The sequence below is a fragment of the Lolium perenne genome, chromosome 2, assembly GCF_019359855.2.
Source record: "Lolium perenne isolate Kyuss_39 chromosome 2, Kyuss_2.0, whole genome shotgun sequence".
NCBI classification, from domain to species: domain Eukaryota; kingdom Viridiplantae; phylum Streptophyta; class Magnoliopsida; order Poales; family Poaceae; genus Lolium; species Lolium perenne.
In genome coordinates, this window is record NC_067245.2 from 164,292,531 (window position 1) to 164,353,478 (window position 60,948).

The following is a 60,948-nucleotide window of genomic DNA, read 5'->3' on the forward strand; positions in this document are numbered from 1 at the left end:
AGCTGAATAACTACATCAATATCTTCAAGTTCACAAGAATCAATTTCGTGCATAATCTTCGTGTAAAGCTCATAAGGAATAGCACTAATACTTGCACCAATATCACATAAACCATAATAGCAATGATCACCAATTCTAACAGAAAGCATAGGAACACTAGCTTGCTTGGGTTTATTAGGATGTGAAACAATATTAGAAGCATCTTCACAGAAAATAATATGACCTTCCTCCAAATTTTCAGTCACAAGATCTTTAACTATTGCAACAAAGAAAGTTCAACTTTTATTTGTTCTTCAGGTTCTATAGGTTTCTTTTCACTTTTATGAACCGCACTATTTATAACAGAGTACTCCTTCATTTTAGCAGGGAAAGGAGTTTTTTCAATATAAGCTTCAGGAATAACATGATCAACAGTTTCAACTACAACGCATTTATTAATAGATGAATCAATTTTATCTTTATACGGTTCATGATACTTATCAAAATTCTTCTTAGGCAATTCATAATGAGAGGCAAAAGCTTTATAAAGATTTGCAGCAACTTGAGAATCAAGACCATAAGTAGCACTCATATTACGAAATTTATCAGTATCCATAAAAGCTTCAATGCATTTGTAATCATAATTTATACCTGATTCTCTATCTTTGTCGATCTCCCATCCTTCAAGATTTTCCCCGGATCCGATTAAGAAGGTCCCTTTTAAACTCTTCCTTATTGCGCGTGAATGATCCGTAACAAGAAGTATCCAAGAAGGTCTTGTCTTCAAAAGAAAGTCTTGCATAGAAATTATCAATAATAACATTACCAGGAAGCTCATGAATGGGGCATTTGAGCATTAAAGACTTCAATCTCCCCCAAGCTTGGGCAATACTCTCTCCATCATGAGGCCAAAAATTATATATGCGGTTCCGATCCTTGTGAATTTCACTTGGAGGATAGAACTTAGAATAAAACCGGGGCACAATATCATTCCATTCAAGAGAATCCCCATTATCCAGTAATTTATACCAATGCGCCGCTTTACCAGACAGCGATATAGAGAATAATTTCTTCCTCACTTCATCCATAGCAATACCTGCACACTTGAATAAACCGCATAATTCATGCAAGAACAGTAAATGATCTCCAGGGTGGACAGTTCCATCCCCTGTATAACGGTTATTCACTACGCGTTCAATAATTTTCATAGGTATTTTGTATGGTATTTCCTCCTCACCTGGCGCCTCATCCACTACCTTTGCAGTAGTAGCAAATTTTCCAAATAAACATTCGAGAGGAGATCTCTCCATAATGAATTATGGCAGCAGGCAGAAATAAAATCAGCACAAACAGTAGATATTTCCCTTACCAATTCCACTTACCAATAGCGCTTCACTCCCCGGCAACGGCGCCATAAAATAGTCTTGATGACCCACAAGTATAGGGGGTGTATCGTAGTATCTTCGATAAGTAAGAATGTCGATCCCAACGAGGAGCAGAAGGTGTTGACAAGCAGTTTCGATGAAGGATTCACTGTAAATGCTCACAGACAAGTATTCAGGGGGTTTTGATATAACAGATGAATAAAGTACGAGTAAGTAAAGTGCGAGAGTAACAATTGCAGCGAGTGGCCCAATCCTTTTTAGCACAAAGGACAAGCCGGTTTGATTACTTATAATGACCAAGCGTTCTCGAGGACACACGGGATTTTAGTCTAGTGCTTTCGCTACATATGGCTAATTAATCTTCATTGTTTTGATAAGTGTTGTGTGGGTGAACCTATGCTAATGTACCGCCCTTCCTAGGACTAATACATACTTGTGATTATACCCCTTGCAAGCATCCGCAACTACAAGAAAGTAATTAAGAATAAATCTAACCACAGCCTTAAACTCTGAGATCCTGCTATCTCTCCTGCATCGATATACCAATGGGGGTTTAGGTTTCTGTCACTCCGGCAACCCCGCAATTGGCAAACGAGTACAAGATGCATTCCCCTAGGCCCATAAAGGTGAAGTGTCATGTAGTCGACGTTCACATGACACCACTAGAAGAATAACACCACAACTTAAATATCATAACATTGAATATTACTCAACCATAATTCACTACTAACATTTAGACTTCACCCATGTCCTCAAGAACTAAACGAACTACTCACGAGACATCATATGGAACATGATCAGAGGTGATATGATGATGAATAACAATCTGAACATAAACCTTGATTCAATGGTTTCACTCAATAGCATCAACAACAAGTAGAAATCGATACCGGGAGAGTTTCCCCTATCAAACAATCAAGATCAAACCCAAATTGCTACGGCGGTGACGATGTCCAGCGGTGGAGACGGCGGTGATGATGGTGGAGATGATGATGATGGTGATGGAGATGATGTCCAGCTCGATGACAGTGACGATGGCGTCGATTTCCCCCTCCCGGAGGGAATTTCCCCGGCGGATCTCAGCCGCCGGAGAGCTCTTTTCTCTCTGGTGTTCTCCGCCCCGCAGAAGCGGCTGTAACTCTTCGCGAGGTACCCTCTGTGGCTTAGGTCTTCGGGACGAAGGATTTCGCGAAGAAAAGGAGGCGAAAGGGGCTGTGGGGCCCCCTCACCACCAGGTGGCGCGGCCAGGCCATGGGCCGCGCCGCCCTATGGTCTGGGCCCACCTTGGGTCCAAATTGGCTCCCCCTTCCGGCTTCCTTCGTCATCCTGGGAAAATAGGATTTACGGTATAATTTCCTTCCACAGCTTGATCTTCCGAAATATTGCGTTACGACGGTGCTTTTTCCAGCGAGAATCCTGGCTCCGGTGCTTGATCCTCCAATAATGATGAAATATGCAAAATAGATGAAATAACATAAGTATTGTGTCCAAATATGAAATATATCAATGAATAACAGCAAATTATGATATAAAATAGTGATGCAAATTGGACGTATCACTTCTTCATACGTCGCAGGGTCCTCATCATTGTTATCCACAGTCATGACATTTAGACAAGGATCATACCAATCAGGAGTGACACGTTCCCTTGTCGATCTGCGAGGTTCAGTAGTTTCCTCGTTCGAAGTTTCATGACCATTATCATTAGCTTCCTCTGTTGCCGGTGTAGGCGGTACAGGTACAACTTCCCAGATCGCGCTACTCGATCAACGAGTATAGATTCATCAATCTCATCGAGTTCTACTTTTCTTCCAGTCACTTCTTTAGTGAGAAATTCTTTCTCAAGAAAGGTTCCGTTCTTAGCAACAAAGATTTTTCCTTCGGATTTGTGATAGAAAGTGTACCCTATAGTTTCCTTAGGGTATCCTATGAAGACGCATTTCTCCGCTTTGGGTTCTAGCTTGTCCGGTTGTAACTTCTTTACATAGGCTTCGCAACCCCAAACTTTCAGGAACGACAGCTTAGGTTTCTTATTAAACCATAATTCATACGGTGTCGTTTCTACGGATTTTGATGGTGCTCTATTTAAAGTGAATGCGGCTGTCTCTAATGCATAACTCCAAAATGATAACGGCAAATCAGTAAGAGACATCATAGAACGAACCATATCTAAGAGAGTTCGATTACGACGTTCGGACACACCGTTTCGTTGTGGTGTTCCCGGCGGTGTCAATTGTGAAAGTATTCCGCATTTTTTTAAATGCATGCCAAACTCATAACTCAGATATTCACTTCCACGATCAGATCGTAGAAATTTAATCTTCTTGTTACGTTGATTTTCTACTTCACTTTGGAATTCCTTAAACTTCTCGAAAGTTTCAGATTTATGTTTCATGAAATAGATATACCCATATCTACTCAGATCATCTGTGAAGGTTAGAACATAACGATAACCACCGCGCGATGCTACGCTCATTGGTTCGCACACATCGGTATGTATGATTTCCAATAAGTCAGTAGCTCGCTCCATCATACCAGAAAATGGAGTCTTAGTCATTTTTCCCATTAGACATGCTTCGCATCTATCAAGTGACTCAAAGTCAAGTGATTCAAGTAATCCATCGGTATGGAGTTTCTTCATGCGTTTCACTCCGATATGACCAAGACGACAGTGCCACTTATAAGTAGAATTATCATTCAATTTAATTCGCTTAGCATCAATGTTATGTATATGCGTATCACTACTATCGAGATCTAACAGAAATAAGCCATTCTTTTCAGGTGCTCGACCATAAAAGATATTATTCATAAAAATAGAACAACCATTATTCTCAGACTTGAATGAATAACCGTCTTGCATTAAACAAGATCCAGATATAATGTTCATGCTCAACGCGGGTACAAAATAACAATTATTTAGGCTTAAAACTAATCCCGAAGGTAGATGTAGAGGAAGTGTGCCGACAGCGATCACATCGACTTTGGATCCGTTTCCAACGCGCATCGTCACTTCATCTTTCAGTAGTCTTCGTTTATTCTTTAGTTCCTGTTTCGAGTTACAAATATGAGCAACCGAACCAGTATCAAATACCCAGGTACTAGAACGAAACCGTTGAGATAAACATCTATAACATGTATATCGAGATATACCTTCTTTCTTCTTCTTGAGAAGGCCGCTCTTCAGATCAGCCGTGATACTTGGAGCAATTACGCTTCCAAAGGTCCCTTCTCCTTGCAGTAATAGCACTCAGCATCGTGCTTAGGGCCGTTCTTAGGTTTCACAGAGGCGTGGCAGCTTTCTTGCCACCCTTCTTGAATTTTCCCTTAGACTTGCCCCGTTTCTTGAAATCGGTGGTCTTGTTGACCATCAACACTTGATGCTCTTTCTTGATCTCAATCTCAGCAGCTTTTAGCATGCCAAAGAGTTCAGGTAACTCCTTGTTCATGTTCTGCATATTGTAGTTCATCACAAAGTTCTTGTAACTTGGTGGCGGTGATTGAAGGACACGATTAATCCCGCCTATTAGGAATCACTATTCCCAAGTCATCGAGTTTCTTCGCATGCCCGGTCATGGCGAGCATGTGCTCACTAACGGAGCTGCCTTCTTCCATCATACAGCTGAAGAAATGTTTCGATGCTTCATAGCATTCCACGGCCGCATGAGTCTCAAATATAGCTTTCAGCTCATTCATCAACTCATGAGGATCGTGGTGCTCAAAACGTTTTTGAAGATCGGATTCCAGATCGCACAGATGGCACACCGAACTTGAGAGTACCGAGTTTTCCGAGTCGCGTAAACAGCTTTTACTTCATCGGTTTCGGCTGCAGAGGGTCACCTAGCGGTGCATCAAGCACATATTGCAGATTTCCGCCAGAGAGGAAAATCCTCACATAACGGAACCAGTCGGTGAAGTTGCTACCGTTGCTCTTAAGTTTTTCTTTCTCTAGGAACTGGTTAAAATTGATTGGGGACGCCATCTCTACAACATATATTTGCAAAAGTTCAGACTAAGTTTATGACAAATTGAGTTCAAATTTTAATTCAACATAATTAAAAATCTAGGTGAACTCCCACTCAAAACAATATCCCTCGCATTGTCTTAGTGATCACACGAACCAAATCCACCGCACCTATGTCCGATCATCACGAGACAAGGTGTGATTTCAATGGCGAACATTCAAAGTGTTCATCATATCAACCATATGATTCATGCTCTACCTTTCGGTATCACGTGTTCCGAGACCATGTCTGTACATGCTAGGCTCATCAAGGCCACCTTAGTATCCGCATGTGCAAAACTGTCTTGCACCCGTTGTATGCACTTGTTGATTCTATCACACTCGATCATCACGAGATGCTTCGAAACGACAAGTCTTGGCAACGGTGCTACTAAGGATGAACACTTTATTATCTTGAGATTTTAGTGAGGGATCATCTTATAATGCTACCGTCGCGATCTAAGCAAAATAAGATGCATAAAAGGATTAACATCACATGCAGTTCATATGTGATATGATATGGCCCTTTTGTCTTTGCGCCTTTGATCTTCATCTCCAAAGCACGGACATGATCTCCATCATCTTCGGGCATGATCTCCATCATCGTCGGCGTAGCGTCAAGGTCAATGGCGCCGTCTTCATGATTGTCCTCCATGTAGCAACTATTACAACTACTTTGAAATACTACTCAACATGAAATTTAAAGACAACCATAAGGCTCCTGCCGGTTGCCACAATACAATAATGATCATCTCATACATATTCATCATCACATTATGGCCATATCACATCACCAAACCCTGCAAAAACAAGTTAGACGTCTCTAATTTGGTTTGCATATTTTACGTGGTTTAGGGTTTTCGAGAGAGATCTAATCTACCTACGAACATGAACCACAACGTTGATACTAATGTTGTCAATAGAAGAGTAAATTGAATCTTCACTATAGTAGGAGAGACAGACACCCGCAAAGCCTCTTATGCAATACAAGTTGCATGTCGAACGAGGAACAAGTCTCATGAACGCGGTCATGTAAAGTTAGTCCGAGCCGCTTCATCCCACTATGCCACAAAGATGCAAAGTACTCAAACTAAAGATAACAAGAGCATCAACGCCCACAAAACCATTGTGTTCTACTCGTGCAACCATCTATGCATAGACACGGCTCTGATACCACTGTAGGATAACGTTGCATAGAAAACAAAAAAATTCCTACCGCGAACACGCAATCCAAGCCAAGATGCAATCTAAAAGACGGTAGCAACGAGGGGATTATCGAGTCTCACCCTTGAAGAGATTCCAAAGCCTACAAGATGAGGCTCTTGTTGCTGCGGTAGATGTTCACTTGCCGCTTGCAAAAGCGCGTAGAAGATCTTGATCACGGCGCCACGAACGGGCAGCACCTCCGTACTCGGTCACACGTTCGGTTGTTGATGAAGACGACGTCCACCTCCCCGTTCCAGCGGGCAGCGGAAGTAGTAGCTCCTCTTCAATCCGCCCGCACGCCGGCATGGTGTGGGTGGTGGTGGAGAAATCCGGCGGAGCTTCGCTAAGCGTGCGGGAAGTGGAGGAGCGGGGCGGCTAGGGTTTGGGGAGAGGGGGGCGCCGGCCACTAAGGGGTGCGGCCACCTTGGTGGTTGTTGGGGTGGCCGGCCCCCTCCCCTTGTCCCTCATTATATAGGTGGAAGCCCCAAGTGTTTGACTACAAGTCTCCGAATAAGACCCGAACCCAAAACCTTCCATGTGATAGGGAAACCTACCCATGGTGGGAATCCCACTTGGGGTGGGATTCCCCCCTTCCATGTGGGGGGTTGGCCGGCCCCCATAGGGGGAGTCCACTTGGGACTCCTCCCCCTCTAGGGTTGGCCGGCCATGGAGGTGGAGTCCCTTTGGGACTCCGCCTTCCATAGTGGTTTCTTCCGGACTTTTCTAGAACCTTCTAGAACCTTCCATAGAACCTTCCGGATCATTTTAATTCTCATAAAATGACTTCCTATATATGAATCTTATTCTCCGGACCATTCCGGAACTCCTCGTGATGTCCGGGATCTCATCCGGGACTCCGAACAAATATTCGAACTCCATTCCATATTCAAGTTCTACCATTTCAACATCCAACTTTAAGTGTGTCACCCTACGGTTCGCGAACTATGCGGACATGGTTGAGTACTCACTCCGACCAATAACCAATAGCGGGATCTTGAGATCCATAATGGCTCCCACATATTCAACGATGACTTTAGTGATCGAATGAACCATTCACATACGATACCAATTCCCTTTGTCACGCGATATTTTACTTGTCCGAGGTTTGATCATCGGTATCACTCTATACCTTGTTCAACCTCGTCTCCTGACAAGTACTCTTTACTCGTACCGTGGTATGTGGTCTCTTATGAACTTATTCATATGCTTGCAAGACATTAGACGACATTCCACCGAGAGGACCCAGAGTATATCTATCCGTCATCGGGATGGACAAATCCCACTGTTGATCCATATGCCTCAACTCATACTTTCCGGATACTTAATCCCACCTTTATAACCACCCATTTACGCAGTGGCGTTTGGTGTAATCAAAGTACCTTTCCGGTATAAGCGATTTACATGATCTCATGGTCATAAGGACTAGGTAACTATGTATCGAAAGCTTATAGCAAATAACTTAATGACGTGATCTTATGCTACGCTTAATTGGGTGTGTCCATTACATCATTCATACAATGATATAACCTTGTTATTAATAACATCCAATGTTCATGATTATGAAACTAATCATCCATTAATCAACAAGCTAGTTAAGAGGCATACTAGGGACTCTTTGTTGTTTACATATCACACATGTACTAATGTTTTGGTTAATACAATTATAGCATGACATATAAACATTTATCATAAACATAAAGATATATATAATAACCACTTTTATTATTGCCTCTTGGGCATATCTCCTTCAGGTCAGGGGCCACACGAGGGCCCCACACAACAGGCCGGCACGGCCAAGGGCTGGGCCGCGCCGCCCTAGTGTTTGGCCACCTCGTGGCCCCACTTCGTATCATCTTCGGTCTTCTGGAAGCTTCGTGTGAAAATAGGCCCCTGGGCGTTGATTTCGTCCAATTCCGAGAATATTTCCTTACTAGGATTTCTGGAAACAAAAACAGCAGAAAACAGCAACTGGCTCTTCGGCATCTCGTTAATAGGTTAGTGCCGTAAAATGCATAAATATGACATAAAGTATGCATAAAACATGTTAGATATCATCAATGATGTGGCATGGAACATAAGAAATTATCGATACGCCGGAGACGTATCAGCATCCCCAAGCTTAGTTTCTGCTCGTCCCGAGCAGGTAAACGATAACAAAGATAATTTCTGGAGTGACATGCCATCATAACCTTGATCATACTATTGTAAGCATATGTAGTGAATGCAGCGATCAAAACAATGGTAAATGACATGAGTAAACAAATGAATCATATAGCAAAGACTTTTCATGAATAGTACTTCAAGACAAGCATCAATAAGTCTTGCATAAGAGTTAACTCATAAAGCAATAATTCAAAGTAAAGGTATTGAAGCAACACAAAGGAAGATTAAGTTTCAGTGGTTGCTTTCAACTTGTAACATGTATATCTCATGGATAGTTGTCAATGCAAAGTAATATAACAAGTGCAATATGCAAGTATGTAGGAATCAATGCACAGTTCACACAAGTGTTTGCTTCTTGAGATGGGAGAGAAATAGGTGAACTGACTCAACATAAAAGTAAAAGAATGGCCCTTCGCAGAGGGAAGCATCGATTGCTATATTTGTGCTAGAGCTTTGGTTTTGAAAACAAGAAACAATTTTGTCAACGGTAGTAATAAAGCATATGTGTTATGTAAATTATATCTTACAAGTTGCAAGCCTCATGCATAGTATACTAATAGTGCCCGCACCTTGTCCTAATTAGCTCGGATTACCTGGATTATCATTGCAATGCATATGTTTTAACCAAGTGTCACAAAGGGGTACCTCTATGCCGCCTGTACAAAGGTCTAAGGAGAAAGCTCGCATTGGATTTCTCGCTTTTGATTATTCTCAACTTAGACATCCATACCGGGACAACATAGACAACAGATAATGGACTCCTCTTTAATGCTTAAGCATTTAACAACAGTTAATTTTCTCATATGAGATTGAGGATATTTGTCCAAAACTGAAACTTCCACCATGGATCATGGCTTTAGTTAGCGGCCCAATGTTCTTCTCTAACATTATGCATACTCTAACCATTCTAGCGGTAAATCTCCCTTACTTCAGACAAGACGGACATGCATAGCAACTCACATGATATTCAACAAAGAGTAGTTGATGGCGTCCCCAGGCACATGGTTATCGCACAACAAGCAACTTAATAAGAGATAAAGTGCATAAGTACATATTCAATACCACAATAGTTTTTAGGCTATTTGTCCCATGAGCTATATATTGCAAAGGTGAAGGATAGGAATTTAAAGGTAGCACTCAAGCAATTTACTTTGGAATGGCGGAGAAATACCATGTAGTAGGTAGGTATGGTGGACACAAATGGCATAGTGGTTGGCTCAAGGATTTTGGATGCATGAGAAGTATTCCCTCTCGACACAAGGCTTAGGCTGGCAAGGCTATTTGAAACAAACACAAGGATGAACCGGTGCAGCAAAACTCACATAAAAGACATATTGTAAACATTATAAGACTCTGCACCGTCTTCCTTGTTGTTCAAACTCTATACTAGAAATTATCTAGACCTTAGAGAGACCAATTATGCAAACCAAATTTTAGCAAGCTCTATGTATTTCTTCATTAATAGGTGCAAAGTATATGATGCAAGAGCTTAAACATGAGCACAACAATTGCCAAGTATCACATTATCCAAGACATTTTACCAATTACTACATGTATCATTTTCCGTTTCCAACCATATAACAAATTAACGAAGAAGATTCAACCTTCGCCATGAATATTATGAGTAAAGCCTAAGGACATATTTGTCCATATGCAACAGCGGAGCGTGTCTCTCTCCCACACAATGAATGCTAGGATCCATTTTATTCAAACAAAACAAAAACAAAAAACAAACCGACGCTCCAAGCAAAGTACATAAGATGTGATGGAATAAAAATATAGTTTCACTAGAGGAACCTGATAATGTTGTCGATGAAGAAGGGGATGCCCAAGGCATCCCCAAGCTTAGACGCTTGAGTCTTCTTGAAATATGCAGGGGTGAACCACCGGGGCATCCCCAAGCTTAGAGCTTTCACTCTCCTTGATCATATTGTATCATCCTCCTCTCTTGATCCTTGAAAACTTCCTCCACGCCAAACTCAAAACAACTCATTAGAGGGTTAGTGCACAATTAAAATTTACATGTTCAGAGGTAACACAATCATTCTTAACACTTCTGGACATTGCACAAAGCTACTGAAAGTTAATGGAATCGAAAAATCCATCAAGCATAGCAAAACAGGCAATGCGAAATAAAAGGCAGAATCTGTCAAAACAGAACAGTTCGTAAAGACGAATTTCTAAGAGGCACCAGACTTGCTCAAATGAAAATGCTCAAATTGAATGAAAGTTGCGTACATATCTGAGGATCACTCACGTAAATTGGCATAATTTTCTGAGTTACCTATAGAGGATTAGGCCCAGATTCGTGATAGCAAAGAAATCTGTTTCTGCGCAGTAATCCAAATCTAGTATGAACCTTACTATCAACGACTTTACTTGGCACAACAATGCACAAAACTAAGATAAGGAGAGGTTGCTACAGTAGTAACAACTTCAAAGACTCAAATATAAAATAGAGGTGCAGTAGTAAAAACATGGGTTGTCTCCCATAAGCGCTTTTCTTTAACGCCTTTCAGCTAGGCGCAGAAAGTGTATATCAAGTATTATCAAGAGACGAAGCATCAACATCATAATTTGTTCTAATGATAGAATCAAAAGGTAACTTCATTCTCTTTCTATGGAAGTGTTCCATACCTTTCTTGAGAGGAAATCGATATTTAATATTACCTTCCTTCATATCAATAATAGCACCAACAGTTCGAAGAAAAGGTCTTCCCAATATAATGGGACAAGATGCATTGCATTCAATATCCAAGACAACAAAATCAACGGGGACAAGGTTATTGTTAACGGTAATGCGAACATTATCAACTCTCCCCAAAGGTTTCTTTGTAGAATTATCAGCAAGATTAACATCCAAATAACAATTTTTCAATGGTGGCAAGTCAAGCATGTTATAGATTTTCTTAGGCATAACGGAAATACTTGCACCAAGATCACATAAAGCATTACAATCAAAGTCATTGACCTTCATCTTAATGATGGGCTCCCAACCATCCTCTAACTTCCTAGGAATAGAAGTTTCGCGATTTAGTTTCTCTTCTCTAGCTTTTATGAGAGCATTTGTAATATGTTTCGTGAAAGCCAAATTTATAGCACTAGCATTAGGACTCTTAGCAAGTTTTTGTAAGAACTTTATAACTTAAGATATGTGGCAATCATCAAAATCTAAACCATTATGATCTAAAGCAATGGGATCATCATCCCTAATGTTGGAAAAAATTTCAGCAGTTTTATCACAGGCAGTTTCAGCAGTTTCTAGCAGTTTTTCGCGCTTTGTATTAGAAGTGGAAACATTGCCAACACCAATTATTTTACCATTAATAGTAGGAGGTGCAGCAACATGTGGAGCATTAGCATTACTAGTGGTGGTAATAGTCCAAACTTTAGCTATATTATCTTCTTTAGCATTTTCTTCTTTCTCCCACCTAGCACGCAATTCGGCCATCAATCTTATATTCTCATTAATTCTAACTTGGATGGCATTTGCTGCAGTAACAATTTTATTATCTATATCCTCGGGTTTAGCAGCCATTTTATTAATTAAAGAAGATTGTGACGCAGACATGTATGAGATTCGGTTTTCAGCATTTGCAAGTTTAGTTTGCAACCCAGAGATCTCCATATTCAGATTTTCAAGTTGATTTCCTATATTCTTCAACAAGGTAGATTGCTCATTCATAGTTTTAGTAAACAATTTATTTTGCTCATATTGTGATTGCATAAAGTTCTTGGTGGATCTTTCAATTTCTAACATCTTTTCCTCGTTAGGTGAAGCATATCTACCATAAGAGTTACCATTAGCAGGATATGGCCTAGAATTATTATAATTGTTATTTTTAATGAAATTCACATCAACATATTATTTTTGAGCAACCAATGAAGCTAACGGAACATTATTAGGATCAACATTAGTCCTATCATTCACAAGCATAGACATAATAGCATCAATCTTATCACTCAAGGAGGAGGTTTCTTCGACAGAATTTACCTTCTTCCCTTGTGGAGCTCTTTTCGTGTGCCATTCAGAGTAATTAATCATCATATTATCAAGAAGCTTTGTTGCTTCGCCAAGAGTGATGGACATAAAGGTACCTCCAGCAGCTGAATCCAATAGGTTCCGCGAAGAAAAATTCAGTCCTGCATAAAAGGTTTGGATGATCATCCAAGTAGTCAGTCCATGGGTTGAGCAATTTTTAACCAAAGATTTCATTCTTTCCCAAGCTTGTGCAACATGCTCATTATCCAGTTTTTTGAAATTCATTATGCTACTCCTCAAAGATATAATTTTAGCAGGGGGATAATATCTACCAATAAAAGCATCCTTGCATTTAGTCCATGAATCAATACTATTCTTAGGCAGAGATAGCAACCAATCTTTAGCTGTTCCTCTTAATGAGAAAGGAAACAATTTTAATTTTATAATGTCACCATCTACATCCTTATACTTTTGCATTTCACATAGTTCAACAAAATTATTAAGATGGGCAGCAACATCATCAGAACTAACACCAGAAAATTGCTCTCGCATAACAAGATTTAGTAAAGCAGGTTTAATTTCAAAGAATTCCGCTGTAGTAGCAGGTGGAGCAATAGGTGTGCATAAGAAATCATTATTATTTGTGGTTGTGAAGTCACACAACTTAGTATTTTCAGGAGTACCCATTTTAGCAATAGTAAATAAAGCAAACTAGATAAAGTAAATGCAAGTAACTAATTTTTTTGTGTTTTTAATATGGAGAATGCAAACAAGACAGTAAATAAAGTAAAGCTAGCAACTAATTTTTTTGTATTTTGATTTAGTGCAGCAAACAAAGTAGTAAATAAAATAAAGCAAGACAAAAACAAAGTAAAGAGATTGGAGGTGGAGACTCCCCTTGCAGCGTGTCTTGATCTCCCCGGCAACGGCGCCAGAAAAAGAGCTTGATACGCGTACAGCACGCGTCCGTTGGGAACCCCAAGAGGAAGGTGTGATGCGTACAGCGGCAAGTTTTCCCTCAGTAAGAAACCAAGGATTATCGAACCAGTAGGAGCCAAGAAGCACGTTGAAGGTTGATGGCGGCGAGATGTAGTGCGGCACAACACCAGGGATTCCGGCGCCAACGTGGAACCTGCACAACACAACCAAAGTACTTTTCCCCAACGAAATAGTGAGGTTGTCAATCTCACCGGCTTGCTGTAACAAAAGATTAGATGTATAGTGTGGATGATGATTGTTTGCAGAAAACAGTAGAACAAGTATTGCAGTAGATTGTATTCGATTAAAAGAATGGACCGGGGTCCACAGTTCACTAGAGGTGTCTCTCCCATAAGATAAATAGCATGTTGGGTGAACAAATTACAGTTGGGCAATTGACAAATAGAGATGGCATGACAATGCACATACATGATATGATGAATATTGTGAGATTTAATTGGGCATTACGACAAAGTACATAGACCGCTATCCAGCATGCATCTATGCCTAAAAAGTCCACCTTCGGGTTATCATCCGAACCCCTTCCAGTATTAAGTTGAAAACAACAGACAATTGCATTAAGTATGGTGCGTAATGTAATCAATAACTACATCCTCGGACATAGCATCAATGTTTTATCCCTAGTGGCAACAGCACATCCACAACCTTAGAACTTTCTGTCATTGTCCCAGATTTAATGGAGGCATGAACCCACTATCGAGCATAAATACTCCCTCTTGGAGTTAAGAGTAAAAACTTGGCCAGAGCCTCTACTAATAACGGAGAGCATGCAAGATCATAAACAACACATAGATAATAGATTGATAATCAACATAGCATAGTATTCTCTATCCATCGGATCCCAACAAACACAACATATAGCATTACAGATAGATGATCTTGATCATGTTAGGCAGCTCACAAGATCTGACAATGAAGCATAATTAGGAGAAGACGACCATCTAGCTACTGCTATGGACCCATAGTCCAAGGGTGAACTACTCACTCATCACTCCGGAGGCGACCATGGCGGTGAAGATTCCTCCAGGAGATGATTCCCCTCTCCGGCAGGGTGCCGGAGGCGATCTCCTGAATCCTCCGAGATGGGATTGGCGGCGGCGGCGGCGGCGGCGTCTCTGGAAGGTTTTCCGTATCGTGGCTCTCGGTACTGGGGGTTTCGCGACGAAGGCTATAAGTAGACGGAGGAGATAGGTCAGGGGGCCACACGAGGGCCCCACACAACAGGCCGGCGCGGCCAAGGGCTGGGCCGCGCCGCCCTAGTGTTTGGCCACCTCGTGGCCCCACTTCGTATCATCTTCGGTCTTCTGGAAGCTTCGTGTGAAAATAGGCCCCTGGGCGTTGATTTCGTCCAATTCCGAGAATATTTCCTTACTAGGATTTCTGAAACCAAAAATAGCAGAAAACAACAACTGGCTCTTCGGCATCTCGTTAATAGGTTAGTGCCGGAAAATGCACAAATATGACATAAAGTATGCATAAAACATGTAGATATCATCAATGATGTGGCATGGAACATAAGAAATTATCGATACGTCGGAGACGTATCACATATTCATGTAGAGTATGTGAACTGTGATTTATGAGAGTTCTAATCAACTCAAAATCACTTATGGTTTATTTTTAAATAATGTTTGAATTTGAAAAGGTACTGACTTGTTATTTTTATTGCAGGTGATCTACAATGAACTAGGGTTTGAAACCAATGGGGTTGGTTAGATAATTTCATAAGCTTTCCAACAATATATAATTCATCAAATTTGGCTCAGTAGATTTGATTCTATTAAATTTTGAGTCAAGTACCAATATTGAATTTCAGTTAAACGAAAAAAAATTCGAATTTGAATTGTTGGGCTGCGCGGGAAAATGAATTGGGTCAGAGGAGAAAAAGAAAATGGGCCGGCCCACTGCGTGTCTCGCACGAGCAGGCCGCCTGACAGCGGGACCTACTGTCAGCAGTACTTAAACAGCGAAATGTTATGATCTATGTGAGCCGCAGGATTAGAGCAGGATCCGACTGTCCACGTGCGTCGTTGTCGACGAGCACGGGCTCACTGGCGGCGAGCCTAGGGGGTCAGTGGCTCACCGGAGGTCCGGCGGTCGTCGGCGTTGATGCAGAGCGGCGTTGTCGAGGATGGCGAGGCTCCTTGTACCGGCGGCGTCTCCTGGGGCGGCTCCTAGCTCCGGCGATCTTGCAGCTGTACTGGCGGCGCTTCGGCAATCGATTGGGGCTCTGTGGATGAAATTGGGACGAGGGATTGCTTCAGGAGGATCAGGGAGAGGAGAGGAGTGAAGTGGTGTGAAGAATTGGAGTGGGGGAAGTCTCCTTTTATAGGGTTGAGGAGGTTGGCAAGGTGAGAGAGAGAGAGAGGGGAGGAGGGTGACATTGTGAGCATGGTGGTGGTGACCAAGGGGATGGCATGGCCATGGCATGGATCCTCTATGCATTTTTCTTGGTCTATGAGTGCAATGCAAGCTTAGGTGAGATGAGGCCAAGGTATGTGACATGGTTGGCAAGGCTAGAGAGAGCTAGAGCATGCACAAAAGATCATGACCAACATGTGTGACATATGCCATGACATAGGGAGAGAGTTTGTGTCATGGTGAGCATGTCTAGGCAATGTGATGTCATTGGGAGTTGTTGGAGTACAAGGTGCACTATAGATGAGCACAAGAAAAAGGGGAGTAAGGTGGGGAATAGTGGGTAGAATAGTGGTTGTACTTTTTATTCAACTATGTGATCACCATATGTGAGATGCAATGGTCTCATTTGACTTTGAATTTGGCCAAAATACTTTATGGATGTGATATAAATAATGTTTGGCATCAATTGGTGGTCTTGGTTTGCAATTTGGAGTTGGTTTGTGAAAATTCCAAAATTTGGGGCAATCTAGAATGTTTTTCAAAGTTGCCACTTTGCATGCTTATATTAAGAGTTTGACTTTGAATCAGCAAGGTTGACTTTGACCAAGTTGTTCAGTTTTATGAGTACAATAGATCTGGGCAAAAATATTAGAAAGTTTAGTTTTAAAAAAATTAACCAAAGGGGCTCAAAGTAGGTAACATGTTAAAAGTGGCAGATTTGACCATTAGCATATGTAACTTAGATTTTCATTTTTTCCTTTGATTTGTGTTGCTTTTCTTTGACCCAAATTGTATTGTTTTGTGTTCAAATGGTATAGTGTTGTGTTTAATAAATTAAAACTAAGAAAGTCGGGCATTTGCTCAAATTTGCAAATTGGCCATACACTCACATATGTCTCTCTCATATTTGATTTTTATTTTCTTTCTATTTTGTTTCACTTTGTATTTGGCTTGGTGAGTACTAGGTTGGGTTTGTTAAGGTTTTCAAACCATCTACACAAGGTAGATCATGACATAGGCCTATATTCACAAATAGGGCCATAGGCTCATATGTGCCTCTACTTCTATTTTATTTTCTTTTTAATTTGTTTCCATTTGATCCTAAATGCATGGTTGTGGCTTAGGATCTATTTCAAATTCTTCAAACACACATTCATGGTATTAGCAAACATTCCATTCATTCACATAATAGAAAATATTTTGGAAATAGGCAAGTCTTTGTTAACCCTAAAAATTGGATAATTGAAATTATGGTTCTTAATTGTTTCAAAATTTTGAACCTTGTCTACAAAGTGTTATAGTCATGGAGATCGAAGTACCTATTGAACCTTGTAGGCATGGTTTACTTTGTAATCAAATAAATGATTTGTGGAAAAGGGATTGATTTTGAACAATGATAAACCAACTACATACAAAGAAGGTATGACGGGCCCTGACTCTGTTAAAACGGCTAAGAGCCATGAAATCCAAGATAGTATCTAAAATCAAGCTTGGAGCTTGGTAAACCTTTTGAAGGAATAAATACTTTTTGAAAGTATATAATATCCTTGAAGAAGATCGACTTGTCAAAAGATTGTTTACGACAAAGTTCAAAGAGTTGACTGCGATAAGATTAGATCTTCAGCAGCGATGCTTATAGTCTATGTGGATTGTTTTAGTAATCGCTACATATTTCTTTTATGAGTTATGTTAGTAGGATGGAAAAATACATTCCTCAACAGAAGTGTGTATTAAAGGTATATACAAGATACAACTGAGAGTTTTGCTAGACCGTATAATACTAGAAAGGCATACAAACTTCACTGGGTGAAGTGAGTATCACAGAGTAGGAATCTTCACCGGATGAAATAATCAAAGAGTTTTTAATTTCATCAGAAATGATGAAGATGATTGCATTTGCAAGAAATTAAGTGGTAGCGCTGAGACATATTTTAATACTTTATGTAGATGACATATCATTGATTATAAATAATGTAATCATGTAGTTGATATGATTAGAAGGTTTCATTGAAAATCAACTTCAATGAAAGGATATGGACTAAAAACATATTTAGCGTCAAGATCTATGAAGATAGATTGAAGCTTATAATAAGTTTAAGTCAAAGTACATAGAATAAATATTGAAGTAGTTCAATATGAAAATGATAAGAAGGTGTTCTTTTCCATGTGCAGGTTTAAACAAGACTTAAGTGTATTTGACACTCAATGAGTAAAAACACATGAAGTGATTTTAGATCATGAATAATATGTACATAATCAGATGTCCTATGCTCTAAGGTGTTATGAGCATATATCAGAATGATTCATATGATGATCATTGGATAACAGTAAGAATATCCCTGAGTGCTTTGTCAGAGCCGAGGATATAAATATATAGTTTATATGGGGTAATGACAAACAAATCATTGTAAGGTGTTACACCAATATTAGTTTGGTCACATATAAAAATGAATTTCAATCTCAATTAGGTTAATATGTTCATTAAAAGGTAGCACAATGGGCTAGAAAGAGTCTATGCTAGATTTAGATGAGTTCTAAATATTGTGACAGATTCTACAAACGAAGACATAGTATCTCATTGTTTTGACAATGACCGAGGGTGTTTGAGTCGAGGAGTTGTGACGCCCCGGAACCGGTATCCTGAGGATTCCAGCGATCCCGCCGAAATCCGCACGATATCGATCCAGAGACGCCCTCCGACACGACGTGCGCGACGAATCACACACGTGATGCCAGAGGAATTAACACGAGCAGTAACATTACAGCAGGATTACAATAGAGCCCACAAGAGACATATATTACAACAACGACTCCAACGAGTCAAGATACAAATATACAATACAAAGATCCAAATCATACAGAAGATCAAATACGTCCGAGTACGGACAAGATACAAATTGGACTAAGAGTCCTGAAGATAACCAGTGGCGTCCATAACCCTGCCCAGGCCAAGCCGGAAGGGTAACCTTGCTAACGTCGTCATCTTGTACCTGTCAAAGTCGGGCCATCGGTTGCCGACAAGAGGGAGGAAGCAAAAGAGAAAGGGGAAAAGGCGAGAGTAAGTACCAAGGAACGAACTCCGACACGTACTTAGCGAGACTAGAAATGGCTATGCTCGCCGGGCGAGTATAATATATATATATCGCCGGGGGCTATATGGTAGGTTTAGCGGCAGCAAAACTATAACCAATAGAGACACGCTACAACATCCGTCTAATCAGATAAGATAAGAGAGCGCACAAGGTGACAGATAAAATACTACACAAACATAACCCAGCCGATTACACATATCCCCTCCAACAATTGCGAAGAGGCAATGTAAAAGGCACTCAACGGTGGACAAGTTTTATTGGGTAACGGTTGTAGTAAGGCTATATTACTATGCAAGTTATTACCACATTATTAGCAACAAGATAACGGTGTAAGTTGTTCTATGATCGAGTTAAACAGCTCCAAGTCGTCCTTAACCGCGGACACGGCTTATCGATAAGATGTACACCCTGCAGGGGTTGCCCAAATGTAACCATACGCATGCTCGACCCACTTACGACAGGTGGATGTCTCACAACAAGACCGTTCCCAGTTCAACAAGAAAGTCTAGGGGGGCCACCCGACTAAGCTACCCGTAACGAAGTCCGGCCGTACTCCGAAGCGGACTCAGGGTTTGCGTTAACGGCTAGGCGTGCAAACCACACGCTTCGCTAAACGTTCCGCGGGGTACAGTACAGAATATAAACACCCGAAGGCAACAGGAAGTAAACATCCGAAGGCAACAGTATATAAACATGCATGCGCCAAATAAAACCAAGGTTGTGGCCCCCTTTTTAACTGACTTGAGAAAAGGTAATGGGTGAGGGGGTCCCAATAATCGTCCCCACTCATGGGTAGAGCGCTCAATCTCGGAACAGATAACAAGAACTCGGGTCCTAGGGGACATTAGCGAGTCAAAGTTCCGATGCTTTCGCAAAGGGGCTCACAGATGCCTCTGCTTACAATTTTAGTTGTTAACGATTAAGTAAAGCATGTGTATCTCCAACAACTGATATAGCATGTGATAACCTCCCAACAACCCAACATATCCTGATAACAGATCGAGATAAACAACAGAGCCTAAACACGCCTATGACTCGCAAGGCTCAAACATCAAGCAACGGCTATGGGTAAGGAAGGATACATATAGGATTATTATGGTAAACAAGTGTTATAGGACACGTGACTCGATAAAGAATCGCAACATAAGGATAGCAGTGCGAGGGAGAGAGTAAAATAGGTGAAGAGAGAGGGCTCGCCTGTGAAAAGCTGCAGAAGAACTTGTCGGAGAACTCGTCGTATCTCACAACAACACTTCGCGGTCCTATCCGGGAAGAAGCAAATGCTGGAACAAACAACGTATGCAAGTCTTACAACTAAGGATAAAGAAGATCCAGCATGAGCAAGATGATATGCATGACATGGCATAGATGGTGCAATGCAACTTATCCAATTTAATCGGAGTCGGAACCCCGGACAAACATATTAGGTTGGAGTTGCATATCTACCGGAAAATTTAAGTGTTGGATAGCATGGCATATCATGGCAGGGGTGCGCTACTTCAATATTAAACGGAGCGGGGAAAACCTTAGGTGGATATCCGAAATTCTCCGCATATATGTTAGGTGAACATGCATAACTATCATCGAACGACATGATGCGAGATACAAACAGGTGAAAGGATGGCATATTCATGTTCATCACATTTTTCTGATCAATTTTCATATAAAATACTTTTTATTTCGAGTTACAGTTTAAAAGATATGATTTATACGAGATTTACACCTTTTCTGGGATTTTCAGAAAAACAGAGATAAAGGAAAACGTTTTGTACCGGTGAAAGGCTAGCCACAGAGGCTGACGAGCGGGCCCAGGGGCGCTGCTACGGAGCTGACTAGGCAGAAGGGGGCCCGGGTCGGGTACAGCAACCTGCAGGGGGTTTTGTGGAAAACCAACAGGGATAAGGGCGCCGGGTTGAGAAGAACAAAAAGGCAGGGGCCTTTCTGCAAACATGTTTAGATCTAGATCGGATGCGGGTTTCTCACCGGGGGCTGGCTAGCCCGTTTCACTGACGTGTGTGGCCGGAAGGTGACGTGGCCGCCACCGTGGCAAAGCGTGCGGGACGCATGGAAGCTGTTCGACGAGGGGACGCCAGCGCGGGCGGCGGTGACCACGGCGGCATGGCGAACGCCCGGGCGAAGCAGGGCGCCCCAGGACGCGCAAACTGGCGCAAACGACGCGCCTCGCTGGCGCAGACCAAGAGGAGGTGGCGCCGCCCACTGGAGGTCGCCGGAGTGGCGCCGGCGGCGAGGATCTGCGGGGCACGGGACGGCACAAACATGAGGAAGAGGAAGGACGAAGCAAGAGGAAGAACGGAGGTGTCTAAGAGGTTCGTGGGCTCACCCTGGAGCTCTACGCGTCGACGGCGAGGACAGAGGAGGAGGGTGGCACCGGAATTTCGACGAATTGCTGCCGGAGATGAAGAAGGGGAACGGCGATTCGGCGGCGATTCAAGGCGCCCCCGTCTCGATTAGGTGTACCAGGCGAACGAGGAGAACGAGGCGCAGCTCCTGGTGGTGGTGGCTTGGCGGGGGAGGGCCGGAGTCGACGGCGGCGTAGAGAGGCCGATGATGGTCGTGGGGTTCTCTGCCTCCTGTGTTTTCGTGGAGAAGGGGAAAAGGGAGGGGAAAAGCAGGTGGAGAGGATAGGGTTCATGCAGGGTGCGTGGCTGCTTTAGCCAAAGGAGGGGAGGAGGGCGTGGTTGAGGCGAGAGAGAGAGGTGGAGGGCCACGGCAGCGCCATGTGCGTGCTCCTCACGCTCTCGGTGGAGGATGACGACAAGGAGGAGGAAAAGGAATCGAAGAGGTACGGGCCAAGGTGGGCTGGGCCGCACGGTCCAGAGAGAGAAGAGGGAGACTGGGTCGCCGGATGGGTTGCTGCGGTGGAAAAGAAGAAATAGAAGATGGGCCAGGGAGAGAGAGGGAGCCCAGGGAGGGGTGAGGGGTTTTCTCTTTAAAACCTTTTTCTCTTTTCTTTCAAAACTGTTTTGCTAAATGAGTTTGAATTTAATTCAAACAAAGTTTGGATTTGAAACAGATCGAGATGGGGAGATAGAGAACAAAGTAATTAAAATAATCTTTGTATCTATTTTGATTTTAGGGTTTGCTAAATAAAAGAGGAGAGGGGGTTTATTAAACCATATGAGAGGAAACCGAAATAGTTTTTATTTGAAAATAATTTTTATTTGATAAAATCTTGTGAATGATATGATGCATAATGCATGATGATGCATAAAAAGAAAAGGAACAAGCAATTCTAATAGGGGTACTACCCTGGGCCGTTACAATCGACACCACTAACAAGGAACCTCGCCCCGAGGTTCCACCTCAAGGTACAGGGGAGAGAGGTGAACTATCGGGTCTTCAGGCGACGTGTCGATCTCCTCGACACCACTAACAAGAATTATTGCTCCACGTAGATTGGCGACACCACCAACAAGAAGTCGTTGTTCCGCTGTCGATGATGCGCTTCTGTCGGGAGCCTCGGTCGCAGATGAGCAGGCGCCGTACACAAAGATGGAAGGAGTAAGAATCACATTGATCCAGTCATTCAAGTAACAAGAGTGAATAATAAGAGTAGTCGGTATGGTCGCGACTCCATCCCGCACTCAAAGTATTACTCTGCACATGAATAGGAGAATCGTGTAACCAACTCCAGGAATCAGATTGACATCCTTGACAAGCATTGTCAACGAAGATTTGATGGGGTCAAGGCACAAAGAATTGGAGAAAATCACAGATACAAAGACGATGGCAAACGGAGAAGACAAAGGTTAGTGGCGGTGATGTTCTTCTGTCGGAAAGGTCTTCAGAGATCGGTCCTATTAGGTTAAGGCACAGATCGTCCAACCCACGTCGGAACCTAAGACTCAGAAAAACTAAGATAAGATAGAAGACTCAAAACTCGCAAAGGTAAGAGGAGAAAGAATTGAGGTAAGGAGAAAAATAGAACTAATCCGATCTATCCAACGAGTTTTAGAAAATACTTTGGACTCTCTAAACTCAACGACCATTGGCAAGGTAATCCTAAAGGCTGGACTAGTGGGGTACCGTCAACCTGAGCTCTGGTACCAACTTGTGACGCCCCGGAACCGGTATCCTGAGGATTCCAGCGATCCCGCCGAAATCCGCACGATATCGATCCAGAGACGCCCTCCGACACGACGAATCACACACGTGATGCCAGAGGAATTAACACGAGCGGTAACATTACAGCAGGATTACAATAGAGCCCACAAGAGACATATATTACAACAACGACTCCAATGAGTCAAGATACAAATATACAATACAAAGATCCAAATCATACAGAAGATCAAATACGTCCGAGTACGGACAAGATACAAATTGGACTAAGAGTCCTGAAGATAACCAGTGGCGTCCATAACCCTGCCCAGGCCAAGCCGGAAGGGTAACCTTGCTAACGTCGTCATCTTGTACCTGTCAAAGTCGGGCCATTGGTTGCCGACAAGAGGGAGGAAGCAAAAGAGAAAGGGGAAAAGGCGAGAGTAAGTACCAAGGAACGAACTCCGGCACGTACTTAGCGAGACTAGAAATGGCTATGCTCGCCGGGCGAGTATAATATATATATCGCCGGGGGCTATATGGTAGGTTTAGCGGCAGCAAAACTATAACCAATAGAGACACGCTACAACATCTGTCTAATCAGATAAGATAAGAGAGCGCACAAGGTGACAGATAAAATACTACACAAACATAACCCAGCCGATTACACATATCCCCTCCAACAATTGCGAAGAGGCAATGTAAAAGGCACTCAACGATGGACAAGTTTTATTGGGTAACGGTTGTAGTAAGGCTATATTACTACGCAAGTTATTACCAGATTATTAGCAACAAGATAACGGTGTAAGTTGTTCTATAATCGAGTTAAACAGCTCCAAGTCGTTCTTAACCGTGGACACGGCTTATCGATAAGATGTACACCCTACAGGGGTTGCCCAAATGTAACCATACGCATGCTCGACCCACTTACGACAGGTGGATGTCTCACAACAAGACCGTTCCCAGTTCAACAAGAAAGTCTAGGGGGGCCACCCGACTAAGCTACCCGTAACGAAGTCCGGCCGTACTCCGAAGCGGACTCAGGGTTTGCGTTAACGGCTAGGCGTGCAAACCACACGCTTCGCTAAACGTTCCGCGGGGTACAATACATAATATAAACACCCGAAGGCAACAGGAAGTAAACACCCGAAGGCAACAATATATAAACATGCATGCGCCAAATAAAACCAAGGTTGTGGCCCCCTTTTCAACTGACTTGAGAAAAGGTAATGGGTGAGGGGGGTCCCAATAATCGTCCCCACGCATGGGTAGAGCGCTCAATCTCGGAACAGATAACAAGAACTCGGGTCCTAGGGGACATTAGCGAGTCAAAGTTCCGATGCTTTCGCAAAGGGGCTCACAGATGCCTCTGCTTACAATTTTAGTTGTTAACGATTAAGTAAAGCATGTGTATCGCCAACAACTGATATAGCATGTGATAACCTCCCAACAACCCAACATATCCCGATAACAGATCGAGATAAACAACAGAGCCTAAACACGCCTACGACTCGCAAGGCTCAAACATCAAGCAATGGCTATGGGTAAGGAAGGATACATATAGGATTATTATGGTAAACAAGTGGAATAGGACACGTGACTCGATAAAGAATCGCAACATAAGGATAGCAGTGCGAGGGAGAGAGTAAAATAGGTGAAGAGAGAGGGCTCGCCTGTGAAAAGCTGCAGAAGAACTTGTCGGAGAACTCGTCGTATCTCACAACAACACTTCGCGGTCCTATCCGGGAAGAAGCAAATGCTGGAACAAACAACGTATGCAAGTCTTACAACTAAGGATAAAGAAAATCCAGCATGAGCAAGATGATATGCATGACATGGCATAGATGGTGCAATGCAACTTATCCAATTTAATCGGAGTCGGAACCCCGGACAAACATATTAGGTTGGAGTTGCATATCTACCGGAAAATTTAAGTGTTGGATAGCATGGCATATCATGGCAGGGGTGCGCTACTTCAATATTAAACGGAGCGGGGAAAACCTTAGGTGGATATCAGAAATTCTCCGCATATATGTTAGGTGAACATGCATAACTATCATCGAACGACATGATGCGAGATGCAAACAGGTGAAAGGATGGCATATTCATGTTCATCACATTTTTCTGATCAATTTTCATATAAAATACTTTTTATTTCGAGTTACAGTTTAAAAGATATGATTTATACGAGATTTACACCTTTTCTGGGATTTTCAGAAAAACAGAGATAAAGGAAAACATTTTGTACCGGTGAAAGGCTAGCCACAGAGGCTGATGAGCGGGCCCAGGGGCGCTGCTACGGAGCTGACTAGGCAGAAGGGGGCCCGGGTCGGGTACAGCAACCTGCAGGGGGTTTTGTGGAAAACCAACAGGGATAAGGGCGCCGGGTTGAGAAGAACAAAAAGGCAGGGGCCTTTCTGCAAACATGTTTAGATCTAGATCGGATGCGGGTTTCTCACCGGGGGCTGGCTAGCCCGTTTCACTGACGTGTGTGGCCGGAAGGTGACGTGGCCGCCACCGTGGCAAAGCGTGCGGGACGCATGGAAGCTGTTCGACGAGGGGACGCCAGCGCGGGCGGCGGTGACCACGGCGGCATGGCGAACGCCCGGGCGAAGCAGGGCGCCCCAGGACGCGCAAACTGGCGCAAACGACGCGCCTCGCTGGCGCAGACCAAGAGGAGGTGGCGCCGCCCACTGGAGGTCGCCGGAGTGGCGCCGGCGGCGAGGATCTGCGGGGCACGGGACGGCACAAACATGAGGAAGAGGAAGGAGGAAGCAAGAGGAAGAACGGAGGTGTCTAAGAGGTTCGTGGGCTCACCCTGGAGCTCTACGCGTCGACGGCGAGGACAGAGGAGGAGGGTGGCGCCGGAATTTCGACGAATTGCTGCCGGAGACGAAGAAGGGGAACGGCGATTCGGCGGCGATTCAAGGCGCCCCCGTCTCGATTAGGTGTACCAGGCGAACGAGGAGAACGAGGTGCAGCTCCTGGTGGTGGTGGCTTGGCGGGGGAGGGCCGGAGTCGACGGCGGCGTAGAGAGGCCGATGATGGCCGTGGGGTTCTCTGCCTCCTGTGTTTTCGTGGAGAAGGGGAAAAGGGAGGGGAAAAGCAGGTGGAGAGGATAGGGTTCACGCAGGGTGCGTGGCTGCTTTAGCCAAAGGAGGGGAGGAGGGCGTGGTTGAGGCGAGAGAGAGAGGTGGAGGGCCACGGCAGCGCCATGTGCGTGCTCCTCACGCTCTCGGTGGAGGATGACGACAAGGAGGAGGAAAAGGAATCGAAGAGGTACAGGCCAAGGTGGGCTGGGCCGCACGGTCCAGAGAGAGAAGAGGGAGACTGGGTCGCCGGATGGGTTGCTGCGGTGGAAAAGAAGAAATAGAAGATGGGCCAGGGAGAGAGAGGGAGCCCAGGGAGGGGTGAGGGGTTTTCTCTTTAAAACCTTTTTCTCTTTTCTTTCAAAACTGTTTTGCTAAATGAGTTTGAATTTAATTCAAACAAAGTTTGGATTTGAAACTGATCGAGATGGGGAGATAGAGAACAAAGTAATTAAAATAATCTTTGTATCTGTTTTGATTTTAGGGTTTGCTAAATGAAAGAGGAGAGGGCGTTTATTAAACCATATGAGAGGAAACCGAAATAGTTTTTATTTGAAAATAATTTTTATTTGATAAAATCTTGTGAATGATATGATGCATAATGCATGATGATGCATAAAAAGAAAAGGAACAAGCAATTCTAATAGGAGTACTACCCTGGGCCGTTACAGGAGTTCTTTGAGAACTTGGTGTAGTTCTGGTAGTGTCAGAACTATGAAGCTATATTGTATGTGACAATATTGGTAACATATTTCAGACCGCGGAATTAAGGTTCCACCAGAAGACCAAACATATATGATTAATGTTGAATCATTTGAAAAACTGAGTGATGCATAGAGATGCAAATGAATTGCAAAATACATACGTTTATGATCATGTCAGATTCGTTGACTAAACCTCTCCCATAAGCAAACATGATAAGCACCAGAAGGCCAAGGTGTTGATCTTTACAAATTAAAATTGAAATATTGACTCTAGTGCAACTGGGAGACTGTTGGAGATATGCCCAAGAGGCAATAATAAAAGTGTTTATTGTTATATCTTAGTGTTCATGATAAATGTTTACATCCCATGCTATAATTGTATTAACCAAAAACATTAATACTTGTGTGTTTTGTAAACATAAAAGAGTCCCTCGTAAGCCCCTTGTTAAACTAGCTTGTTGATTAATAGATGATCATGGTTTCCTGATCATGAACATTGCATATTATTAATAGCAAGATCATATCATTAGGTGAATGATGTGATGGACATACACCCATAGTAAGCGTAACATATGATCAAGTCATTAAGTTCGTTGTGCTTCAAGCTTTAAGATACGTAGTAACCTAATCCTTCGACCATGAGATCATGTTAATCACCTATACCGGATGGATGCTTTGATGATATCAAACACTACTTCGTAAATGGGTAGTTATAAAGGTGACATTAAGTGTTCGGAAAGTATAGGTTGAAGCACGTGGATCAATAGTGGGATTTGTCCATCCAAATGACAGATAGATATACTCTCGGCCCTCTCGGTGGAATATCATCCAATTAGCTTGCAAGCATGTTACTGGCTCACAAGGGATGGCATATCACGGTACGAGTAAAGAGTACTTATCAGTAACAAGGTTGAACTAGGTATAGAGATACCGACGATCAAACTTCGGATAAGTAAAATATCTCGCGACAAAGGGAATCAATATCGTATGTAAATGGTTCATTCGATCATGAAGTCATCATTGAATATGTGGGAGCCATTATGGATCTCCAGGTCCCGCTATTGGTTATTGATCGGAGAAGTGTCTCGATCATGTCTGCATAGTTCACGAACCGTAGGGTGACACACTTAATGTTCGATGTTGTTTTAAATAGATATGGAATATGGAATGGATCTCGAATGTTGTTCGGAGTCTCGGATGGGACATCGCGAGGAGGTTTGTAATGGTTCAGGGAATAAGATTCATATATGGGAAATCATTTTCGGGGTTCGGAAAAAGTCCGGTGTTTTGACCGGAGCTTCTAGAAGGTTTTGGAAGGACCGGAATAGTCCGGAATATTATGGAAGGTTCCAGAAGTGTCCGGGACGACCCGGGCTGTCTAAGGAAGTTCGGAGGGTTCCATAATAGTTGCAACCACATTGCCTTAAGGGAAATGAGTCTTTCCTTAATGCAATTTCGGAATTGGCAAAAGAGTGCGAGTAGGAGTAGGTTTTCGGAACCGGAAACCTATCGGAACTCAGTCAAACTTGGGGGCAGGTTTATGGACGACCCAAGGGGCTTGGCCACCTATTTAAAGGGACCAAGGGGCACCCCAAGGGCACTTCAAGTTGCAGCCTCGGCTCCCCAAGTCGCATCACATCCTGCGCCCAAACCCTAGCCACCCCTCTCCTTCCTCCTCAATCTGCGCCGGCTTGGCGAAGCACTGCAGAAATTTATCCTCCATAACCACCACGCTGTCGTGCTGCTGGGATTCCACAGCGATCTACTACATCCGTTGCCCGCTGGAACAGGGAGAAGGACGTCTTCATCGACACCGTACGTGTGACCGAGTGCGGAGGTGCTGCCCGACTGTGGCACCGTCAAGATCTTCTACGCACTTTTGGAAGCGGCAAGTGATCGACTATATCCACCATGAGATTTATCTCGTTAACGCTTAGCGATCTTTGAGGGTATGTTGATCTTCATCTCGTTGCTACCATCTACTAGATTAGATCTTGGCTTGTTATTCGTTCTTGCTGTAGGAATTTTTTTTGTTTTCTATGCTACGAATCCCTACAGTACGTGCCAGTGTTGGAGGCGCATCGGCGGTGGGTGCAGGGCGACCCCTGCCGCCACCGCAACATCTCCCTGCCACATGGGTGGCACGCGAATAGGGGGAAGATCTCTGTGCCGCCTCCGCCCATGGACCGCCAGGCTCTATGCCAGGAGATGCGCCGACAAATTGAGCGACTGTCGCCAGCGCTGCAATACGAGGATGAGTACCCGCGCAGAGATTCTTGGCGCGCCTTGCTTGCTTGGGAGCACGAGGCGCGTCGGGCGATCCGTGGTTCGCGATATTTCCTACCAAGCGATGCCACGCCCGACATTGAGGACGAGGTCGACGACGACTACAACGAGGAAGAGGAGATGGAGGACGTGCCCTAACCCTAACCCTAAATCCTAACCCTAAACCCTAAACCGACTATGATGAGAAGGCGGCCACGGCCTGCTTGGCCGCGTCAAAGGCTGAGGAGGACTTGAAGTGGTCCTGACCAGGGCTGGAGGACTTCGTCCAGCTATTGGCAATAGTGGCAGAGCATGTTGCTTCACTGCCACCGCCACCACCATTGTCGCCGCACGCGCCACCACAGGCAGCATGGGACGACCAGATGGTCCCACCTCCTCTGCAGTACGCGCCATAGCAGCCGCACTACGTGTTGCAGCCGCCGGAGGTCCCTGCTTGGGCGCAATAGGTGTGGGCGCCCCCGCCCTTCGTCGACCTCGTCTCCGATGACGAACAAGACGATGGCACTAGAAACTAGGGTCTAGATTTTATTTTTAAACTATGCAAATTATGTTCGATTTAATAAAATTTCTATCAAATTTCTGTGCGCTTTTTAATCATTATTTCAAATTATTTGTCTTCGATGATTGGGCAAATAGCCAGCCTCCAGACTACAGCTGGGCATGGGCCAGGCCTGGTCGGGCTTGCACTTCGAGCTTAATTTATAGGCCCGACGATCGGGCCGGGCTCGGGCTTGATTATTTAGCCTGAACGTCGGGCCTGGCCGGGCTCAGACTTGCAGTTTTTGTGATTTAGACAAAGTTCGGGCCGATCTTATCAGACCGGACCGGGTTCGAGCTTAATTTATAGGCCCGACCGGGTTCAGGCTTGACATTTTAGCTTCGGACTTTTTTGGGTTTGGCCCAAACTCGGTTCGGCCCGAGTTTTACCGAGGTGTACTTCAGACCATAGTTTTAAAAACTGGACCGGACCGGCGGTTCAACTGGAAAAAACCGGAACCGGAGCCTCCACTGGTCTTTTAGGCGCACTAGACCGCTCGCGCACCTAACCCGCTGAAAACCGGACGAACCGCAGCTCAACCGGCGGTTTCGAAAGAAAACTGGGACTATTGAATTGCCGGTCCAACCAGTGGAAGCATTACTTCGCGTGAAAAATTAATTGCGTGAATAGGATTCGATCCTGACACCTCTAACACTCCTAACCTCACCTACACCAGTTAAGCTAATAACTGTTTGATGACAAGAGAAGACAGAAGTTTCTTTTATACAGATCTCACACGATAGGGGCTTTGTCTTCTCCGCTGCATGGCATACGTGTGTGTTCTATACACGCTGGATGCAAATAATTGAAATACATGAGCTTGTGTTAGATGCTTGGCGGTAAAGTTATGTAAGTTGTTGCCTAGTTTATGGATTATTATGCCAAATTGCAAGTCTAAACTATATTTATATACATGATTATTTATTTACTACAGTATTTGTAAGTAAAATATACTGCTCTATATCTTAAAAAACCAGACAATGAACCGATGAACCTGGTCCGACCGGTAAAAACCTGAACCGATAACCTTTCCGATTTGGTCACCGATCCGGTTTTTAAAACTATGCTTCAGACCAACCCAAACGGACAAAAAGGGATGATCGACCCGCTGGCGGCCACACACACTCCCTCTCCGTGCCTTTCCCCTCCCCCGCTTTTCTCGATGTGCGCAGAAGCCTGACTGGTGGACCTAGCAGACTGTCAGGGGGGCTGCTGGATATCGCAGGAGCTGTTTTGTTCCAGCCGCACCCCGGTGTTCGCTTCGTGCGGCGGCTGTCCTAAACCCCCAGGTCCCGGCGTCACCAGCGCCCCCTCCCCCGGAGCCACGGATTTGCCCCAGGTTCGTCCGCCAATCCCCCTCCCTCTCCGGTTTCTTCCTCCGTTAATTTCGCTCACAACTAGCAGACGGTGGCTGTTCCGATTTTTTTTTTTGGCCGTGGACAGAAGTTCTGGACGGGGATTAGGGTTTTACCTGGTTTCCAGTAGATTGTCGGGCGACTCATGTGCTGTATTCAGTGTTTTCGGATGGGTGGGAGATGGTGGTGGGGGCGGTGCGTTGGGAGGGATCTGTTTTGTTTCCTGGGGAAACCGTGCGACGGGGATTATTTTTGGGTTCTGGGTTAATGCTCAAGACTTGCAGTTGGCTTGTTAGAACAAGCTGCAAGGTTCTGGAAGGGGTTCATGGGTACTGTACAGCAACGCCACTTGGAGGATGTGTGAGAGGCGAGGATTTCAAAGAGTTGGAGATTGCGCGGCAATACCGGTAGATGTGATTATGAGTGCTTCAAGATATATTTGGTGTTACCACGTTATTTTGGAAGTATTTTGGGTGGGGCTGTAAGGCGGCAGGCGTGTCGCCGCGCTTTGTGGTGGCTCTAAATTGGCTGCTAGTATATATATTTGATGCCCTAACTGTTCTCCGACTGCCACATTCATTCATTGCCTAATTGCGGCGCATGGTTCATGTAACCGTTTTCTTCCGGAACCGCCAACGTGGCGGCTGGAATAGGTTTCGAATTAAGAAATTAGAAAGTGTCAATAGAAACGTGAAGGAGCAACCACCGAACATTGTAGAGGGCTAGCGTGAAGTAAATAAGTACTCATTCGGTCTCTAGGCCCTCAACTTCTTAGTTCCTGTCAAGGTCGAACATCAGAGGTTCCTTCTACCCATCCCCTTACCACGGGGTCATCAAACTGTCTATGGTGAAATACTCTAGGCCCCTCTTCTACTGAAGCCGAACACCTTGAAGGAGTTACTCTCTCATTGTCGGTGTGTCCTTCCTCGCTCTTCTGGACTGGTGTGGATTGATTGCTTTTGTTGGTAAAGAAATCTGGCTTAGTTCGCAGAGTTTTGTCCTGGTCCTTTTATTGCTTTGAGCATTCTAATCTGAAATTTCTTTCTACTTCAATCCATTCTATTTGTTGTGAATCTGAACTCACCACGTACCTCCTCAAGGCCGTACCTGAGAAAACGGAGGCCCGGTGCAAAACAAAAAATGGGACGTCGACGTAGCCATTCACAATAAGGTTATCAAGTTGGTGGTACAATTTTTTACATGAATTACGTCCTATGGGGAAGTGACCTCAGAATTTAAAAGTACTCCACTCTTTAGCGGAAATGTGACATCCTTCTAGCATTTCTTGAGATAAAATCTTTAATTAGTTCTACATAAGACACGTTTGATTCTTTTGCTAAAAAATGATCAAAAGCATCCCTTTAAGATCGATTAAGTTCTTCAATCATTTACTTTTTCTGATGTTCTTTTTTAAACGAACGGGTGTCTCCTAATTCTTGAAGACATTACAGAATATGAAATTATGGGCAAATATCGTGTGTATCAAAAATGGAACATGAAAACAAATTAGGATGAAGCAACCTTTCATTGATTTTGGAACCGTGTCAGCGTATGGTTCTAGCTGTGCGGTTGCTCCTCCAGGATCCACTCCTCCTCCTCTTGAAGAAACGGTGACCAAGCAGTCTAGCTAGGCCTCCAACTTGAATAGATGGACCCAGATTGTAGGAGCGGAAACAAATAGTAGTGAGATTGTCAGATCGGAAGAAGCAGAGCACATAGAGATCTAGAGATGAGAAATTAAGATGAAAATACCAAATAAATAGATGATGTACTGTGGGTGCAGCCCGCAACGTACCTTGTATCTATTCATTGCATCAATGAATAAACGAAAACACCAAATCAGGATAGAACTAAATCCGCAATGGAGCTGCCATGGGAAGAACTGCTTGTCGTGCTTGAGAAGAGATAAAGAAAGAGAAGGAGAGTTTGAGATTGTGGAGTTAATTCCGTGGCCAATTTCCCAAGCGGTGGAGTGGGTCAATGCATACATTTATTAGGCCCAATTAAGCATGCCATTAGAACTTTAGGAGTACTGAGTAATATAGTCAACAGAAAATTAGAGGCCCCGTGCGGTCGCACATTGTGCACCTGCGTCCGGTACAGGCCTGGATGCAATTATGAGTGTCTCTAGATGTAGTTGATGACAAGCAACTACCCCATTTTGGGCAGTATGTTGTGCTTTGTCGCTGCGCTTTGTCGTGATGTTGAATTGGAAGATCACAACTTTTGATGTGTAAACAGTTCTATGATGGTCATGTTCCTCATGGTTCAGGTAAGATGCTGTTAGGTCTGGTTGTTTGCTTCTCAGCCTGTAATATTTGGGTCGAGTACAAAAAAATGCCTGCAGTTCTGAGTTACTCTTTTGTTTGCTAATATTTGTTGTACTTGCAGTTACAGACTTGAGGTCACATTGGGTGCCTATTGTCGCATCCGGTATGAGACCTCCTAACAGCAAAAAGTGCGAGGTGCCTTCACATGGCGGTCAGAATGGTGGAGACCAAGCTTTTCATGGCAAATGTCAAAGCTGCGATGGTGTTGAAAAACCATCTCATTCTAGAGAGAATGGCGTTTCCTTGAAAGAACACCGTGGAACAGGCAGTTTTAATGGTGATCATACTGATGCTTTATCAGTAGATGGGGCGAAAGGTTCTCTCGCAAGATCAGGACATGTTGACAGTGCAGGTTGTGGTCATGATGGCTGTCTTCATGGCAATAATGGTAGTTGCATGGCCTGCGATGATCAAGAGTCTGATAGAGAACAAGGTGGACATACCCTGGATGATCTGTTCTTCTTTAACGATGAAGAGGAGGATGATATTGACTGGGAACCTTCTGCTCGCCGTGTTGAGAACAGATGGTTTTGCTTGAACTGTACAGTACCAAACTTGGATGAGGTTACACATTGCCAGGTAAGATCTTTTTCATTCTTTTGATCAGTTGGCCATATAGCTAATCACAAACTTTATCAGACTGTATCCAGTTACATATGTTTGACGTGTCTACCTGGTTCTTTTTTCATACCCTAGAATTGCCATGAGCTTAAGGGATCTGAGGTAGCTGGATATGATGATTTCAAAACTCAAATTTCACAGACAGCTTTGGTATCTGCTGATACAGGTACTGTTTCCTCTTGTAGCTATGTTTTTCCTTTACTTCGCAATTCATATTGTCAAGTATCAAATATCCATTGTGAATATAACTGATTTCAGTATTCCCTTTCACAAACTTATTTGAGTGCACTGATAACCTCTTAATACAATTTCTAACTGCCTTTTGCTGCTAGATCATGAACATGTCTACTTTCCACATCAAAGTTCACAACTCACATTCAAAATATTTTCTGTCCGAATCATGATTAACTTAAGGGTTAATACCACAACATTGACTGTGCAGCTGAAAACGCTGCAGAAGATAAAAACAAGGATGGACTAGGGGTATGTTTGGTTTGAGCCCAAGCAAACCATACAATAAATTTGACAATATTGGCTAAGGTTCTGATTGTCGGTGTCAGAGCCAATGTCAGCGAGGAAATAGATTGGGACTGGGCATGCAAAAGTTTGACAGCCATCCAATCAAGCCTAGCTAATTTCTCTTACCTAGTTTTAAATCTAGGGAAGTCTAGACGTGAAATCCACCTTTTTCATACTTAGAGTAATAAAGCTTGCTAAGTCTTACTGGAATAATGTTAACATACCATGTAATACTTACATAATCAGACTGAAAAAACAAAATCTAATAAAGCAAAAGATCCCTAGTAAGCCCTATTTACTAAGAGCAGTGCAAACTACGAATTAGCATCCCTAGACTCAGCTAAGGAAAGCAAATATAATTAAGAAAAAAATTATGCTTGGCATTCTGTTTGCGGACAGGGGCAGGTGACAGCTCAAATTATTGATTGGATTAGCGACATATTTATAGTACTTCTCTGTCACAAAGACTTTCCAAGTTAGCATCATTTGATCGCTGGATCTGATTAACCACTTGTTTACACTTCAGAACAGTTGTCCGGTTCAATGCAAACAGAACAAGACTCTTTGTCCCTATCTCATCTTTCCAAATATTTGGTCGACTGGCCACTTGGCCAGCTGCATTCTCCTCCCCAGGTTGTAAAAACGTATCTTAGCGTCTGAAGCCTCCTCTTCAATGTCATACAACTAGCATGGAGGAGATTGTGAAGCATTGGAATGATGATAGAGATGTAGGTGGAAAGTTATGACGCTCACGCATTGACTGGGTGTATTCAATCTTAGCACAATAGTTTAGAGCAATTGGGTGTAGACCCTGTGTCAATTTTTCATGCGTGTGTGTATGTTTTTGAAGATTTCTCAACTGGTCACACTGTTTATGCAGCATCACAACTGGTATCTACAGCCATTGGCTTTGACGAAAGAATGTTACTCCACAGTGAGGCAAGCTATGAACTTGTGATTTCTGTAAATTTGAGCTAGCATATTGCATGATATAGTGTCCCTGCATCAAGGTTGAGCTCTCTTTTATCTCTTTGATTGGCATGGATGATCGTCATAAATATTTAATTGCTCTTAATTGTGGTGTTGGTGAGCTTTTTTATTTGCTTGTTTATTGTTTGCAACACATAAAAGAAACAGAACAAAAACTTATAAGAACACCTTTTTATTTACTGTTTTATGAGAATAGCATTTTCTTCAAAGCAGGATGAAAATATTTCAAGATGGGATCTCAGTTTCTGTATTTATGCCTAGTATGTTCAATTGAATGATTTATTCCCTTTAAACATATAAGGTTTATAATAATTATTTCACAAAACTAGTTGCATATCAGAAGTGTTTTTATGCGGTCCTGTCTTTTTGGCTTCCTTTATATTTTCTGTCAGAATGTACCTTATGTAATTTTTGTTGAACTGAGATCTCATATTTGTATGTCCTATCAGATCGAAATTAAACCAAATCCACATCCAGAAAGGCCTGATCGTCTCCGTGCAATTGCTGCTAGTCTTGCTGCTGCAGGTGCACACTAAATATTAGTTTAATTATCCGGTACAGTTTTTCAGCTTTATGTATTAAGAAAAAACTAATGTGGAAAAGCTCATGGGTACAAGTTCTGTGATTATTTAATTTAGATCTTATGCTTTGATGATAGTCTCTTCTCTAAGGCATATTGCGAGCTTAAACAAACATATTAATGGTATATAATCTCGCACTGGAAATACTTTTGTACTTGCACTCATGGGTGTGGGTGTTTCTACCACCGTCCATTTGTTCCTCGAGATTCGTGCTCACCATGGTAGATGAAAAGATTCCTTCTCTTTTTATCCGAATCTCAAAGCACAACGGACGGTGACGGAAACATCCACACCTATGCGTGTAAGTACAAAATCCACTCTCCACACTCGGACACAACAAAAAAAATTATTTTTTTATGGTGTACTGTAGCATATACAGTAACACGAGTATCCTCCCAATCATACTAATTAAACTTGCTTGATGAACCAACCTTGTATTTGCTTATCAAGTAAACAATAACCTTATTTCAAAAATTCAGGAATATTTCCTTCAAAATGCGCCTTAGTACCTCCTCGAGAAATCACTAAGGAGGAACTCATAAGGGTAAGAGTCCGCCATATTATCTACAAATTAATTAGTTTTCCTGCGATGTGTTACCCGTGTATATATTGTTCATTTCAGAGTCTTTTATAATCCTCGTATATTCAAACTGTGGTAAATTTAGGTCCATACTTCAGATCATGTTGAAAGCATCGAGCAGACCAAGAACATGCTTTACAGGTACAACTTGTTTAGTTCGTATTTAGAAGTGTCATTATATTACAGTCTTCAGTTTGATATTTTACCTTTTATTTCGAGTATAATTGATACATGATCAGCATGTTCCTTTTTATGTCTTAGCATTCCTGGAAAGCTTTCATTGTTATAATATTATTCTGGAATCTATGTGTAGTTACTTCACTTCGGATACTTACGCAAATGGACACTCAGCATGTGCTGCGAAACTTGCAGCAGGTCTATGTGCTGATCTTGCTAGTTTGATACTGTCTGGGCGTGTCCGCAATGGCTTTGCACTGGTACTGTCTGATGATCTCATATATTTTTTTTTTGTCTCACCTTTTTTTGTGCATGGTGCACCATGGTGCACCTGGGAATTATTTATTAATCTGCTTTGCATTTCATGATACATGATGCTGACTATGCATTGTGTCTTTGTCTACCGGAGAACAGGTGAGACCTCCTGGGCATCATGCTGGGGTAAAGCAAGCCATGGGTTTTTGTCTTCACAACAATGCAGCAGTGGCTGCATTAGCTGCAAAAAAAGCGGGTGCCAAGAAAGTGTTGATAGTTGACTGGGTAATGCTAGTTACAAGTTTGCATTTAAATAGCAAAATATACTTGTAAAGTTGTAATATATACTACCTCCATCCCAAGGCTTAAGGCCTATTTTTTTTCAGAAAGTCAAACGAAGTAAAGTTTGACCAAACTTTTAGAAGAATTTATGAACAAATATGATATTTTGTAGGTACCATATGAAAAATATTTCATTATCTATCTAATGATATTGATTTTGTACTTTTCATGTTAATGATTTTTAATAAAAACTTAGTCAAACTTAACATATTTTGACTTTCTGAAAAAAAAATAGGCCTTAAGCCTTGGGATGGAGGTAGTATATCTTAAATAGATACAAAAGCTCATTTGTCAGTCTTATCGATTGTATTCTAACTGTTAATTCAGGATGTGCACCATGGAAATGGCACACAGGAGATATTTGAAGGGGACAAATCAGTGAGTTCTCAACTTCTCATCTTTATTTAGTTATGTTTATGATTGCTCTCTGCCCTTCCTTTTTTTCAGTGAAACTGAATAATTTTTCATTTTTTCAGGTTCTGTATGTATCATTACATCGCCATGAGGATGGAAGCTTCTACCCTGGAACTGGAGCAGCACATGAGGTGGCTATCTTTGAAGTGTTTGTAATGTTGGAATCATTCACCAATAGAACTAAATGAAGTTATGGCCGGAGCTGAATATGTACTACCTCCGTAAAACAAGGCGCATAAATTTAGTCAAAAGTCAAACAGTGCAAAGTTTGACCAAATTTATAGAAGAAACTATCAACAACTATGGTAGTATAGAGCTACAGTACGGAAATATATTTCATGATGTATCTAACAAGATTGATTTGACATTGTAGAGGTTTATAGTTTTTTCGAGAAACTTGGTCAAACTTTAAACTGTTTAACTTTTGACTAAATTTATATGCCCTGTTTTATGGAACAGAGGTAGTATGAGGAAGGATAAGCATGTAGTCCATCGTATCCCCTGGTATTCGTTGTAGAAAGTTCTTTTCACTTGTTAGGACCACCATGTGTCTTGTAAACTAATCACTTTAGTAGGAACCAACTTTTGATGTCTATTTGTTAGTGAGATTCCCTATGTCAAACATCAGCTTTGAGTATTCTGTAGGATGATGCATATATAACATATATTTTTAGTAGTTCATTTTGTGCATCCAATTGGACCCTAATAATCTATTGTAACAAAATTTAGGATCTTTGTTGTCTCTTATACAATTGACAATGACATAGCTACCTGTCATTAAAGTTTGATTTAAGACGTGTAAATCGTGTCTCATTCTCGCATGCATATCACTTCAGGTGGGAGTTCTAGCTGGTGAAGGATTCTCGGTCAATATACCTTGGAGCTGTGGAGGTGTTGGAGACAATGACTACATCTTTGCTTTTGAGCATGTGGTGCTTCCAATTGGTAATGATAGTATAGAGATATTAAGATATGTGCTAATTAGTCTGCTTAAGTTTCTAATAGTACTCAACCCATTCTATTCTCATTTTTAATCAGTGTTTTCTTGTCTTAACTTGGCATTCTAGACCCTTAATAGAAATGTACGTAACACGTGTATTCATCATAATGGAATGAAAATTTGTTTGTTTAATATGCCATGGCCCTATTTTTCTGTGAAAAACATGTCTGCCTACAACACCTTTTTTAAGGACACACACTATTTTTTTTCCTTTATTTCTGCTCATGCTTCCATGGGCAGCTCTCTTTGTGATATCCCCCATTGCTTTTTTTCATTGATGCTTAAGTACGCAATGCATATTCTTATTTTGGTGTTTTTTCCTGTATGGGTGCAGCTGCAGAATTTGCCCCAGACATCACCATTATATCTGCAGGATTTGATGCAGCAAGGGGTGATCCTCTGGGCTGTTGCGATGTAAGATTTCTCCTAATTTTAGTTGCTCAATTCTAAAAGTACCTCTTGTTTCCCCCTTTTGTGTATGTCTTTTGCTCTTTTTGTACAGTGCTTGAGTTATAATATAAAAATTACACCGTAGGGGTTTCCCTTGCGGTAAAGGTGTAAAGAAAAAAACTGTGATGATTCTGGGACACATTTGTGCATTCAAGGTGGAAATAGATGCCAGGACTTGAGACTTAGGCAGAAGATTTTCTTTTCTTAGAACATAGCTGACCTTTTATATTCACATTATGTAGGAAACTATATGTTGTTTGGCCTCCCTTATTCGGAGAAGCTAGTTTTTTAACCACATTCAGTCATTTCTGTATTTATTTTGGTACCACTGCGATCCACCAAACTTTGTCAGCAGGTCATTAGGTTGTAGGCTTATATCACTGTTGCCTCTTTAGGGATGAGCTCACTGGTATGGATGTGAGATATATACAGTATTTTTGATCATATTTGGTGGTTAGTAATATAACTTAATCAAATAAAAAATTGATAAATTACTTCTGAAAGGGTGGATTGAAAACCCAGTTTTAACTTCCAATCCTCGGCTTTGATATTATTCATCCATACTTGTGTGCTACTTTGGTTATTCAGAGTCTTACGTGCTTAATTTTTCTGGTTAATATGCCAATTCACGCCAAATCATGTCAATCCATGGTAATTTTTATTTAACCTGGTCATTTATAGGTCACTCCTGCCGGTTACTCTCGGATGGCGTCCATGCTAACTGCTTGTTCAGAAGGAAAATTGTTGGTTATACTCGAGGGAGGGTAAGTACCCTATTCTTTCCTAAACTTATGAAGATCAATGAATGTTCAAAAGTAGACAAGACCTAGAATTTGAGATTGAAAGCATGACTTTTGACATTTCTTCTACACTGTAAGCTGGACACTGAACCCTGTGTCACCATCGGAAATTCGATCTGAAACATGGGTGCAGATGCACCCTTTATCTGGCGAACCATTGGTGTCTTTATCTGGATGGGCCTTCGGCGTTTTTATCCAGATGGACCATTACGTCTAGATTGATTAGGGTCGATGTATTTGCTGTTGTATTTCAGCAGGGACTGATTTATAAACAGAAACATAGCCCACCACATGCAAGCATTTAAGACGACATTCTCCAGTTATTTCTGGATGGGTCAACGTTTATTGACCGTTTGCCTCCACACCTACTAGCTATTAAAATAATCCAGCGTTATGCAGACCGTTTATGGACCATGTATTGTGGATATAGACTGTTTATGCAAGCTGTTTTTTATGTTATATTCGTGTTTTACATATGTCATGTGTATATATGTTCCTCTAATGTTAGTGTCAGATGTACTCCGTACTTCTTTTGCTAGATCTTCACAATGGATCCAAACGTTCTTATAACTTTTGTACCCAATGTTAGATTTTGGGCTGTTCTGGACACAAATGCAACATCACATGAGATGATATTCATGCTTCATGTACTTGTACTGGGCTGTTGTGGACACTAATATTAATTGTGCTTAGATTTGAACATTTGTTTGCTGATGTTTTTTTTCGATTTGTTTCTCAAATAATTAACTTTGATGTATTTTTTATTTGAGAAGGCCGCATGAACACTTATGCGTTGTTTTCGTTCTTGTCATATCACCAATGTACAGATACAATCTTCGGTCTATATCCTCATCGGCTACTGAAGTTGTCAAGGTTTGTATTCTTCACAGTAAAAGATATTTCTTGTAAGATGAGATGTATGAATATCACAAACATGTTTAATTGGAATCAGCTGCTTTAGTATGAACATCAAAAGTTCAACATCCATATTTTAGCAGTTGCTCTAGTATTTGTTTGCTTTTATTGTTAGGCTGACTAGAATACAAAGAAGAAATGGCCAAATGGGTTGCTGGACGATGTGACTAATTGCATCGCGCGTTGTGATTGTAAATACTTCAGCGTTTTAATATTGCCACCCTTCATTTGTTGTAGAATGCATGTTTAAAAGTAGACACCTGCTTGAATCATTACAGCTGAGAGAGCAATTATGATTACTATGTTACCGCAATACTGTAATGTAAATTGATCCTGACAATACTTTGACGCATGTAGGTCCTACTTGGGGATAGTCCAAGTCATAGTACAGATGCAGCTGCACCATCAAATGAGGGCATGCAGACTGTCTTACAAGTTCTGGAGATCCAGCAAAAGTATTGGCCAGTTTTGGTTCCAATCTTTGCATCACTCCAGGCATTGCAGGAGCGGAGTTCTTCCAAATATGGTATGGAAAAGGGAACCAACAATGGAGTTACACATTTACCGTCCAACCCTAGTTTTGCTTTGTAGTCAACCTTCCCAAGAATCGTGGAGCATCGTCTCATGCTGGTTATGTTGGTTTTTTTAAGCAGATGTTAATCTTGTTGGCTGATTTCTACTGCCAGATTAGTTTGTATCTGCACATGCCATAGAGCTATCTGAGGATTAATAGATCACCTTGCTTTTGTCTAGTTAATGGGGAAAACAAGCTGAAGAGAAAGATGCTTGCAGCAGGACCAGGGCCCGTGTGGTGGAAATGGGGAAGCAAGAGGCTTTTGTACGAAGTTCTGTTTGAGGGATTCGGTCCAAGAAAGAGCAAGACCAAAGGAAAATGAAGATGCACCGATGAAACAAAACCCTAGGTTGTGTAGTGATGATAAAGTCGCCTGACTTGCTGGCCTTTCTTCGCATGGGTAGTGTAGCTTGCTGATTGGGGTTCCTAGAGCAGATTAGCTTGCAAACACAGAGCCATTTTTTTGACTGAACAATTGAACTGTGGTCGTCTTCATTGATGATTTTAGACAAAGTTGGACAGCAGTCCTGTTATGTAGACATGTGTTAGTTGCTCTAGCAATGCATCAAAATTTACCGTCGCATTAGCGATGCAGGCTCCGAGCTCTTACCTTGATCAGAAGTTGCTGCATTATGAGATGTTGCATAGTCTTGAATCCATACTCTGCGACTGTCCATTGTCTTTGAACTATCTCAAATGATTTAGGATTTCCATGTACTTTAAACATGAATCCGAGATGTGTCTCCTTTATCAAAATAGATCATATACTCACGGTACTTCAATTCGTCTTCACCTCTTGGTTCTCTATACTTAATAATTCATGGCATCTACCATCCATGACAACCGAGACTTATTCTGGCTTTCACATCATCACTGTCCCTTTGTAGATGACCTGTATGCAAGTAGATACAATACTTGTTGCACTCAATTCATATATTTTCTACTAGATGAATCGTATGCACCAGTTCAACTAATAGATCAAGCTGTTGAGAAAATGTGGATGATATATCATGAACCTCAAGGTCTCTGGTAGGTGTTGAGGGAATGTGGATGATATATCATGTACCTCAAGGTTGCTGACAAGGGTTGCAAGCGGGATCCCATGAAAGTCCCGCTTCTAGTTTATTTTGTCATTTTATAAGTACTAAAAAGTCAACCTCTTCAAACTGTTGAATGTTGTACAGTAGTTTTTTCTGAATCAATATCGGAGTATCATATACTCCCTCTATCACAGTTTATTAGGCGTCCGCGTACTCCTAAGTCTCAAATTTGATCAAGTTAGTATTAGTTATATGTTATAAAAATTATATCATTAGAAAGTTTATATGTTCTATTTTTTAATAATATAATTTTTGCATTATATAATTTAAATTATATAGGTCAAATTAACGATCTAGGGATACGGGGAAGACTAGTAAACTGAGATGGAGGGAGTAGGTTTTAATCGCCACTCTCTAAACTAGGTTTTACTTCGCCTTCCCCTCCTACAATTTCGTGTGATAACCTCAGCGCTGCCTACTTAGTCGCAAATCTTGTTTTTCACACTCCAACTAAACATGTAGAATTAGATTTGCATTTGTTCGTTAAAAAATCTCCTAATCGGCAACTTCTTGTAGGAAAATGTAATGAGAATTTACCTTTAGAAGTTGCGTTTAGAAGTCTCCTAATTAGATTTGCATTTGCATTTGCTGACTTTACAATTTAGAAGTTGCATTTAGAAGTGTTGATGACTTTACATTTAGGTTGCGGCAAAATGGCAAAATAAACTAGATGCGGAACTTTCGCAGGATCCTGCTTGCAACCCTACTTAGTTCACGAGTGTCTAGTGACCTTGCGACATCTTATAAAAGGGAACAGAGGGAGTATACGATACTCCCTCCATGCCCTATGATACTCCCTCCATTCCATATTAGTTGTCGTTGATTTGGATGTCTCTAGACCCACTTTATGTATAGATATGTGGGAATCTAGGAGGGGGGGGGGGGGGGGGTACTTCTTTAGTATTTCTTTGTCGTACATTTTATAAAAAAATATCATTTGACCTGGGGCCTCTTTGGTCCACATGATCCTAAAACTACAAAAATAGGAAATTGCAGACAATTGAATGTCATGGCAATACGAAAGCCTACAATAAGTAAAGCCATAGAGATATGGAATAGATATGGCTAGATTGCATCACACGGAAAAGCACAAGTATTTTCCTTGGAGATTAGGTATTTGACATAGTTGTGATAAAAGAAATCTACGAAGTTAGACTCAAAAGTGGCTCAACCACACAAACCAATATAGAAAATCGAAAAAATATATCATATGAATCAGTGAGACATCAAACATGTCAAAAAGAGTAAATATTATTGTGTTCGTTTTGTTTATTCTATTCTCATGCGTTAAGAATCTTGCGGATCAAAGAAGCGTTTACATTTAGAGAGAAGCTTGTCTATTATATGGAAATTCATAATTGCTCAAGGGAGCTCTTTTAGTTTTTTTTTTTACAGAAGATATAGTACATCTTTATGCATTTGTCGATTTTAATTTTGTAACTTTGAACTTGCAAATATGCAAATATCTTTTCATTTACTCTTTTCAATATCCAAAGGTTCTCCTTTTGTACAAGCAATTATACCAGGCCAAAAGGGGAACCCTTCTCTGCCATAAACCCCACTGCACGGAGGGGAGCGTCTCCTCCCTCCTCACCCAACTCCCCTCGACTGTCGACTCCTCTTCACGGTTGGGGTTTAACTCCCCCACTAAATTCGTGACCTCCGATTCCATTCCCCTCCGATTCCATTCCCCCGGCACCTCGACTGCAAAATCCCCGCCGTCTCCTACCGTCGCCGATCAATCGGCCCTACCGCGACGCCGATTGGTACTAATTCGCGGCGGCGAGGCGGCGCGTGTGGGTAGAAGCGGAGCCGCAATGCCGACGGCGACGCCGGCGCCGACGCCCAAGGCGGTGATCCACCAGCGGTACGGCGCCAAGGCCGTCTACAGGGCGGAGGAGGTGCGGGAGCCCGTCCACGGCGCCTGCCCCGGCCTCGCGCTGCCGCAGACCACCAGGTGCGTCTACCGCGGACACCTCGACCTCGCCGGGGTGCTCAGCGTCGCCACCCCGGGGACCTTCCTCAGGAAGAAGGACGCCGAGCAGGCCGCCGCGCAGATGGCCATCGACAAGGTATTTCCTAACTACGGCTTTGGGCTCGTCGCGGCGTGCGTGCGATTCTGGTTGATGTTACCTATGTTTACCGGTTTAGGTTTCCAAAAATTAGTTAACCCCTGCCGCAGATTCATGGTGTTTCGGGTTTACAAGCGTGTGTAACATCATTATTATTAGGCGGTGATTCCAGACAGTAAAATTCGTAGTCTAATCTCAAAAGGGGAACAAGGGCTAGTTGCAGTTCTCTAGATTCAGTTGCTTCTTAGACTTAGAGGCATGAAGTGCCCCCATTTTGTTTGGGCAGCAACGGTATCTTGCATTGCAGAACCGAAAATCCGGGTTATGAATTCAGCAACTCACCTTGGGGAATTACCTAGTTCCTTTGTGTAGATAGGTTAGCTGGCTATTTGGCATTTTTATACCATTGTTTCATGATGGGATATGCCTGCTATTTACCAGTGCTGATCACCACTTGTTTTTGTATTGTAGCTTGGTATACAGGCCACAGCGAATATTCCCAGTACACCTCAAGAAGCTTGGGAGGAACTTACTGGTCGTATATCCTACTTCTGTGCAGATGAGGTTTGTGGTCTTGCCTGATCTTGGTATTTTTCTCGCCAAGGTTCAGGAACGCTGCTGCTCTGTCAATTAACTGTTGAATTTTGGGATCCTACAGTTTGATGTCTGGGTTGGCTCTGTTGTTGTAGTGCATAATTAATAACTATTGCTGTTCTGTTTGTGTGAGTCAAAAATAAGGGCCTTTATTGAAAGAATATCTAATTTATGGTTATCTGCCAACACACTGTCAAAATTTTCCCTTTGGCACTTTCATGTTCGTCTTTCGCAGTCTCCACCTACTCTGCAACAGTTCCCTGTCATGTTCTAGCAGATATTTTCATATGGTTATCTAGATATAGGTCTCAAATCTGATCACCCCTACAAATTTTAGATGTTATCTGAAGTAGGTGTTTATTTATCCGTCATATCTTTCGTTTCAATTATTCAATTTGCTTTTGTTCCAGTCTACCTATTCTAACATGGCCATACTTCTACAATTCATTTCAGAACTTCCCCACATCATCTCATCCTCTTGTTGGACACTTGTGTGTGGCACTCAGAAGAAACGGGGACCTCCTTGGAAGAATACCTATTTCAGCTATTGTTACGTGCGATGTGAAGGTCCATACATTGTGTAAAATTATTGACCCTAAGGCAGAATTTGATCCTCTCTTGGTTTTGTCAATGATCTATAATGCTGCCAAACAATCTCCTGGTGTGTCTGTTAGTAACAGTAACTTCTGGGTTGAGAGTCAAAGGCCTTATTCCCCTGAGGCTGTTGATCAGGCTCTTCAGCGCTGGTCTGGTATTTCAGATCCCATTGGAGTAGAAGCGGTTCTTGTTCCTTGTGTGATGGAGGATGAACCTAAGGTGGTAAGCCTTAATGTGTCGGAGAATGAACATTATATGGTTGATATAGCATCAAAGCTCTCTGCCACTGATTCCTCCCATGTCCTCGTCTCAAGGTCAGTAATAGGCATTGATTGCTGAAGCCTTGGCTTCTTAGCCTTTACAATAATTTGGTTGTGCTGACAATTTAAAGCATTTGTCTTACTGCAGAACAGTTGGCAAAACGTCCTCTGAGATAAGGTTTTATTTCCCAGCTCCAGATGTACAGTTCATTTCTGATTTATCAAGCAATGTGGTTGGTTGTCGTGGAGATGGTAATATGAATTGTGTAATAAATAAGCGGGCTTCCTACATTTCTGGTCAAACTATTTATGGGGATGCAATATTGGCAAATGTTGGATACACAAGGAGAGATACAGAACTTCAAACTGAAAATGTCACTCTATGCACCTATTACAGGTACCAGCTTGTTCACTGTTTCACTGATGCTGATGTGTTTGCAGCAAGAATGTACTCTTGAATCAGTGATACAACAACTAAAAGTCTATAGGGAATTATCATCTAGCTGTAGATACATTTGCTCTGCTTGTCTCTGTTGTGATACTTATCGTCATTTTTTGGGACTGTTTTTCTCTGTTGTTTGATAGGGACTAATCTTTGTCACCTTAGTTTTTATTTGATTTCTATAACATTATTTTGGATCCTCAGGATTCTTCTGGGCAAATTGCCTGATGGAATTTATAAGATCTCCAAGGACTCAATCCTTGTGGCGGAGCTTCCATGCGTTTATTCTCGTACTAGTTGGAAAGGCCCCTCTCCAAGAGATCTCATCTGTTCATTCTGTCGCCTCCAGAGGCTATCAGAGCCACATTTCACTGTCAATAGGGTAAGTGCATCCTGTAATGCCCTAGGATCAGCTGTGTGCTCTGAAGAGACAGGGTCGCCAAAAACTGCTGCAAAGAATCAGTGTGCAAATGATGGCAGGATTGACAAGGAAAACCCAGATGTGTTCAAATGCTATGTCAAAATATATTCGAAGAAGCGTGAACTTTTACTAGAGTATTCTACAGATGATAAGTGGAGCAAGGAATCTGATGCTCTTCAGAATTCTGCATTGAAGGTCTTGATTTGGTTCAATCGTTATTTCAAGCAACTGAGCATGCATGTGGAGAAGCTATATCTTCCTGAGAGCACTGATGGCTTCACAGTGTATCCAAATATTTTTCTGCAAGAATTTGCAATGTGCTTATCTGTCTATGGCAAGACCAGTGGTGGTGACTCAAGAACGTGCAACACAGCTGGACTGTTTTATATGGATACATCACATCAGCAGCTTGAAAACAGTGCATTTTTAACAGACATTGATGGCCAAGATTCTGGTGTTTTCCCATCCCATGGATCGTTAACTTGCATAAGCTATACTGTCAACTTGTTTACAAAGGATAAAAGAAAGAAATATCTCCTAGAAGTCAATAATGAGTTTGAATTTGAGATAGGGGCTGGAGCTGTTAGGAATCAGCTTGAATCATGTGTAACTCAGCTATCAGTTGATCAAAGTGCATGCTTTGTGGATGAACTGTCTGATAGGGATTTGATCCTGGCTGCAGCCAGTGAGCTGTCACCTGACCTTTCCAAGATATCTAGAGGTGAGCTACTAATATCAATAGCTCAGTCTGATAGTTTTCTATAATTTTTCAATCGGGCTTTAACATCATCCCCATATTTTATACATTCTTGCAGACAGCTGCATCTTGGAGTTCTCTGTAAAGGTTTTGCAAGTAACTGAACCTTTGGAAGATAGAATGGAGAAGGCCTTGTTCAATCCTCCTTTATCTAAACAAAGGGTTGAATTTGCTGTTCGGCATATCAACCAGCTGCATGCTACAACACTGGTGCATTTTCTTCTCATTCCTGTTTCCTATTTGTATAATGTATTGGTTCTCACTGTCAAAGCTGTATTTTTCAGGTTGATTTTGGCTGTGGATCTGGTAGTCTTCTTGACTCACTGTTAGAGCATCCAACAACCCTTGAAAAGATTGTTGGTGTTGATATTTCTCGGAAAGGTCTTACAAGAGCGGCAAAGGTACATAACATAGTCTAATATTTGCTCACCATCAGTATATCCTTTGAACCATTTTTCTTTTCTAATTATCGATATATGGATGTGTTTCACCTCTGTCCGAATTTGCAGAGCCTTCATCAGAAGCTTAGCAAGAAATCCTTGATGCAGACTAGTGTTCCAACCGCTGTGCTTTATCATGGATCAGTAACAGATTTTGATTCTCGCATATATGGGTTTGACATTGGCACCTGTCTTGAGGTAGCTGAGTACTCCTTTTGAACTGTTTGTTATCTCTGCATTTGGTTTTATTGCAAAAAGATGTGACACTTGGTTTTGTTCTAGTGTTATTCTAGGTATGATTTGTTAGTTCCTGATGTGGATTTGGTCTAGAATTACTATAGGACTCACTGTGTGAGTTAGTTCCTGATGTGTAAGATAACTTACCTGGAGGATGCACATTCTTAAGTAATAACCTATGTTACAAAAATGTCTTGGCACGATTGTGATTCAAGCTGTGTGAATTTGGTAGCTCTGTATGGTGGTCCATTGAAATGCTCAGATGGTTTCCTTTTGTACTTTTCTGGGGTGTTGGTTTTGTTTAGGAACTTTTTTACACTGACATATGTAAACTGCAGGTGATTGAGCACGTAGAGGAGGATGAAGCAAGTTTGTTCGGCAGCGTCGTCTTGAGCTCATTCTGTCCGGCGGTGCTCATTGTTTCCACACCCAACTACGAATACAACCCTATCCTCCAGAGGTCAGCTATGCCCAACAAGGAAGAGGAGCCAGAAGAAAACGCGGGACCTTGCAAGTTCCGCAACCATGACCACAAGTTTGAGTGGACAAGGGCCCAGTTCCAGCACTGGGCTACTGGCCTCGCAGTGAGCCACAGCTACAGCGTGGAGTTCAGTGGCGTCGGTGGTTCAGGTGAGGAACCCGGCTACGCTTCCCAGATTGCTGTCTTCAGAAGAATGGCACGAGATCAAGATGGATCATCCCAGAAAGAGGATGAACCGGTTCAACCATATGAGGTTCTCTGGGAATGGGCTAACGTGTCGATACCGTCTAACTGAGTTTTGGTGTAGGAAATACACCTGACTCCTCACCGTGTTCCCTAGATGAGACTGGTTATTGCTAACTTGTCAGCCTGACACTGCACGCAGGTTGTGTCGTTGGGTATTTAGCGTGTCAATGAACAATCCCCGGTTGTGTTGAACCAAATAGTTGTGGTAACTCCGAACTGATCCATTGCGATGGTTTTAATCTGTGTAAAATCTGAATATCGCGTCGCGAGCAAAGTGACTTGTCTGTGGCAGCGTGCTTTTTCATGAACATGGCCATGGTGGCTCTTTACACAAGACGACCAGATGTTTGTATGTTAACAAATTACGATTATCGCGAACAAAAAAGTAGCAGGCCAAAGACATCGCTCCAGTGTGCTGCCTCTTCTGGCTATCTTGGCATCCAAATAAATCGAGGATTAGTTTGGGCAAAAATAAGAACCATGTGCAAAATAGAGGATTGGTTTGAAATACTGTAAAAAAATGTCTCATTTGCGTTCGACGAGTAAATTTCAATTGAGGTTTTTTTAGATTCGCAATGATTTCCGAAATCATTGAATAGAAGAAGGGAGACCACACACATTTGTACTTTTTTTTTTGAGAAACTCTGACCCCCTTTATTCATTCCTAATGTTTACAGGAAATGAAAGAAACGGAGGTATAACTCCCAACCAAACATGGCGACCCGCTGCAAGCGACGTTGCCGAGCGCGCTAGACTATGAGCTTCGCCATTCGACCGCCGGCTCTCATGGCGGAAACAGAAACCTCCCCGCTGTTCAGCCGTCGTCTTGATCTCCTTGAGCACATGACTAAAGAGCCCCAGGTTATTGCTCTTCAGGCCTTGAATCACTTCCATGCAGTCCGAAGCCACCATGACCCCTTCCACTCCCAGGTCCGCCGTGAGCGCCAAAGCCTCGCGACAAGCCATAGCTTGTAGGCAGCCAGGATGTGTAATCCCCTCAAAACCAAAAACCACCGCTGAGGCACCGAGATAAACACCCGCATGGGAGCGGCAGACAGCCGCCACAACTCCTCTATTTGATATCTTTGCAACAGCGCCGTCCGTATTCACCTTGCTCTGGTTCAGCGGAGGAGGGATCCATCTTGGTGCCACCGGAGGGTGCACCTTCGCTGCAACCGTAGCTCTCGGCTTCTCCGACAAGGATAGGTCATGCAAGAAACTCTCAATGAACTGATGCGTTGCCTGCGGACTTTGATAGATGTCTTCATGAATTGCTTTTCTCCTTGCGTGCCAAATAGCCCAAAGGGTAACAACCAACCGAGTAAAGTCATCATGCTCCATCGTCCGCATCATCGAGAAAAGCCACTGCCGGGCAGCAGGCTCCGTCGAGATGCATATGTGTTCCACGATTGTTGGGTTGGACAGCGCCCACACACATCGCGACATAACACACTACACCAGGGAGTGACGCCATGAATCTTCTTGTCAACATACCGAGCATGCCGCCGACGTCGCCATGTGCCTGTGGTGACGGACGTCGCCTGTTGGAAGCGAGCAAAGCGCCAGCCTCCACAGAAAAACTCGAACCTTTGAAGCGAATGGTTTCTACCAGAACCTCTACACGTCTGAGGGTGTCTCGAACATGGAGGAGGTCCTATCTTCAGTACCGAGGAGGGTGGACAGGGCGATGAACAGCAAACTCGACGCCCCATTCACATGTGAGGAGGTAAAAACGGCGCTTTTTGAGATGTACCCAACTAAGGCGCCGGGTCCAGATGGTTTCCCAACACACTTCTTTCAACGCCATTGGAGTGTGTGTGGGGAGGAGGTGACAGGGGCTGTCCTTCGAGTTCTTGCTGGCCAGGATAGCCCTGAATGTGTTAACAAGACTTTTATTGTGCTCATCCCAAAGGTAGCTGTAATGTCCCAGGTTTAGAGACGATCGAGGGGTAGATTTTAGAAAGGGATGTGCACTGCATTGTAAATTACGGGGAAATTTCGCGCTTTTAAAACAAAACTGCATCGAAGGGGGACAGGTTTCTCTCTCGACATCCAACAGGGTTAGGGTTTCGAGAGTGCGATGAACTTGTTCCTACTTGTCTAAATTAGGGTTTTGAGAAGAGAGAAGTGAAATTGCATGGAAATCATAAGTTGCATGATTGAATTATAAGTTAAGTTGTTAGGATGAATTCAAACCAAATTTGAATTTGAATTTCAAATTCAAACATCAAATGATTATCACATTATTCAAACTTGAGAGAATTTAACAAACAAATATCATTAATCAAGAATATAAATAATACAACAATTTCATAAAGCTCAATAGAGAGAAACTTGAGCTTTATTGATAATCACACACATAATACATTGTCTTTACAATATTCAGAATTGAATTATTGAATTACAACACATTACAAGAATTGAAGAAATAGAAAATGTAAAAGGAAAATTACAAGTTATTTAAATGACCTAAACTACATTGTGATCATCATGAATTCTATGATCAAGATGATCTTGAGTTCATCTTGAGCATCTTCTTGATCCCTGCACACACACACAACAAATAGAACATTAAGCCAAGTGGCAAAGCCACTTGGCAGGTTAGAAGAAAACTGGAATAGGGTGGATATGATCAAGCTGCCGAGCTGATCCAACCCACCAGCCCAAGTCCCAAGTCACACACACACATGCAGCACACAAGGCCTGCTGCATGTGTGCGTGCAACACACACAACCAGTGAGTCACCAGGGTGAAATGGGGTGCTGTCGACCAGGGAAGCCATGGCTGGCCATATAAAAGCTTTTCACAGCCAAAACCCTGCACTGGTAAGCCACCAAGAACAGCCAAAAACACAAGAACAGCTTGAACAGCTACTGCTGTTCAACACATTTTCACCACCACAGCAAATAACCAAGAAGCATCAAGCCACAGGGAGGAGCAGGGCAAGCCAAACAAACCACCAGAAGCAAAAACCTCTACACCAACATCAAATTCTAGGAGCTGGAGTGAGGTATACAAATCATCATGAACAAACCAGATGGTTTTGTTCATATATAAGCATTTGCACCAATCACACACAAGCAAAAGGGTGTGATACCCAATTTGTGTCATCATCTGGCTACTAAGCCATATGGTGCAAGCAAAGGTAACAAGGCCACTAGTAAATCATCTAATGGGAACAACAGCTATGAAAATCAATGCATAACTGAAGAAATCCAGCCAGAGATGAAAATACAGTTAGCCTAGTTACACACTTAGCACCTATAACTAGTTAGGCCATCAGACATAGACAAAACATTGTCTATTTGATTTCAACATCAAGAGCTACTGGCAATCCAATAAATGGATCACCCAGAAAGCATTGAGTGAGCCACAGTAAGCCAACAAGAGGGGAGCTACCCTAGGGCAGCATATGATTACTGCCAGGGTCACCTCAACCTCTAAAATAGCCAAACCACCAAGCCAAGCACAAATATCATCACCCAGATTGGGTTCAAAGTGGAGCTAGGGTCCCCAACTAATGTTGGCATCCCTCTAGCTCAATCAAACTAATTATAAGAGTCATCACTGCAAGCAGTTCATCTCATTTATCCAATAAACAAGGACAAGCTATACAGATAAATGAAAGTCATAGATCACTAGTAACTGGAACACTTACACATGATCCAATTGATCACTGCAAGCAATAGCAATTGCTTGAACCAACCACAGCACACACCAGCACAAGGCATGGTGATGCACAGTCACCAGAATAAGCCCAAACAGGCATAGGCAGTAAATAAAGCAAGCATTGATCAAGCAGCTGATGATCACTGGATCACCAGAGCTTGCTAAAGCATGCTAGAACTCAATTCTAGCACCACATTGACCATATAAAATTAAACAGACACAGTACATAAGGAATTGCATCACAGTTAAGCAAATGAGCTAAACATAATTATATCCAAACAGCACACCATCACTGGATGATGTTGCTTAGCCAACAAACAGAATCTATTGAGCATTTCCAGGTATTAGAGCACAAGGGATAGCACACCAGGAGCACTGGCTCTTGCAAAATGGCAAGAATTACACACAGTAATTAAGCCAAAGCAAGGAATTGAATACACTTGAGGATCTACCAGTAGTAGCATCAAGAACAGAGTCACAGAGATAGTTTCAAGCAAGAAATGCAAGCTTGAGCAAGCACATGGCTTTAGAAGATTTGCACAGAAGCTTGCATAGCAAAAATAGCACAGTCTAAGCTAGGCCATGGAGAGAAGCAGCAGCAGCATAAGCACAGGCATGGCCACAGAAGCTGTGGTCATGGCAAGCAGAGCACAGCAGTAAGCGCAGCAGCAGTGGCAGCACGGCATGGCGGCATCTCCAACAGGAGGAGGGCCATGGCCAGAGCTAGCAGGGAAGAAGAACAGGCACAGAAGAGGAGCAGAAGGGGGCACACTTACTTGGAGCCGAGCAGAACGGTGGCGCCATGGCGGCCACGGTGGCACGCGCCGAAGCATGGCGGCGCCAGGCCAAGCCAGGCCATGGCGGTGCCGCGGCAGCTCGCGCACACGATGGCGAAGCCACGGCGGCGCCACGGCTCCAGGAACGTCGGCGGCGACGAGATCGCCGTGGATCTCCACGGTCGGACGAGCAGAAGGATTGGGGGCGACACGAAGAGGCGACGAAGAGCAAATCGGCGCGGTGGATCTGAAGCGCCGTCGAACGGCGGTTCAGACGCACCCCATCTCGCCGGCGGCGATGGCCGGAGTTGGCCGGAGAAATTCGGCGAAGAGGCGGCGACGCGCGCGTCGCCAGAGCTCGAGGGTTAGGGTTCGCGAGGGAGAGAGAGAGAGGAAAAGTGAGGGCGACCGAGTGGGCCGGACCAGGCCAACTGGGTTGAGCCCAACCCACTCGTGTTCACCCTGACAGGTGGGCCCGAGTGCAATTTGGGCATTTTCCAAAATACCCTTTAAGTGAGGATTTCAAAGAATTTTAGAAAATAGAATATAAAAATAATTAAAAATATGAAAATCAATCAGCATAAAATTCTCTATCCAAATAAAATATCAAAGAGAATTTTTGAAGATAATTAAGAATAAGTCTTAATTTGATGAATTAAATAATGATTTAAATCACACAAATTATTTTCAATAAAGAAAATAAGTCCATTAATGTAATTGGACTATAAAAACACCTTGAAAATATTTCAAGGTTGTATTTACCCTAAATAGAGAACCTCCAAATTATTCTTAGTAAATACCTCCCACATAAAATGATAAGACATCGGAAAAGGGGGGGAACAAACCCTAAAAATGGAAAGCATGCATAATTGCTTCTTTAACCATTGCCCTTATCGGACAATGATGCTATTTTTCAGAGATAGAGGACAAGGGTCAGTCCACACCTTCCAACTGCAAAACTTTGCAGTGTTCAGGCAAGTTCATCACTTGCTCATGTCATTTGAGTATTTCTATCAAATTACTTGCAAAGTACTATGGTTATCACTATTGCATAAAAACCAAAACCACTACTTTCATAACTATGAATATGACTAAGTGGTGGGCAATGGAACCATGGATTGTGTTGATATGGTGGAGGTTCCATTGCAAGGGTTTATATCCATCTAGGATTAAACAACAAATGTCGCCAGTGATTCTTGTGCCGTAATAACCGTGTTAACCATAAGATCTGAAATGGGACGGACTAGTCAATCGTATTTCCACCTCTTGTACATCAACGGATGCGCTTACCGTAGCAGTTGTATCTTGCGGAGCAACTTGTGGGTGGGGAACCCATTCTAAGTCCCCACGGTTATGATGTGCATACCGTAGAGGTTGCGGCTTGCGGAACAACTTGAGGGTGGGGATCCCACTCTAATTCCCCACGGTAATGTGGTCTATGCTGGGTTGCAGCTACCGACGAAGGAGTTTGGTTCGATCCCAGACTGTTGTCGTGGTCGGGGTCCGTCCTTAAATGGTGTAAGTGGACCGACGAGGACCCAGGGTCGGGGTTTGCAACAAAGGGTGGGTGTGCGAGGTAGCGGAGGAATATGATTGGCTATGACCTTATACCGGGCCTCACACCGAAGGAAGTGTGGACGGGAGAGCTGCCCGGTTGGCACCAAGGTTAAGATCTCTTATGGGTAAAGCAAGACACCTCTGCAGAGTGTAAAGAACTGTGACCTGTCACTCCCTGTTCCGGGATATGGAACTGCGAACGCGGCCGGAAAGGAGCTCCATGAAGTTCTAGTAAATCGGTGAAGGCTGACGGACATAGCTCTTTGGAATAAAAACAATCTCTTGAAGAAATGTTTATCAAAACTTGCATTGGTATTAGACTTTCTGGTCTAATATTGTAGCTAGTGCATTAAACACCTCTTATCTATAATGAACTTGTTGAGTACGCTCGTACTCATCCCAATCTTAAATCCCTTGCTTAGATTGTTTGAATCGTCTGGAGGAGGACTATGACCACACTGAAGGAGCCGAGATCATCGGCTATGAAGAACCAGACCTCTCTGGAGGTGTTGAAGGCGTAGACTATCTCATAGTCTACGGAACCGGGGAGGCTTCCGGAGGAGATCAAGCCTAGAACATCAAGTAGTAGTAGTAGCCGAGCAGCCCGAACTCTTAGTATTTAGCTGCTCGAGAGAATAAATGTACAACTTAATGAAACATCTATATTGTAAGCTAAGTTGGGTTCGCCTCGAACCCAGGAGTATCCCTCTTAGGCCCCAAGAGGAGCTCCGAGACGATATATGTATGATTATTGTAATATTAAATGAATGAGTTATGGACCTGCTATGTTCTGTTGTACTACTCTGAGGGATGTAATATTTGCGGAATGGTACTTCGTGAATGTTATATCAACGACTGGCATACTACAACATGCAGTGGTATGCAGGGTCACCACAGTTGGTATCAGAGCAAAAGCTTTGACCTTAGGTTGGAACCTAGTAAATGGGACCAAACGTTAGGAGTCAAATAGGACTAGTAAAGAATTCTCTAAAAATATGGTGAATATTCAATTGAGAATACAACAATCATATCTTTTAGTGCGATAATTCTTTATTATCTCTATTATGATGCATTATTACTAATCTTATAATCTTTCTATTTCTACAGCCAACATGGCAAGTTCACGTCCCGGACGAAACGTGAAAGTGATGGATTCCACACTAAGTGAATACGAAGGAGGACTTGCAGATATTCTACGGGCCATGTTACTTGAATTTGGGTGTGATCCCCAGATCCAAGTAAAGAAATACATGTACTACGATGGTACTGTATTGGCCAAGTGTAGGGTAGGACTGCGACTTCCCGAATCTTTGGGAATGAGCGTAGTAATGCCAGCAGGGGAAGCCAGAACTATCAACACAGCCTACCATATAGCCGTTATGAGAGCCATAACCGATATTCGGGAGCATAAGACGAAAGAGCTTATGGGTTCCGAATTCACCCACATTCCTCATATGCAGGAGGAAGAGGATCCCATGCTTAACCACTGCAAATATGCAAAACGCAAACCAATAGCAGCTGCAAAATACATGGACAATAGCCGCAACTTACTATCATTGCTCTTTCAACTGAATCATCATTTGATAGGAGCAATTGATACGATGCTAGAGGAGTTTTCTGAACCCAAGGAGGAGATTAGGGGGAAAGAACCTATGGAAAATGTGGTGCACACACCAGTTTACTCAGCTAGTGATTACATTAGTATCGATCCTCTTGAGCGGGAAACTACACCCGTTACACCTGGGAACTATCTTGGTAGTTCCTATGGGGGATATGAGGGTGGAGAGGAATCCGGAAACAATCAGCGTTCCGAGACTCCTATAGAAAACTCCACGGGTTGGCGTTGGGGATCTGATACTGGAACTCATAGTACTTCAGTGTATTATGACGGGGAGATGAATGATGACGCCACAACCCAGAACCAGAGTTATCCTAGTAATGAAGGAGTTGATGGAGGGTATCCGACACAGGTTGAGTCGGGTACAAATATTGGAAATACTTATGGTGGAGCTACAGGGGAGTACACCCGATGGGTGGACTATGATGCACTTAATGACCAGTTTGTGAACACTGATTTCTCCCTAGGATCATCATCTGATTCTGATTACCAGCCGACGGGGAGACCTTATGTTCCAGGGTCTATCAGGAGGACGACACGTTCGACCGGATGGAAGCCTGGGATGTACCGGGAGTGAAGATCGACTAGAGTCCACCAAGGAAGGCAGGACTACAATACACAAGTACCACGTGTATTGTAGTGTGTAATATTTGTAGAAACTTGTACATATACTTTAATAAGTGAGTTTGCATACTCACATCGACTTGAGTATTGTAATAAGACCACTTAAGTATGTATATACATGGTATATGTTTTGTATGATTTGGATTTGCTTCTTGATTTCCATTGCGTGACTAGTTCTGTGCACAAAGTTGAGCTCAGAAAACTTGCGCATGGAGTAATTATGAGTATCATCTTGTGTTGCAGAACTAGGGGTTATGTCGGGAGCGTTAGGAGAGGAGACCGAAGCGCAGCGCATGGAGCGCGAAGCAAAGCAAAAGGAAGAGGCTGATGAAGCAGCCAGGAATCAGTTTCCACCACCACCACCACCCATGACGCAGCAGAATTTTGTCCAGTACATGCAATTGATGGAGGAGAGGCAACGTATTACGTTGGAGCAGCAGAATAAATTCTTCAAGGAGTTGCTGCAACAGAACCGAGTAGAAAGACCCAAGAATCAGGGAGTCACCCTAGCAGACTTCCAGAACACCAAGCCTATATCTTTCGCATACGCGCCCGAGCCAATGGACGCGGAAGATTGGCTTATGGACACCGAGCGAAAGCTCAACACCGTTGGTTGTAACGACCAGGAGAAGGTCCGTTATGCTACACACCTGCTGTGTGGACCCGCCGCATCATGGTGGGACAATATCGTAGCCGTTTATCCGGCTGGAAAAGTATTCACCTGGGAGGAGTTTGCAAGGAAGTTCAGGGAATCCAATGTCCCTGAAAGTATTATGGAATTGAAGCGTCGAGAATTCGAAAGTCTCGAGCAGAAGGACAAGGCCATACTGACTTATGTCAGGGAATTCTCAAAGCTGTCCCGGTATGCTGTTGAAGAAGTCAACACCGAGGACAAGAAAAAGAAGAGGTTTTTGAGGGGGTTAAGTCCCCAGTTCAAGGTACAGCTCCGGATGATGAGAGCGACGGAGTTTCAAGAGTTGGTGGATGCCGCCATCACTCTGGAAGATGATTTCAAACAATTGCAGGAGGAAAAGAGGAAGAAGGCCAAGTTTGAGCCTAAGAGGTTTTCCAGTAACAAGCCCAACACCAGCTTGAATTTCAAACCAAGATACAACAACAACAACAACAACAACAACAACAACTACTACGGTAGTAGGAAGAACCAAGCGTTTCAAACTGCAAATCAAATAGTTTGTCGCATCTGCGGGTTTAAAGGACATGCCTCAAAGGATTGTCGTAAACCCAGAATCATTTGCTTCGGGTGTCGTCAGGAGGGGCACATGATGAAGGATTGCCCCAATAAGAAGAATGGAGGAGGTCAGTCAGGAGGAGGAGGAAATAATGGAGGGAACTGGAAGAATAAGAAGCCCTTCGGCAAGCTGAACTGCACTAGTCTGGAGGAGGTGGTCAACTCCGATCAGGCGGTGATAGGTACGCTCCAGATACTCACTCATCCTGGCAAAGTACTTTTTGACACTGGTGCAACTACATCATTCATTTCTCAGCAATTCATCATCAAACATGGGATTAGTTGCACTAAGTTAGATACACCCATAACCATACTTTCTGGGGGGGGGGGAACGATAGTAGTAACCCATACTAAACAAAAACAAGTCATCATGATCAATAAGTGCGCGTTTGACGCGGACCTGTTCATTTTACCGATGAAGGACATTGATGTCATTCTTGGTATGAACTGGTTGGAAGCTAATGGAGCATTGATCGACTGTGTGAACAAGACGGTATCTTTGAAAAGCCCCGATGGAATTAGAATGATCTACCAAGGCGACAAACATACACAGATTGAAGTTGAGCTACAATTGAACAGCATGAAGGAGGTGAAGTTAGAGGATATACCTGTAGTGAATGAATTCCAGGATGTGTTTCCTGCGGAATTACCTGGTATGCCACCAGATAGGGAGATAGAATTCACTATCGACCTAATTCCAGGAACAGCTCCGATTGCTAAAGCACCATATAAGATGGGGCCTAAGGAGTTGAAAGAACTTAAGGAGCAATTGGATGACTTGGAACAGAAAGGATTTATACAAGAAAGTGTTTCACCATGGGGATCACCTGTGATCTTCGTGGATAAAAGAGATGGAGGAAGAAGGATGTGCGGAGACTACATGAATTTGAACAATGTGACCATCAAGAACAAGTATCCACTTCCAAGAATACAAGATCTATTCGATCAAGTTAGAGGCGCGGGAGTCTTTTCCAAAATTGATCTAAGATCCGATTATCACCAGATAAAGATCAAGAAGGAAGACGTTCCGAAAACTTCCTTTGTTTGAAGGTATGGACATCATGAATACCTTGTAGTGCCTTTTGGATTAACCAATGCCCTAGCAATTTTCATGAATCTCATGAATAAGATTTTCATGCCATATCTAGACAAGTTTGTCATCGTATTCATTGATGATATCTTGATCTATTCCAAGAACAAAGCCGAACATGCTGAACATCTGAGGTTAGTGTTGCAAACACTAAGAGAACATCAACTCTATGCCAAATTTAGTAAGTGTGAATTTTGGCTAGATCAAGTGGAATTTCTTGGTCATGTCATTAGTAAAGATGGGATAGCTGTTAACCCGAGCAAGGTAGCAGCAGTTCTAGAATGGGAAGCACCCAAGACTATCAAGGAAATCCGAGGATTCCTAGGAATGGCAGGATATTATCGGAGATTCATTGAAGGATTCTCCAAGATAGCAGGACCCATGACGAAGCTGTTAAGAAAGAACACACCATTCGTGTGGTCAGAGGAGTGTGAGCAGAGTTTTCAAACACTGAAAGAGAAACTCACCACGGCACCGGTGTTAGCAGTTCCAGAAGTTGGCAAGGATTACACCGTGTACTGTGACGCATCCAAGCATGGATTGGGTTGCGTACTCATGCAAGATCAGAAGGTAATATCTTATGGATCGAGGCAACTCAGACCTCATGAAGTAAACTATCCAACACATGACTTGGAATTAGTAGCAGTGGTATTTGGACTCAAAACTTGGAGACATTTTCTCTATGGAGCCAAGTGTGAGCTCTATACAGATCATAAGAGTCTCAAATATTTCTTCACTCAGAAGGAACTCAACATGAGGCAGAAAAGATGGCTTGAACTGATCAAGGATTATGATTTGACCATCAATTATACTCCAGGAAAGGCCAATGTTGTAGCAGATGCCTTGAGTAGGAAGAGCACCGGAGGAGTGGAACAAGAAATATCACCGGAGTTGAGGAAGGAAATAAGTCAAGCCCAAATACAACTTTGGGAGAAAGAAGCTCATGAAGGATTATCGGCTTTGCAAGTA

The 60,948-nt window shown here is 42.8% G+C and overlaps 3 protein-coding genes and 2 long non-coding RNA genes across 5 annotated transcripts; 2 read left to right on the forward strand and 3 right to left on the reverse strand.

The window, feature by feature from the left end:
- Positions 1–18,829: 18,829 nt before the first annotated feature.
- On the reverse strand, positions 18,830–20,537 carry LOC127333870 (uncharacterized). Its single transcript, XR_011750999.1, has 2 exons — positions 20,365–20,537; positions 18,830–19,065 (listed from the first exon to the last, which is right to left on the reverse strand). It is a non-coding gene; the product is annotated as an uncharacterized lncRNA (long non-coding RNA).
- A 2,847-nt stretch (positions 20,538–23,384) lies between these two features.
- On the reverse strand, positions 23,385–26,423 carry LOC139836087 (uncharacterized). Its single transcript, XR_011752070.1, has 3 exons — positions 26,047–26,423; positions 25,478–25,957; positions 23,385–23,604 (listed from the first exon to the last, which is right to left on the reverse strand). It is a non-coding gene; the product is annotated as an uncharacterized lncRNA (long non-coding RNA).
- A 4,606-nt stretch (positions 26,424–31,029) lies between these two features.
- Positions 31,030–42,335, forward strand: LOC127333869 (histone deacetylase 15). The gene is made up of 17 exons (XM_051360307.2): positions 31,030–31,185; positions 33,593–34,110; positions 34,228–34,318; positions 35,552–35,610; positions 36,111–36,186; positions 36,722–36,786; positions 36,908–36,963; positions 37,136–37,259; positions 37,414–37,539; positions 37,924–37,974; positions 38,073–38,141; positions 38,847–38,955; positions 39,345–39,424; positions 40,142–40,224; positions 41,088–41,133; positions 41,533–41,701; positions 41,929–42,335. Exons 2-17 carry the CDS (start codon positions 33,637–33,639, stop codon positions 42,069–42,071), a joined length of 1,821 nt encoding a protein of 606 aa, XP_051216267.1. The 5' UTR covers positions 31,030–31,185; positions 33,593–33,636; the 3' UTR covers positions 42,072–42,335.
- Positions 42,336–44,614: 2,279 nt separating this feature from the next.
- Positions 44,615–49,670, forward strand: LOC127333868 (small RNA 2'-O-methyltransferase). Its single transcript, XM_051360306.2, has 9 exons — positions 44,615–44,921; positions 45,393–45,485; positions 45,969–46,426; positions 46,521–46,769; positions 47,019–47,956; positions 48,051–48,202; positions 48,277–48,393; positions 48,502–48,630; positions 49,008–49,670. Exons 1-9 carry the CDS (start codon positions 44,667–44,669, stop codon positions 49,443–49,445), a joined length of 2,829 nt encoding a protein of 942 aa, XP_051216266.1. The 5' UTR covers positions 44,615–44,666; the 3' UTR covers positions 49,446–49,670.
- Positions 49,671–50,050: 380 nt separating this feature from the next.
- LOC139835649 (uncharacterized) lies at positions 50,051–50,737 on the reverse strand. The gene has a single exon (XM_071825506.1). The coding sequence runs from the start codon at positions 50,735–50,737 to the stop codon at positions 50,051–50,053; it is 687 nt and encodes a 228-aa protein (XP_071681607.1).
- Positions 50,738–60,948: the final 10,211 nt, after the last annotated feature.

What these genes read in the sequence shown, in the direction of transcription:
- LOC127333869 (XM_051360307.2), top strand. Translation starts at nt 33,637, where the DNA reads ATGAGACCTCCTAACAGCAAAAAGTGCGAGGTGCCTTCACATGGCGGT. An exon ending in GAATGTTACTCCACAGTGAG is followed by an intron (nt 35,611 to 36,110) that starts GCAAGCTATGAA and finishes ATGTCCTATCAG; the next exon opens with ATCGAAATTAAACCAAATCC. An exon ending in TATTTGAAGGGGACAAATCA is followed by an intron (nt 37,975 to 38,072) that starts GTGAGTTCTCAA and finishes TCATTTTTTCAG; the next exon opens with GTTCTGTATGTATCATTACA.
- LOC127333868 (XM_051360306.2), top strand. Translation starts at nt 44,667, where the DNA reads ATGCCGACGGCGACGCCGGCGCCGACGCCCAAGGCGGTGATCCACCAG. An exon ending in ACTCTATGCACCTATTACAG is followed by an intron (nt 46,770 to 47,018) that starts GTACCAGCTTGT and finishes TTGGATCCTCAG; the next exon opens with GATTCTTCTGGGCAAATTGC. An exon ending in CCTTTCCAAGATATCTAGAG is followed by an intron (nt 47,957 to 48,050) that starts GTGAGCTACTAA and finishes ACATTCTTGCAG; the next exon opens with ACAGCTGCATCTTGGAGTTC.
- LOC139835649 (XM_071825506.1), bottom strand. Translation starts at nt 50,737, where the DNA reads ATGGAGCATGATGACTTTACTCGGTTGGTTGTTACCCTTTGGGCTATT.